This window comes from Rhinopithecus roxellana, chromosome 1 (assembly GCF_007565055.1).
Source record: "Rhinopithecus roxellana isolate Shanxi Qingling chromosome 1, ASM756505v1, whole genome shotgun sequence".
Lineage (NCBI taxonomy): Eukaryota > Metazoa > Chordata > Mammalia > Primates > Cercopithecidae > Rhinopithecus > Rhinopithecus roxellana.
In genome coordinates this window covers 90,089,100-90,161,188 of record NC_044549.1, presented here as the reverse complement: position 1 = coordinate 90,161,188, position 72,089 = coordinate 90,089,100, and the positions used below count along the sequence as shown (strand labels likewise).

Genomic DNA, 72,089 nt, shown 5'->3' with positions numbered 1-72,089 from the left:
ATCTGGCTACAACATGCTCCTACTACAGGCGCTATGTCTGACTGGTTCTCTGAGCTTTTCACATGGATACTTCAAGGTTTTCAGTCTATTTTATAAGGACTTTTGAAATTTGGGCTTGCATTTCTGACAATAGGACTTATAATTTATCTTATGTCTGGTGTGCCATTAAATGTTATGCCAAGATGGTAGACAGGTGCACTAACGTGTACACGCTGCTCCCTTGAAATTCCTGACCTGGAACTTGTGAATACTTAGGGGTTACTGTCAGGCAGTTTCATTCCTCTAATTCTGACTCTTACCCCAGCTACACCTTTTGCCAACAGGAAGAAGCTGGAGTGATCTTTGACTGATATCGCATATTAGCTGTCACCTCAGGATTCAGAGTTGATCAAGCCCGGGGGACTGAAACTGTCCCTATAAGCTTTATAAAATTAATCGGGGAAGAAGAGGGGGGAGGGAAATGAAACTAAACCAGGCTCGCAGCACTCTCAGCATTAATCGTTAGGTCAGCTTGCTCTCTGACCTGCTTCCTCATAGGTGTTTGGTGCCTATTGTCCCAGCATCACATAGACCTTAGATTATGGTTCCCCCTAACTCTTCTATAGATAACAACTTGAACATCATGAAACATTAAGTGTTCCCTTTGAGATATTCCTTCAGGTCCTGCATGCCGATGAAACTACTGACTCAGCTGGTCTGAAGGACCCCACTAATGCCAGCACATCTGAAGGACCCTATGAGGAGCTGACTCACCAAAGAATTCAGTTTCCACATCCTCATGATTTCATCCTCCTTGTTCTGACCAATCAATGATTCCAATTTTCTAGCCCCTCATCCTCCACAATCCCCTTAAAAATTTCAGCCCAGACCACCTTGGGGAAATGGATTTGAGGATTTCTTTCTATCTCCTTGTTCAATGCCTTATGATCATTAAACTCTTTCTCTGCTGCGGACCCTGCTGTCTCTATGTAATTGGTCTGTTACCACGCAGTGGGCTTAAGAACCTGTTGCCTATAATAAGGGTACTCAATGCAAAAGACAGCAGAGCTTTAGACCTGGGAGGAATCTGCCCATGACTCTTGGGGCTCCGTGAGGAAACAGGGCACCCGAAAAGAGGTCAGTGACACCTTGATTGTATTCCTCAAGGGGTCTTAGAGTTGCTAGAAGTCGCCTCTAGATATCTTTCCATGGAATCTAAGGTGGTAAAAAGGAAGGTGGAGTAGAAGTGAATAGGAATGGAAGAATAAGTCTTCAAGGATCCAGTTTGGAGATATGTTTAGTTTTCCAAAAGGCTGATGAAATTTTACAATTTTCTCAGCAAAAATCATGCCAAGAAGAAAGGAAGCAAACAGAGAGACAAAACCCGTAATTAAAAAGAGGTTTCAGTCAACTGGAAAAAAGTCCCACAAACAAGATCCACAGGAGAAAAAGCAGAAAGGTCTTTCCTCACATAAAATTGTAGGCTGAGTATTAGCTTTTTTTTTTTTTTTTTTTTTTTTTTTGAGATGGAATCTTGCTCCGTCACCCAAGCTGGAGTTCAGTGGCACCATGTCGGCTCACTGCAACCTCCGCCTCCCAGGTTCAAGCAATTCTCTGCCTCAGCCTTTCAAGAAACTGGGATTACAGGTGCCTGTCACCATGCCTGGGTAATTTTTTTTGTATTTTTAGTAGAGAAGGGATTTCACCATCTTGGCCAGGCTGGTCTTGAACTCCTGACCTCGTGATCCACCCACCTCAGCCTCCCAAAGTGCTGGGATTACAGGTGTGAGCCACCGCACCCGGCCAAGAATATCAGCTTTTAATTCAGCTGACTTCTGACTGTAGAGCTCTTTAAAAACCCTTTCAAATCTCATATTATTAGATTTCAGCCAGGACAAACAGCCAATATTCCTGGCTTCTGAACTTTTTTCTCAATCCAAAGGTATTTTCCATATGACTCACCAAAACCAATAAACCTTAACCAAGATTATGACTTAATCAAGGACACATAAGGCATCTCCCAAGAGGTGCAAAGCAGTCCTCACAAATTCCAGAATCACCTCAAAAAACAGCTCAAGGAAAAGAAAGTTTCACTACCTGCAAATGGGGTATCACCATATTTTTATTTTTTATTTTTCTTTATTTTTTTTTTTATTTTGAGACAGAGTCTCGCTCTGTCGCCTAGGCTGGAGTGCAGTGCAGTCTTGGCTCACTGCAGGCTCCACCTCCTGGGTTCAGGCCACTCTCCTGCCTCAGACTCCCAAGCAGCTGGGACTACAGGGGCCCGCCACCATGCCAGGCTAATTTTTTGTATTTTTAGTAGAGACGGGGTTTCACTGTGTTAGCCAGGATGGTCACAATCTCCTGACCTCGTGATCCATCTGCCTCAGCCTCCCAAAGTGCTGGTATTACAGGCGTGAGCCACCGGGTATCACCCATATTTTTATCCAGCCATATTTCCGAGGGTCTCAGCTTCTCATCTGACCATCTACACATAAGGACCCAAAAGCCCCATGTGCGGACAGAGAGTAGAAGACGGGAAATCCAAAGCCGTCTATGGAAGGGAAAAGTATCAATAACAAATGAATATCCCCCAAAGTAAAAAGTCACGCACATATCAAGCTAATTTTTTAATAAATGTTGCTGCTCCTGAGTTAAATAACTTACATTTCCAAAGAATTGTTTTCCTAACCAGGAATTGATTACAGATTGCAGTGGTGAAAGCATAGAATCCTAATCACTAGACTACAGGATGAAGCACTAAAAAAAAAAAAAAAAAAAAAAAAAAAAAAAAAAAAAAAAAAAAAAGTCCTGTAGGGGAATCCAAAAGAGGTATTTGAGCATTTAAAAGATTTTAACTTTAATTTTGTCAAGAGAATTTCTAAGGCTAGCTATGATACTATTATGTGTCTTTTTTTTTTTAAATAGACCTTTCCATAAGTAAAAATCGGGCAATTGTTTAGAATGAGAGACCCTAAAATCCTTTTCAAATATAAGAGCCTTTTTAATTTAAATGATGCATCTTTTAGATACTGACAATTAAAACTTCCAATACTACACTTGGTCCAATAGCAGCTTGATCCAATAAGCCTCTTCATGGAAAGCCCAGGAGATAACTTTCCAGGTTTAGAATAAGTTTTTGCCATTTAAGCAAGAGATGTTCCTGGAGAGGGGAGAGAAGAAGCATTCTCCGTGACCCCCAAGAAATGTACTCCCGGGAATAGGCTAAGATACCGGAACACTGTTGTTGCCACTGACAGTTAAGAATGGCATTTGAGGCCAGGAGCAGTGGCCCACGCCTGTAATCCCTTCCCACTTTGGGAGACCGAGGCAGGTGTATCATTTGAGGTCAGGAGTTCAAGACCAACCTGGACAACATGGTGAAACCCCATCTCTACTAAAAATACAAAAATTAGCTGGGCATGGTGGCACATGCCTGGAATCCCAGCTACTTGGGAGGCTGAGGCACGAGAATTGCGTGAACCCAGGAGGCAGAGGCTGCAGGGAGCCGAGATCATGCTGCTGCACTCCAGCCTGGGTAACAGAGCAAGATTCTGTCTCAAAAAAAAAAAAAAAAAAAAAAAAAGAAAGAAAGAAAGAAAAATTTCTTACCCTTCTGTACCCTTCTGCTGGCTTCTTAGGTCCTGGGTTCCCTTGACTATGACTCCCAGAAGAGCAGAGTGGCTTTGGTAACCTGCTCACAGTGCCAAAACTGGGATTCTCCTTAACCCCCTGCATGTTAATGAATGTGTATGTCTTTCCTCCTATTAATCTGTCTTTTGTCAGCTAATTTTCAATGAACCTTCAGAGAATGAAGAGTTTGCCCTTTGCTCCTACGCACATATCTGATAAAGGATGTGTGTCTCTAATATACAAAGAACTCTTAAAACTTCACAATAAGATAACCAAGAAACCAATACGAAATGGGCAAAAAATTTGAACAGACACTTCAGCAACGAAGGAAACAAACACATGAAAAGAGGCTCAGCGTCATTAGTCATCAGGGAAATGCAAATTAAAACCTCAGGGAGAGACCCATTCAAATGATTCCAGTTTATTTTATTTTTTTTTTAAAGACAATACTGAGTCCCAGTGAGGACGTAGAGCAATGGGAACACTTACGCATTGCTGGTGGGAATGCAAAATGGCACAGCCACTCTGGAAAACTATTTGCCAATTTCTCCTGAAGTTAAACATATGCTTACCACATGACTCAGCAATCTCACTCCTAGGTATTTACCCCAGAGAAATGACAACTTACATTTTTACAAAAACCTATAGAGGAAGTTGTACAGTAGCTTTATTTATACTTGTCAAAAGCTGGAAACAACCCAAATACCCCCAAGTTTCCCTCACATGGTGAATGGACAAGAAAACTGTGGTTCATCCATACAATGAATTACTAATCAGCAATTAAAAGAGACCAACTACTGACACCAACAACATGGTGGAATTACAAACGTGTTATGCCAAGTGAAAGAAGCCAGATTCAAGAGGGTACATGTTTTATGATTCTATTTATGTGTCGTTGTTGAAAAGACAAAACCCACGGGGATAGAAAAGAAGCAAATGGTTGCCCAGGCCTTTAGGTAGGCTGAGTAGCCAACATCAAAGGGACGGCAGGAAATTTGGGGGATGATGGATCTCTTCTCTATCTTAATTTTGGTAGTGGTTAATACTGGTGGTAATACTGAGCCATTTGGTGGCGGTTTGGCTTGTCAATACTGAAAAGGGTGAATTTTTCTGTGCATAAATTATACCTCAATAAACCTGATTTTAAAAAGTTACACTTTGGGGGGCTTTAAATAGAAGAAGGAACTAAAAACACATAGGTAACAATAGCAATGAAAATAGAAGAGTACAATTATAAGTTAAAATATTCTAAGATCCATTTCTGTGTAGGAGGCGTATAGAGACCTTAATTTACTTTAAGGGTAAAGTAAATAAGGGTAAGGGTAAAGGCCAGGCACAGTGGCTCACACTGTAATCCCAATGCTTTGGGAGGCTGAGGTGGGAGGATCGCTTGAGAAATTTAAGATTAGCCTGGGCAACAAAGGCAAGACTTGGTCTTTACAAAGAATTTTTTAAAAAGTAAAATAAGTAAAATGTAAGGCTAACTAATAAGGTGTAGAAATAAAATACAGATATCTCTTGCTTAACATCAGTAATCTGTGTTAGAAATCAAAAGTTTTGTGTGAAAACATACAATGGGCAGAAACCTAGTTCCCATTATTTTAAATTAGCTGGGTGTGGTGGCAGCACCTGTGGTCCCAGCTACTTGGGAGGCCAAGGCACGAGAATTGCTTGAACCTGGGAGGCGGAGGTTGCAGTGAGCCGAGATTGCACCACCGCACTCCAGCCTGGGTAACAGAGTGAGATTCCATCCAAAAAAAAAAAAAAGGTAGATTCCAGAAATAAACCCTCACAGATATGGTCAGTTGATTTTCGACAAGAGAACCAAGACCATTCAATAAGGAAAATACAGTCTTTTTATTCATGGTGGTGGGGAACCTGGATATCCATTTGGAAAAGAATGAAGTTGGACACTTACTTTATACTACGTACAAAAATTAACTTATATGGATCACAGATTTAAGTGTAAGAGCTAAACGTATAAAACTCTTACAAGAAAAGATAAGGGGAAAAGCATTATAACAACTGGATTTGGCAATGATTTCTTGGATACAACACCAAAAGCACAGACAACAAAAGAAAAAGCAGATAAATTATACTTCATTGAAAATTAAAAATATTTGTGTATCAAAGGACACTATTGAGAGAGTGAAGGGAAAAGAATGAGAATAGACATTTCTTAGACTTTTTTTTTTTTTTTGAAATGGAGTCTCCCTCTGTCACCCAGGCTGGGTACAACCTCAGCTCACGGCAACCTCTGTCTTCCAGGTTCTCCCGCCTCAGCCTCCCAATTAGCTGGGATTACAGGCGACTGTCACCGTGCCTGGCTAATTTTTGTATTTTTAGTAGAGATAGGGTTTCACCATGTTGGCCATGCTGGCCTCGAACTCCTGACCTCAAGTGATTCACCCACCTTGGCCTCCCAAAATGTTGGGATTACGGGCATGAGCCATCGAGTCTGGCTGACAATAGACATTTCTCCAAAGAAGGCATACAAATGGTCAAAAAACACATGAAAAGATGTACATCTCTAGTCATTAGGAAAATCAAAACCACAATGAAATACCACTTCATACCAAATTGATGCCTATTATAAAAAAAAGTAAAAAACTGAAAAATAACAAGTGTTGACAAAGACACAGAGAAACTTGTACATTGCTGGTAGGAATGTAAAATGCTGCAGCCACTGTGGAAAATAATTTTGCAGTTCCGCAAAAAGTTAAACATAAAATTACCATATAATCCATAATTTAATTTCTAGGTATATACCTAAAATAATTGAAAGCAGGAACTCAAACAAATATTTGTACGCCAGTGTTCATACCAGTGTTATTCACAATAGCTAAAAGGTGTAAACAACACAAATGTCCATCAATGGATGAGGATATGCAAAATGTGGTATATACGTACAATAGAATATCATTCAGCCTTAATAAGAATGAAATTCTAATACTTGCTACAAATGGATGAACCCTGAAGAAATTATGCTAAGTGAATAAACCAGATACAAAAGGACAAATACTCTATGATTCCACTTACATGAGGTGCTTGGAATAGGCAAATTCATAAAGAGAAAGTAGAATAGAGGTTATCTGGGGCTGAGGGAGAGGGAAATAGGAAGTTATTTTTTAATGAGTACACAGTTTCTGCTTAGGGTAAAAACATTTTGGAAATGAAAAGTGGTGATGGTCACGAAACATTGTGAATGTACTTAATGCCAATGAATTGTATATTTAATAATGGTTAAAAGGGTAAATTTTATGTTATATATCTTTTACCATATACACGCAAATCAAAATCAAAAATCATTGTTTCCCAATCCCAAATGAATAATACAGCTGTTCGCGAACAATTGCTTTATATGCAATAACATGATATTGAGGTGACTCTCTTAATATCAACAACGACTGAGGTTCATACCCTCTTTGTTGACTTGGGAGAATGCTTTTTTAAAAAAATTTTTGTGGCGGGGCGTGGTGGCTCAAGCCTGTAATCCCAGCACTTTGGGAGGCCGAGACAGGCGGATCACGAGGTCAAGAGATCGAGACCATCCTGGCTAACACGGTGAAACCCCGTCTCTACTAAAATACAAAAAACTTGCCGGGCACGGTGGCTCAAGCCTGTAATCCCAGCACTTTGGGAGGCCGAGAAGGGCGGATCACGAGGTCAGGAGATCGAGACCATCCTGGCTATCCCGGTGAAACCCCGTCTCTACTAAAAAATACAAAAAAAAAAAATTAGCCGGGCGAGGTGGCGGGCGCCTGTAGTCCCAGCTACTCGGGAGGCTGAGGCAGGAGAATGACGTGAACCCAGGAGGCGGAGCTTGCAGTGAGCTGAGATCCGGCCATTGCACTCCAGCCTGGGTGACAGAGCGAGACTCTGTCTCAAAAGAAAAAAAAAAGATTTTTTTTGTAGAGAGACAGTCTCCCTCTGTCACTCAGGCTGGAGTGCAGTGGCTCAATCATAGCTCATTGCAATCTTGAACTCCTGGACTCAAGTGACTCTCCTGCCTTGGCCTCCCAAAATGCTGGGATTACAGGTATGAGTCACGTTGCCTGGCCAGGGAACCCTTTTCAAAGAATACTTGATTCTGATATTCTACCAATAGTAGTTGGAATGTACCTTAAGATATTTTGGCGTGAGCGGTGGCTCACGCCTGTAATCTCAGCACTTTGGGAGGCCGAGGCGGGCAGATCACGAGGTCAGGAGATCGAGACCATCCTGGGTAACACGGTGAAACCCCATCTCTGCTAAAAACACACACACACAAAATTAGCTAGGCATGGTGGTGGGCACCTGTAGTCCCAGCTACTCAGGAGGCTGAGGCAGGAGAATGGCGTGAACCAGGCAGGTGGAGCTTGCAGTGAGCCACGATCGCGCCACTGCACCCCAGCCCGGGCGACAGAGCAAGACTCCATCTCAAAAAAAAAAAAAAAAAGATATTCCATGCATTGAGTTTTGTTTAAAATATTTTACTGAGTTTTGGGGACAAAATTATAAAATGTTGTCATACAAATATTGGTCAAAAAACGTTAAGTTGAAAGATAGGCAGTTTGTGTAAAGCTCTAGTCTTGAAAACCAGGAGAAAAATGCTAAATGGGGAAAGGTCCCACAAGGTATAAATTACAGATTTCCAAACAAGCAGATGGAAAACCAAGAATAAAGAAAATTTGAACAATGAAATGAAGGCTGAAAAGGTGGGGAAAATGCATAGAAAAAACATAGTAAATGTAAAACACAAAATTAGATAGTAGAAACAAATTTGAATTGATCAATAATCACAATAAATGTAAACAGATTAATTTCACCTATTATAAGACAGAGACTTTTATATTGGATTTCTCTATTTCATTTTTACAAAAGGCATGTCAAAAACATATGACACAAAAAGGTTAAAGGTAAAGGAATATACACCAGAGAAATACTAGCCAAAAGAATCCTATTTTGTAGCTAACAACTTAGTCTAAATATATGTAGCAAAACTTGACAGACTCACTGGAGAAACTGGAAAATCAGCAATCACAATGGGAGATTTCTTTCCCCAACATTTTAAAATGAAAAATTTCAAACATATCAGAAGTTGAAATAATTTTATAGTGTAAAAGAAAAAGTGAAAAAAAGAAAAAGAAAAAATAAGTTAAATAAGAAAGAATCTTACAGTGTACAGCCATATACTCATTGCCTAAATTCTACCAATAACATTTTGCCATGTCTTTATCACATATCTCTTCATCTCTCCATCTTTCTATCTATTTATTAGTTCATTTTATTTTTTATGCATTTCAAAGTAAATTGAAGAATCAGAACTCTTCTCCTTTAGGCTTCACTAACAAAGTTGAATATCTGATTGCAATTTTTTCTTTTGAAATAAATTTTGTAGAAAGTGAAATGCACAAATATTATATACATACTTGCTAAGGTTTGACAAATGTATATACCCACACAGCCTAAATCTTGTTAAGATATAGGACATTACCATAACCCCATAAAATTCCTTCATATCAATTCTCTATTGTCCAGTCAATCATAATGGAAGATCTTAATACATCTTTCTTAGAAATTGATGGATCAAACAGACAAAAAAATTAGTAATGATCTACAAAATGTGAACAACAAATTAACAGGCTTGAGCTAATAGACATATAAAAAACTTTCTTCCATTAACAGAGAATGCACAGTATTTTGTTTTATTTTACTTTTATGTATTTATTTATTTAGATAGGGTCTCACTCTGTCACCTGGGTTAGAGTATAATTGGCTCGATCATAGCTCATTGCAGCCTCGAACTTCTGGGCTCAAGTGATCCTCATGTCTCAGCCTCCCAAGTAGCTGGGACTGCAGGTGGGAGCCACTGTGCCCAAATCATTTTTTTTTCTTTGGTAGAGATGAGGTCTCGCTATGTTGCTCAGGCTGGTCTCAAACTCCTGGCCTCAAGTGATGCTCCAGCCTTGGCCTCCCAAAGTGTTAAGATTATAGATGTGAGCCACTGGGCCTGGCTCACATTATTTTGAAGCACACAAAGAACATTTATGAGGATAGACCATATACTAGGCCTCAAAGGGATACTCACAAATTCCGAAATATTAATATCATGCAGCCCACATTATCTGACCACGATGCTGGCAAAGCCCTATTGCCATGGCTTGGGAAGATGTTGCCTGAGCATGCAGAGCACCATGGACAGGAAAGCAGGATCCATGGGAAGGGAATAATTTCACAACCCTGTCACATGAGCAGCTGGATCCTAGAGGAACCTATTCCTGCTAATGTCAGTTTTCATCAGGTCTGTGTCACCTGCACCCCAAGTCCCAAATGAGGCAGATGCTTACAAGTAAAGACATGGTACAGTTGTGCAGGCATCTCGCTAGTGTATGACTAATTCCTGACATTTTCCTTTTTCTTAAAGTATAAAACACTTAGCTCGGCATGGTGGTGTGCACCTATGGTCCCAGCTACTCAGGAGGCTGATGTGGGAGGATCACTTGAGCAGAGGAGGCAGAGATTGTAGTGAGCCAAGATTGCACCACTGCACTCCAGCCTGGGCAACAGAACGAGACCTTGTCTCAAAACGAAAGAAAGAAAAAAAAAGCATCCTGTCTTTACAAAAAAATTTTTTAATTAAAAAAGGTATAAAGCACATTATTTTATTTAATCATCCATAAAATAGTATTTTTGCAATAGCCTCTTTGCAGATGAAGCAATTGAGATTCAGAAAGTAAGTTTAGGTGATTCATTCAAGATCTCAGCTCCAGTTGGCCCATTCAAATGGTTCTCAAAATCTCGGAGTGATCCTCTGACATTCTAACTATGCTTCATCTGTTTCCTTTTTCTTCTGTTATACAGTGTGCTCCTCAAAGGCATGGACTAGGTCTTATTCATCTTTGTGTCCCCAGTGCCTGGCATAGGGCCTGTTATAGCACTGACATTTGTTGACATAGGCAAAAAATTGTGCCTACCTGTATTAGTTTGCTAGGGCTGCCATAACTACAGACCATGTAGCTTTACACAGCAGAACTAATTTTCTTTTCTTTTTTCTTTTCTTTTTTTTTTTGAGATGGAGTCTGGCTCTGTCACCCAGACTGGAGTGCAGTGGTGAGATCTCGGTTCACTGCAAGCTCTGCCTCCTGGGTTCACGCCATTCTCCTGCCTCAGCCTCCCGAGTAGCTGGGACTACAGGCACCTGCCACCACGCCTGGCTAATTTTTGTATTTTTAGTAGAGGCAGGGTTTCACTGTGTTGGCCAGGCTGGTCTCGAACTCCTGATCTCAAGTGTTTCGCCTGCCTCAGCCTCCCAAAGTGCTGGAATTACAGGCATAAGCCACTGCGCCTGGCCAGAAATTAATTTTCGCACCGTTCCGGAGGCTAGAAGTTTAAGTGTTGGCAAATTGTGTTTCTTCTGAGGCTTCTCTCCTTGGCTTGTGATTGAAGGAATAAATGACTCGCTCCCTAAGTCAAAGAGCAAGAGATAATGTGTGGGATTGAGAGAGGAAAGAGAAGAATACAGCACTAGCTAGGACTGCCAGGAACATGACCCAGAAAACTAATTCAAACCATTATTTGAAATGACGGTTTCAAATTAAAAAGAGAGATCTAAGCAAATCATTGAAAGCCAGGTATAATTTTGGAAAGCCAGATACAGTTTTGACCACAGTATCTCAAACAGCATTAAGAATCTCTCCATCAGCTGGGCACAGTGGCTTGCACCTATAGTTCCAACTGCTCAGGAGGCTGAGGTGGGAGGATTGCTTGAGCCCGGGAGTCCAAGACCAGCTTGGGCAATACAGCAAGACCCCTTCTCAAAAATTAAAAAGAAACCTTCCATCTGTCAACCCACCTTCTGAGAATATGTTGACCTTATTCTCTCAGGCTCTGCCACGGAATTGTGGACATGACCATCTGCAACCTAAAGTCAGCATCTTTACAATTTATGATTCAAGGAATGAAAAACTGAGCCCATCTCTCTGTCTCTGTCTCTGTCTCTGTCTCTCTCTGTCTGTTCTCTCTCTCTGTCTTTCCCCTTCCCCCCAGGGAAGATGCTGATTGATTAGGATGGGCTCAGTTGTCCATCCTGAGGCCAAAGCATTAAAGCCAGGTGGGCAGGGCAGTGTGATTAGCTGAACTGGAACACACATCTTGCTATGACCCCAAGAGGGCAGGAGGGGCTATCAGAAATAAAGGAGAGAGTACTGGGTAGAAGAAATCCAGCCACGCATGGTGACTCATGCCTATAATCCCAACTCTTTGGGAAGCTGAGGCAGGAGGCCTCTTAGCGAGGCCCAGTCACTATTTAAAATAATAATAATAGACAAATCTTACAGGTTTTCCATTTCAGCATATACTGATGGCTTCATACACACGTTTAATTTAAAGACTAATAACCTTAAGCGATGACTATCCTGTTTATCTTCACAAGCACAAATTTATCTATTTTATATATTAATGCTTTGTAGACTTCATAAAGAACCTATAAAGAGCAAATTCTATAGGTAAATATGAATCGTTTAGAATTTTCCATCTCAGGCTGGGCGCGGTGGCTCAAGCCTGTAATCCCAGCACTTTGGGAGGCCGAGACGGGCGGATCACGAGGTCAGGAGATCCAGACCATCCTGGCTAACACGGTGAAACCCCGTCTCTACTAAAAACTACAAAAAACTAGCCAGGCGACGTGGCGGCGCCTGTAGTCCCAGCTACCCGGGAGGCTGAGACAGGAGAATGGCGTGAACCCGGGAGGCGGAGCTTGCAGTGAGCTGAGATCCGGCCACAGCACTCCAGCCTGGGTGACAGAGCGAGACTCCGTCTCAAAAAAAAAAAAAAAAAAAAAAAAAAAAGAATTTTCCATCTCTCCCACATTTTCAGAGGAATAATGATTTTTTAAAGGCAGAATGGTTGAATGTTTTCACATCTGCAAATAGACTTTCTTGTTTCTTTAGTCTCTCTTAGCTTTCTTCAACTTCAGTAACTATGAAGTATGGGATGGGATAATATACATGAAACCTTGGTTATTGTATTTTATGGGCAATTAAGGAATTTTTCAAGGATAATTTATACCGTACACCTCCCCAACTGTATTTGTCTTTAAGACCTAACCTCCCACAGAAGATAAAATCGTCTGTGCTAATGTTAACTAGAGCATCTACTGTGTGGCCAGCTCCTTATGTATTTTACCATATGAGGTTAAGCAGTTGTAGGTTCAATTTTGTAAGTAAGAAAAATGAGGTTCAGATAATTTACATAAACTCATACAAGAGGAATGATAGACAATGAAGAGTCAGAAGGGTGAGGGGTTGGGAGGAGGAGGATGATGAGAAATTACTTAATGGGTACAATGTACATTATTTGGGTGAGGAGTACCCTAAAAATTCTGACTTTACCACAACACAATCTATGCATGAAAGAAAATTGCGTTTGTACTCCATACATTTAATTTTTTTTTTTTTTGAGGCAGAGTCTCGCTGCCTTGCCCAGGCTGGAGTACAGTGGTGTGATCTCAGCTTACCACAACCTCTGCCTCCCAGGTTCAAGCGATTCTTGTGCCTCAGCCTCCCGAGTAGCTAGGACTACAGGTGCACACCACCATGCCTGGGTAATTTTTTTTTTTTTTTGAATTTTTTAGTACAGACGGAATTTCACCATGTCAGTCAGGTTGGTCTTGAACTCGTGACCTCAATTGATCCACCTACCTCGGCAACCCAAAGTTCTGGGATTACAGGTGTGAGCCACCACACCTGGCCTGTACTCCATAAATTTATACTTTTATTTTTTTTTAAAAAGAACAACAACAACAACAAGCCAAACTCACACAAACTCTTAGGTATCAGGGTTAGAATACAAATATCTATTTATCTGACTTTACAACTCTGATTCCTATCCTTGGGGGCTTAGGAACTTTGGAAAGTTTGATGTAAGGGATGCATGCACGAGGTGTAGTTAAAAACACACACACAGGTTTCATTCCTGGAACTCACACTTTCTAGCTGTACAATATTAATGGCAAATAGCTTTTGAATGTTTTCCAAGTGCTCAGCACTTTGTGTGCACAATATCTCATTCAATCTTCTTGAAAACTTTTGGAATAAGACACTACTATTGTTATTCCCACTTTAAAGATGAGGAAACTGACACAGTTGATAAGGTACAGAAATGACGCTTGAACTCAGATGGTCTGATGCCAGTGCATGTGTTTGTAACCAAACGATATGGATATAAAAAGGAAACGAGCAGTTGTAAAGAACTGAAGCATAGGCCGGGCGGGCATGGTGGTTCACGCCTGTAATCCCAACACTTAGGGAGGCTGAGGCGAGTGGATCACTTGAGGCCAGGAATTCCAGACCAGCTTGGCCAACACGGTGAAACCCCCATCTCTACTACAAATATAAAAATTAGTCGTGGTAGCATGCACCTGTAATCCCAGCTACTTGGGAGGCTGAGGCAGGAGAAATACTTGAACCTGGGAGGCAGAGGTTGCAGTGAGCCAAGATCGCGCCATTGCACTCCAGGCTGGGTGACAGAGCAAGACACTGTTTCAAAACAAAAACAAAAACAAAAAGAATTAAATCCACTCTTGAGAAATGGTTTATTTGACATGGCAATTAAGAATGTGGGTTTTGGAGCAGATTGCTTGGCGACAAACCCCAGCTCTTCTACTTGCTAGAGGTGTGACTTCGGGTAAATCAAAGAACCTCACTGTCCTCATCTGTAAAATGGGCATACAGTAGTACCTACCTGCATTAGTTTGCTAGGGCTGCCATAACAAAATATTACAGACTGTGTGGTTTGAACAACATAAATTAATTTTCTTACAGTTTTGGAGGCTAGAAGTCTAAACGTTGGTAAATGTTTCTTCTGAGGCTTCTTTCCTTGGCTTATAAATGGCTGCCTTCTTGCCATGTCCTTGCACAGTTATCCCTTGGTCTCTGTGTTGTCTGTGTCTTAATCTCTTTTTATAAAGATTCCAGGCATTTTGGATTAGGGCCACCAGTATGACCTCTTCTTGTCTTCATTATCTCTTTAAAGGCCCTGTCTCAAAATACAGTCACAATCTAAGATACTGGGCAATTGGACTTTAACATATGAATTTTGTAGGGGATACAATTCAGCCATAACACTACCTCATAGAGTTATTGTGAAGATTAAATGAGATGATACATGTAAGGCAATGAACAGGGAACCTAGAATGCAGTAAGAGCTACCAGCAAGTTGCAAATCATTCCTCAGCAGGATATTGGCTGGAAGTACCCTGGGCTTCTCTTCTCATCCAAATGCAGTCCAGCATCATACTTGCCTAAGATTTACAGTCCCCATTTGAATCACACAAGTCTTCCATTCTGGTCTGGCCCCTCCCTGAGGTCGATAAGAGGTTCTTCTCATAGAGAGCTCTCAGATTTTCTTTCTGTAACTGCTCCAAGTTTAGTCTTTAAAATGAGAACACGTCCTGTCCCAACTCCTTACGGCTCAGCAAGTGCATTTCTAACACTACTGCTATTTCAACTCTTTGGACAAGTCACTTATTATTAAACTTTAATGATAATCACTTACATTTATAGCCTCTTTCAGTTTACAAAGCTCTTTTCCTATCCATTACCTCCTTTAATCCTTACAACATCTGTGGGAAGGAATTACGTTCTTCTCTATTTGACAGATGAAGAAAACAAGGCTCTAAAAAGTAGCATTGTCATCCCAGGTTACACAATTAACATGTGGCAGAGATGGGCTTCAAATTCTGGTCTTTTACTTTCTTTTTGTTTTGTTTTGTTTTGTTTTGTTTTGAGACGGAGTCTCGCTCTGTCGCCCAGGCTGGAGTGCAGTGGCCAGATCTCAGCTCACTGCAAGCTCCGCCTCCCGGGTTTACACCATTCTCCTGCCTCAGCCTCCCGAGTAGCTGGGACTACAGGCGCCCGCCACCTCGCCTGGCTAGTTTTTTGTATTTTTTAGTAGAGACGGGGTTTCACCGTGTTAGCCAGGATGGTCTCGATGTCCTGACCTTGTGATCTGCCCGTCTCGGCCTCCCAAAGTGCTGGGATTACAGGCTTGAGCCACCGCGCCTGGCCCTTTTATTTTCAATCTTTCAGGAGTAGCTCACCCATCCAGGCATTTTTCTTTTTTCTTTTCTTTCCTTCTTTCCTTCTTCTTTCCTTCTTTCTTTCTCTCTCTCTCTTTCTTTCTTTCTTAGAGTTTCGCTGTTTTTGCCCAGGCTGGAGTGCAATGGTGCAATCTCGGCTCACCGAAACCTCCACCCCCAGGTTCAACCAATTCTCCTGCCTCAGCCTCCCGAGTACCTGGGATTACAGGTACATGCCACCACGCCCAGCTGATTTTTGTATTTTTAGTAGAGATGGAGTTATGCCATGTTGGCCAGGCTGGTCTTGAATTCCTGACCTCAGATGATCCACCCGCCTCGGCTTCCCAAAGTGCTAGGATTACAGGTGTGAGCCACCATGCTTGGCCCAGGTACTTTTCTATAAAAGTGGTACACTGGATAAATAATGCCCCTGCTCTCTCTCTTTTGGAGGAATGTAGGTAAGTTGTTGAGGTTAGTTATTTTGGTTGGAAGTGATTAAAAACTAACTCAAACTGGCTTAAGCAAAACTTGTATTGGGTAACCTTAAAAAAACAATTTGGAAGTATATTTTCTGACACAGATGGATCCAGATGCTCAAAGTATGTCACCAGAATGTATCTTTCTTTCTTTCTTTCTTTCTTTCTTTCTTTCTTTCTTTCTTTCTTTCTTTCTTTCTTTCTTTCTTTCTTTCTTTCTTTCTTTCTTTCTTTCTTTCTTTCCTTCCTTCCTTCCTTCCTTCCTTCCTTCCTTCCTTCCTTCCTTCTTTCTTTCTCTCTCTCTCTCTCTCTTTTTTTTTTTTTTTTTTTTTTTTTTTTGAGACGGAGTCTCGCTCTGTCGCCCAGGCTGGAGTGCAGTGGCCGGATCTCAGCTAACTGCAAGCTCCGCCTCCCGGGTTCACGCCATTCTGCCTCAGCCTCCCGAGTAGCTGGGACTACAGGCGCCAGCCACCTCGCCCGGCTAGTTTTTTGTATTTTTTAGTAGAGACGGGGTTTCACCGTGTTAGGCAGGATGGTCTCGAACTCCTGACCTCGTGATCCGCCCATCTCGGCCTCCCAAAGTGCTGGGATTACAGGCTTGAGCCACCGCGCCCGGCTCTTTCTTTCTCTCTCTCTCTGTCTTTCTCTCTCTCTCTTTCCCCCTTTCTCTCTCTCTTTCTTTCTTTATTTCTTTCTTTTTTTGCAAGAAGTCTTCTCACTCTGTTACCCAGGCTGGAGTGCAAAGGTGGGATCTCGGCTCACTGCAACCTCTGCCTCCTGGGTTGAAGTGATTCTCCAGCCTCAGCCTCCTGAGTAGCTGGGATTACAGGTGCCTGCTACCATGCCCGGCTAATTTTTGCATTTTTAGTAGAGATGGGGTTTTGCCATGTTGGCCAGGCTGGTCTCAAACTCCTGACCTCAAGTGATCTGCCTACCTCGGCCTCTTCGAAATGCTGGGATTACAGGTGTGAGCCACTGTGCCTGGTCTCCCTCTCCACTTCATAGCTTCCCTTTGTGTCGATCTTATTCTTAGACAAGCTCTCTGCTGAAGCTCTGTCTCCACTAGCTTCAGCTCACAGTTCCCTCAGCTCAACACACTCAACAGAAAGAGAACACTTCTTTTCTGTAAACTGCAATGCATGAGCTGGATATCATTCTCAACTCTTTGACCTGGGTTATGGGCCCACTTATGAACCAGTCACTGTGTCCAGGACAATGGAGTATTCTCATTGTTCAGGTCTGATCATTTGACCCCTCTGGAGTGGAGTATGGGGTGTGTGTGTGTGTGTGTGTGTGTGTGTGGTGTGTGAGAGAGAGACAGAGAGAGAGAAAAAGAGAGAGAGAGAGACCCACTAAGGGATCAAGTGAGGAGAAAGAAGATTCTTCAAATAAAAAGCACTGTTGTCAGGAGTGAGTGGGTGATAGGCGGATCTCTATAGGGTGTCTTTGCTCTGCAGAGCAACCACAGAGGAACTGGGGGTCCATCTTAGCAAGAATTCTCACTTCTTGTCTTGAGGAAGAGTAATAAGTGGACTTTTATGATTTTTCCCAGGACTGCTTAGCTTGGCTCAGTAGGCTAGACAATAAGGCAATAATTCAAGCAAAGTGAGGAGTAAAGAGTAATGAATAACCTAGTATGTTCAGGACAGGACCCAAACCAGGAGCAGCCCCAGAGGGGACTCTGAGATGCTCTTTGACGGTGGCCACCTCCCTGCTCCCTGCCCCCAGCACCTTCCATCTGCCTGTGAAGCTGTGAGCTCCGGCAGGGACCATGTCTGTTTTACTGACCACCTTCTCCCCAGTGCTTAGCCTGGTAACTGTGCCTGGCACATCACAGGGGCCTCACACATTTATTGGATGATTGAATAAATTAATGAACCAGGTTGATCAGTCTGACTGGCAGGATCTACCTACCTCTCTGGATAAGTCAACCCCCTTCTTTGACCTCTGTTCCCCGTCTGTAAAGTGGGAGAAGATATAGAAAGAAACGCTCTCCACAGACCCTGCAGCTCATGATTCCAGGATCGCAGGGTTCTCAGGAAACAGCCAGGATGCCTCTCAAGAAGCCAAATGGAAGGGGAAATCAAATGTATTGGGCACCTCATGTTCAGGTGCTTAATGAGACTAATTCACATGGTTCCCAGGTCTCCAAATTGTGGGATTTTATGGATCCATAACTTTAATAAAATTTGGGATTGAAATAGGCTATCTATTTTTTATTTTGGCAATAAAGACATTTTAAAAACCTCCCATTAACTATCACCACTATTTCTTAAAAGAAGTGGTGTGCTGTTTTTTGTTTTTGTTTTTGCACTAAGCAAGTAGGAAATACACAATCTCAAAATAAAAGAGCAGTCCCACTTCCCCACTGGAAAAAAAAGACAATTGGCAATCTTACATGCTTTTTTTTTTTGCAGATAAAAATGCATTTCTTTCTTTTATTTTTTTTTTTTTTGAGACGGAGTCTCGCTCTGTCGCGCAGGCTGGAGTGCAGTGGCCGGATCTCAGCTCACTGCAAGCTCCGCCTCCCGAGTCTAGGCCATTCTCCTGCCTCAGTCTCCCAAGTAGCTGGGACTACAGGCGCCCGCCACCTCACTCGGCTAGTTTTTTTGCATTTTTTTAGTAGAGATGGGGTTTCACTGGGTTAGCCAGGATGGTCTCGATCTCCTGACCTCGCGATCTGCCCGTCTCGGCCTCCCAAAGTGCTGGGATTACAGGCTTGAGCCACCGCGCCTGGCCAAAAATGCATTTTTTGTCTCTGTAGCCCAGGCTGGAGTGCAGTGGCACGATCATAGCCCACAGCAGCCTTGAACTCCTGGCCTCAAATGGTCCCCCCACCTTACCCTCCCTGGGATGTAAGGGAGGGTAAGTAGCTGGGATGTAAGTAGCTGGGATGACAGGCACAAGACACTGTGCCCAACTCCAGATATACATTTTGAGATTGACCCGTGTATGGGGTCCAGTATTTGAGACCTACTAGCATGGATTACTTTTTGCCACCCCACCCCACTTACATACCTGTGAAGTGACTTAATCCACCCACTTTACAGATGAGGAAACAGATTTAGGGAGAGTGGTATTGCAAGGTCACAGAGACAGTTTTAGACTCAGTTTGTCTGGGTTCAAACCCACATCATCTTGATAAATCCTAAGCCAAGGCTATTTTACAACAGGGAAAGAAATGACCCACACGGGCTCCCTTGGGGTGCCCCTGGGGTGTTCTGTGACCTAACCCTGTGCCTGGTCTTTGATGCTTTTTCCTTAACACATCTTTATGGTGTGCCTTTGTTCTTTAACACATCTTTATGGTGTGCCTACTTCACACCAGGCGCTGGGCTGGGGGCAGGGGAGAGTGTAGGGAGGAAAACCAAAAATATCCCAGCCCCTTTCTCTCCTGTCCCCTAGTACTCACTCTGGGTCCCGTTCCCCAGGCCTCCCTCCTTGCCCTGGCAGCCAACGAATCCCCATCGCAGGCGTGGGCTGCTACCAGTTTAGGGGCTTCCCTCTCCCAGGGGTGTTGGCAGTTTCCTAGGAGACTCTGGGAACCTTCAACGCCTCCAAGACCCAAAGGACTGAAAGCGTAATGGTGCAACTTCAGGCACTGTGATAGGTTCTAGGGGAGGTAATTGGGAGTAAGAGATCCAGTTCAAATCCTACCAGATAATACCCCCTCCAGCCCCTCCCCCCACTCCCACAGGCTTTGTGGGGCCTCACAGCCCCTCAGCTCAGGCTGGAAGAAGGGAGTCCCCTACATCAGGGGGCCCTACTGTGGAGGGGTGCTTGCTGCCCCGGCTGGGGGACCCCAGGGATCGTGGCCACCCTTCCCCCCAACTGCCAGAACCAGGAGCACCCTTTCCTGGTTCCGCCCCGCCCCGTCCCGCACGCCCGCGCGGGAGCGCGCCTCCGCCGGGCCGCGCCGGTGCACGAGAGCGCGCGCCTCGGCGCGGGAGCGCGCTCCGGGGAGAACCCGAGCAAGATGGAGGCCGCGCAGAGGCCGCCGCCTGGGCCGAGGCAGCCGCTGCTGGGAGCGCCAAGCCGCGGCGCCTAGGCCGTGCCAGTCCCGGATCCGCTGCCCCCGACCGTGCCCAGGTTGGTCTCCCCGCACCCTTTCCCCGCGGCCGCAGCCTCGCGCGCGTCCGGCCTGGGCGCGGGGCAGCCGCCCCCCCAACCCCGGCCCTACTCGGGCCCGGCCGCTCCCCAGCCCCCCGGGGACAGCCCCTGCCCACCGCCTGCTCCTCGCGGGCCCCGCTGCCCACCAGCCCCGGTCTTTCGTTCCTTTGGCCTGGAAACCCCCTCTCCCCAAACCTGGCCCGCCAATCCTAGGCTCCCTCCAGCCTACCTCCAGCCCTGGCTTCTGAGAACAGCCCCCCCGCCTCGCCCAGTGTCCAGCAGTCCCAGCCCCCGACCCCCCTCTAGCTGTATTCTAATTCTGCCACTTTGCCCTCTTAGACCCTCATACCAGCCCCCATTCCCCGTCCCAGCCCCCATATCACCTTCCCAACCACCCAGTCCCAGCCTCTTAAATTCCTTCTTCCCCCATCCTAGAAGCGCCCACCACCGCCTCATAGTCCCTTCCTAGACACCCAATACCAGGCTTCCTTCTACCCCTTAATACCAGTCCCCAAATTCCCTTCCGAGCTCCCTAAATTCAGCCCCTCTGCTAGTCCTCCAATACCAGTCTCCAGTCTCCATTCCACCTCCCCCTGTCCCCTCCTACTCTCCTAATACCAGCTCCCAAACCCCCTCCCAAACTCCCCCATGGCCACTTTCAAGCACCTCCCCCCACCCCTTCCAGGTCTCATATCCCCATCCCAGGGTCTCCCCAACTTTCTCATGGCCCCTTCCTAGGTCCCCCAATAGGAGACCTTTGCCAGTCCCCCTAGACACCGCCTCAACACTCTCATGACCCCTTCCTCTCTCCCCTTATCAGCTCCCAGACGCCCCCAGCTCTGCCCCAGGCCCCGCCCTCGCGGGTTCCTTGACTCAGGGCCGCTTCTCGCGTGCGTCCCCAGCTCCCGCCCGACAGCCCGGCGCTCCGTCCCGGGCCGGCGGCCCCCGCCAGCCGCCGCCGCCGCCGGCCCCGCCTCCGGGCACCATGCTGCCCTCGCAGGAGGCCTCCAAGCTCTACCACGAGCACTACATGCGGAACTCGCGGGCCATCGGCGTGCTGTGGGCCATCTTCACCATCTGCTTCGCCATCATCAACGTGGTGGTCTTCATCCAGCCCTACTGGGTGGGCGACAGCGTGAGCACCCCCAAGCCTGGCTACTTCGGCCTCTTCCACTACTGCGTGGGCAGCGGGCTGGCGGGCCGCGAGCTCACCTGCCGGGGCTCCTTCACCGACTTCAGCACCATCCCGTCCAGCGCCTTCAAGGCGGCCGCCTTCTTCGTGCTGCTCTCCATGGTGCTGATCCTCGGCTGCATCACCTGCTTTGCGCTTTTCTTCTTCTGCAACACAGCTACGGTCTACAAGATCTGCGCCTGGATGCAGCTCTTGGCAGGTAGGGGAGGGGGTGGGCGGAACCCCCAGAACAAGCGCCGGGGACGGGTCTCCTTCCTGCCAGGTCCCCTTCCTGAAGGAGTCAGGTAGATTTTGCTTCTCTGTGTTAAGACACTCACCTCCTTGGCTGACGGACCCTCAGTGGGTACTGGGGAGGGGGTGTGCTGGATAAAGACACCTTAGGGCAGGGGACAGAGCCTTGGGACTAGGCAGGTGGGTCTGTATGCTTGGATATGGGTAGACTGCATTTATTGCTGGGCTAGCATTAAGTTAGTGTCTCCAAGGGTCTCTGTTGGCTGTCTTGGGGAAATATTTATCTGAATGAGGGGTTACTGTAGGTATGATCGATTTCTGTTATGTTGAAAAAAAGCATAAAAGGTGAGTCAAGAGATCTAGCTTGGACTTTTAACTTGCTGACACTATCAACTTGGGTGTTTCACTTTACTTCTCTGAGGCTCGGTTTCCTCATCTGTAAAACAGTGGAGAAGGTGCCAAAAGGACAAATGAAAGAGTGTTTTGTAACCTTTAAAATGCTGTGATAAGGGCGAGAGGCTGTCTATTGTGCTTATCCAATGTTTTGAGATGTGAGTGGTCAAAATCATTGGTGACATGGGTCTCTGGAGGGCAGGTCTCCATCCCCACCTCCCGCCCCTGCACCGTGCAGGAAACTTCTGGTGCCATGCCCAATGGGAGTGAGTCCCCGGGACCCTCCGAAATGTTTGACCAAGACAGTCATCTTACCCTAAGAACCAGAGAAGGGCCTTTTGGGAATGAGAAATGCTGAGACAATTTTCCAGGACCCATTAGAGTCCCCCACTTCCACCCACCTTTCGATCAGAGATAGATTTTGAAGACTCAGCAACTTGGACTTTTGCCTAATTGCTGGCAGGGAAGAGTTGGGCTGAGGAAAGTGGGGCCAGGGGATGGGAGGGGTGGGGGAGGAGAGCTGGTGAAGGGAAAAGTTTGGAGTCTTCCAGGGATGAGAAAGAGAAGGGGGAAATGTGATTGTCATGCTGCAGAGATGGTTTTTTAAAATAAGCACCTCAGGACATTCAACAAGTGACTGCCATTCCAAAAGAGACCCCCTGGAGGAGGCATTATATCACTTTCTGATGATTCCATTGCTCAGAGCATTGCAGGGAATTAACTTTGGAGCATGGGGTGTAATCACTTGAATATCGTCATTGAGGAGAAACCTCTATCTTTTAAATGAGGACTGTAACTTTTGGAAATGGCTGGAAGTCACTCCAGGTCAAGTATAGAGAATACAATGGGTCATCAAATTGATAATTGTCACTTGAAATGACAGCCAAGTGTGAGGACAAAGTCATGAGGCTGGTCTGTTTCCACAAGAGGACTTTTACAAATGCAGGGAGGAATTACTGCCTCATTGGAAGAATTGCCCAAACTCCCAGAAGGACTACTTTGAAGAAGGCAGATGTGGACATCCTAATGGGCTTGTTTCAAATTCATCTCACTCAACTCAATTTAGATGTGGATCTTTGAAGAGGATGAGAAAGGTGAACTATAGGATGTGGGGGATATGGCTCCATACTTCTCTGTGTTACCCATGGAGGTGATATTATGTATTTCCGTTCTATTTCTCCTGCAAAGGCAAGCTGGAACCCTCAATTCATCAACCTTAATTTGGAGTCTGCAGATGAGTTGCTGACCTCTTGGCGTTCAAATTCTCTGTAATCTGTGTGGGTTTAATCTTGGGGATTTGATGAATTGTCCAACAACCCCCATATAATAATAGAATTTCAGGTACCTTAGAGATCAGCTCCTTCAAATCCCACTTTCCCCTCTCCCCGTTTTAGAGAGAGGAAACTGAGTATAGAGACGGGAAGGGCTTACTTGAGGTCACACAGCTGGTAAGGGAGGAAGCTAGTTCTACAGCCAGGGGTTCTTGACTTCTGGCCCAGGGCACTTTTCCTTGCATTACTGCCCCACCCATGTGGGCTGAGGGGGCAGTTGGCAGAGTTGGGCAGTTTATTCCACCTTGTTCAGAGATTTCTGAGTTCTCTGGGTGAGTGACTGATTCACTTTGCTTAATAAAGTGACACCAGGCCAGAGCACTGGACTACAAGTCTTGGGGTGGGGGTTCTTGGCTGACTTGGGTCTGTGACTCACCATGCATTGTTAAGTAAGCCTTTTAGTTTAAATCTCAATTTCCCATTTGTACAATAGGGGACTGGGAGCAGGTAGATAAGGTGATTTAAAGTATCTCTTGGCCAGGCATGGTGGCTCACACCTATAATCCCAGCACTTTGGGAGGTTGATGTGGGAAGATTGCTTGAGGCCAGGAGTTGGAGACTAGCCTGGCCAACATTGCGAGACCCTGTCTCTGCAAAAAATAACATAAAATAAGTAAAAAATAAAGTATCTCTTTCAGCCCTGTGGGGATCCTGGGACAACTCTTTCATCAAGATCATTCCATTCAGAAAGTGATAAATCAGTCATCCTCAGAGGAACTGTGGAGAATCAAAGGGCTCTGTTTGTGTCACATAAGAATTAAAGTGCTTAGCATATGATTTTGTACCTGTTAACTTTTTTTTTTTTTTTTAATTTTGAGACGGAGTTTCACTCTTGTTGCCTAGGCTGGAGTGCAATGGCACCATCCTGGCTCACTGCAACCTCCACCTTCCGGGTTCAAGTGATTCTTCTAACTCAGCCTCCCAAGTAGCTGGGATTACAGGCATCTGCCACAACGCCTAGCTAATTTTTTTGTATTTTTAGTAGAGATGGGGTTTCACCATGTTGGCCAGGCTGGTCTCAAACTCCTGACCTCAGGTGATCCACACGCCTCAGCCTCCCAAAGTGCTGGGATTACAAGTGTGAGCCACCGCGCCTGGCCTGTTCCTGTTAACTTTTATTCAAGTATTTTAGGGTCTTCTGAGTGCAGAGCATGGGGGCATTGGGAAAATACAAAAAGATATGTATTCTTTTATTTGTTCTTCACCTGCTCTGTAACCATCCCTATGCTTAGTCCTGTAATACTGATATGCGTAAGATGTCATCCCTGTCTCCAAGGATCTTAGGTCTATAAAATGCAATTCCTACTCTCAGGGAGCATACTGTCTGGTTAAGTCACTATATTAGTCAGCAGTCGACAGAAACCCAACTCGAGCTGGCTTAAATAAATTAGAAAAAAATAAAGAAGCTAGAGTTTATCAGCTCACTTAATTTGAAAGTCAAGAGTATTTGGCTTTGGGCATGGACAGATCCAGATGCTCACATCATGCCATGAAGACTCTGTCTCTCTCCATTTCTTGGTTCCTCTGTGCTCACTCATTTTAAATCCATTTCTGTCTTCAAGGTGACAAATAAGGCTACTAGTAGATCTAATTTACATTGTTTCAGCTTAGCGGTGCCTGTGGAAAAAGAATAATTCCAGCAAACGTTCCCGGGCTGAGCCGGATTGGCCCCGCTTGGTCAACTGTCCACCTCTTAATTAATCATGGTGACTTTGTCTAAGGCCTGAGCCACATACCTATCCTCGGAACCGCACATGGACTGATAGTGGAGAAAGGTCAATTCCCTCAAAGATAAATCAAGTATGAGCACCGGAAGAGGGGTAGCATGGGCAAGACAAGCGCCAACAGAAGTTTTCCTCTGGGCAGTCTGAGCACTAATATGTGCAGGCTGGAAATGCTGTGGAAACCCAGAGCAGCAGAGGGGGCTGCCAGCTTAGTTGGGAAGTGAGGCTTGAGCTGGGCGGGGTGTTACCAGGTGGGAGGTATGAGCGAGCATCCTGAATGGAGAGGAAGATCGTGGGCAAAGACATAGCAGTGAGAAAGACACATCTGGCTTGAGTGTGGCATCCACATAGGGGAGCAACATGAGGAGAGGTGAGGAAGGAATTATGGGGGCCACAGTATGCTGGGTCGAAGAATTTCGACTTTAATCAGCAGCAGTTGGATGCTACTATGACTTATTATTATTAAAGAAAAATAGCTAACATTTTACATGCATTATATAATTTGATCGTCACAACAATCTTGTGGAGTAGGTACCATTATTCATATTTTATAGGTGAGAAAGCTGAGCCTCAAAGAGGAAAAAGTCATTTGTCCAAGGTCATACAGTTGGTAAGTGGTGGAGCCTGAACTGTAACTTCATATGCCTGACTCTAAAACCTGAGATCAGCTGGGCTCGGTGGCTCACGTCTGTAATCCCAGAACTTTGAGAGGCTGAGGCAGGCAGATCACTTGAGCTCAGGAGTTCAAGACAAGCCTGGGCAACATGGTGAAACCCTGTCTCTACAAAAAATACAAAAATTATCCAGGCATGATGGCATGTGCCTGTAGTCCCAGCTACTCAAGAGGCTGAGGCGGGAGGATTGCTTGAGCCTGGGAGGTGGAGGTTGCAGTGAGCCATGATCATACCACTGCACTCCAACCTGCACGACAGAGTAAGACCCTGTCTCAAAAAAACAAAACAAAATAAAACAAAGAACAAAAATTCCCGGGATCTTGGTTAAAGGAGGATTAATGGTGGGGATAGCGACATGTTTTTGCCAGAAGAGTCAACTGCTAACTAAGTACAGAGGCAGGATATCTCTGCTACGTTTTTTACCTGGTTGTTCCCATTTACTAGGAATATCCAATGTGCCAGCTTCTATGCTAGACATTTTCACATTCATTGTCGTTTAATCCTCATCTGTTAAAATAACTTGCTGCAAGGTCACACATTTAATAAAAGGTGGAGCTAAAACTCAACACAAGTCTAATACAGATCTAGAACCTGTTTGTATCACTGAACTGGAACCTAAGAAGTGAATACACAAATTATAGAGCTCTAAGCTCCATGGACTAAATGTTACCTGTGGGCCCGGTGTAGTTAGCCAGAGAACACTCCCAACTGGGTTAGAGATTCAAGCTGAAGTATGGTTAAGGGTCAGGGTGCCAGGATAAGCTAGTCGCGTAAGAGCACAGGATTATGGCCAGGCACAGTGGCTCTGGCTTATAATCCCAGCATTTTCAAAGGCTGAGGCAGAAGGGTTGCTTGAGGCTAGGAGTTTGAGACCAGCCTGGGCAACATAGTGAGACCCCATCTCTACAAATAATTTAAAAATTAGCCAGATGTGGTGGCACTCGCCTATGGTCCCAGCTACTCAGGAGGCTGAGGTGGGAGGATTGCTTGAGCTCGGGAGGTTAAGGCTGCAGTGAGCCATGATCATGCCACTGCACTCTAGTCTGGGCAACAGAGCCAGACTGTGTCTCAAAAATAAAACAAAACGAACAAAGAATAAAGGACTTATAATCCTTGCTCTGCCACTTTCCAACTGTGGGCCTTGGAAAAATGGGTTTGCCTCTCTGAATCTCAGTTTCTTCATGTGTAAAAACAGAGATTATCATTGTACCTGCTTTGGAAATGAAGGGGGTAAAAATGCTGAGTGTGGTCCTGGTGTATGAGAAGCATTCGATAAATAGTTGCTGTTACTCTTGTGACACAGTCCGAGGGAAGAGCAGTTTATGAGGGATCCTTGATACTTAGAGTTTGGACTTGCCAGGATGACCAAAGGGCTTAAGAAGGCATAAACTATCAGCTGGAAAGAGTCTTATCAACCCATTTCCCCAACTCTTTCATTTTAAAGATGTAAGGACTGGGTCTGAGTCTCAGAGAGAACGGACAAGTTCATGGTGACACAGTGAGACTTGTACCCAGACCTCTCCTCATTCCATGGAAGGGAGGTGATTCTGACCACATTCATTCAAATACTAAGTGCTCTGGTGCCTGGACCACAGCAGAGAATAAAACGTGTAGAATGGAATGGAAGCTGGTGGACCCTGGAGGTGGGAGGTGGCAGGAAGTGGGGTTTGGGGGATCTAGAAGTGAGTACCTTTCAGCCTTCCAGATGTGTGTTCTTTTTTTTCTTTTTCTTTTTCTTTCTTTTTTTTTTGAGACCGAGTCTCCCTCTGTCACCCAGGCTGGAGTGCAGTGGTGCGATCTCAGCTCACTGCAATCTCTGTCTCCCAGGTTCAAGCGATTCTCCTGCCTCAGCCTACTGAGTAGCTGGGATTACAGGCACGTGCCACCACACCTGGCTAATTTTTTGTATTTTCAGTAGAGACATGGTTTCACCATGTTGGCCACAACATGTTAGGTCTCAAACTCCTGACCTCAAGTGATCCACTGGCCTCGGCCTCCCAAAGTGCTGGGATTACAGGCATGAGCCACTACACCTGGCCCAGATGTGTGTTCTTAATTATCAGGGTCTCTGGACTAGTAACCTCAACCAGGAACTCCGATCACTGTGGCATAGAATATTCATCTACATTTCTGTCCGTTTCTTTCTTTCTTTTCTTTTATCTGAAACTGTGTCTGGCTCTGTCACTCAGGCTGGGATGCAGTGGTGCGATCATGGCTCACTATAACCTTGGGCTCCTGGGCTTAACCAATCCTTCCACCTCAGCCCCCTCAGTAGCTAGAACTACAGGCACACACCACCATGCCTTGTTAATTATTTTATTTTATTATTTTTTGAGACAGAGTCTCGCTCTGTTGTCCAGGCTGGAGTGCAGTGGCATGATCTTGGCTCACTGCAACCTCCACCTCCTGGGTTCAAGCAATTTCTAGCTAATTTTTGTATTTTTTAGTAGAGATGGGGTTTCACCATGTTGGCCAGGCTGGTCTTGAACTCCTGTGATCTTGAACTCCAGAACACTCAAGTGATCTGCTCGCCTCAGCCTTTATTCTATTTTTTTTTTTTTTTTTGAGATGGAGTCTCGCTCTGTCACCCAGGCTGGAGTTCAGTGGCCGAATCTTAGCTCACTGCAAGCTCCGCCTCCCGAATTTACTCCATTCTTCTGCCTCAGCCTCCCGAATAGCTGGGACTACAGGCGCCCGCCACCTCGCCCGGCTAGATTTTTGTATTTTTTAGTAGAGACGGGGTTTCACCGTGTTAGCCAGGATGGTCTCGATCTCCTGACCTTGTGATACGCCCGTCTCGGCCTCCCAAAGTGCTGGGATTACAGGCTTGAGCCACTGCGCCCGGCCTATTCTATTTTTTGTAGAGCCAGGGTCTCACTATGTTTCCCAGACTATACAACTCTTGGTCTCAAGTGACCCTCCCACCTCAGCCTCCCAAAGTGCTGGGATTACAGGCCTGAGCCACTGCTCCCAGCACATTGCCCTGGGCCTTGTTTCAGATTTGATTTGGGATTTTATTCTTCCACTGTCTTTGTTGTATGTGCACGATACTGATAAACACATTGAGATAATTTCTTTCCTCTTTCCCTCCTCCTCTCCCTCTTTCCTCTGTTCCTCTCTCATTTCTTTCTTCCTCCCCCAACTCTCCCTTCCTTCCTTCCTCTCTCTTTTTTTTTTTTTGAGAGGGAGTCTCACTCTGTCTCCCAGGCTAGAGTGCAGTGACCCGATCTCGGCTCACTACAACCTCCACCTCCCAGGTTCAAGCGATTCTCCTGCCTCAGCCTCCCGAGTAGCTGGGACTACGGGCATCCGCCACGACTCCCGGCTAATTTTTGTATTTTTAGTAGAGACGGGGTTTCACCATATTGGCCAGGCTGGTCTCGAACTCCTGACCTTGTGATCCGCCCTCCTCGGCCTCCCAAAGTGCTGGGATTACAGGCTTGAGCCACCGTGCCTGACCTCTCTCTCTTTTTTTAGTACTTTTGAGTCGCTGTTTTACCTTCTTTCCTCTCTTCTGTTCTCCTTTCCTTCCCTCCCTTTACTTTTGCCTCACTTCCCTCTCCCCGCCCCTCTTCTTTTAATTCTCACATCAACCTTTACTGACGGCGTTGTGTGTGTGTCAGGCACTGTGCTAGCCTCTAGAAATCCTGAGTAAGAATCCTTGCTCCCAGGGAGCTCATAGTCTGATGGGAGAGGCAGGAACAAAAACAGATCATCACAATATGGTACAATACATGAAACGGGAGATTCATGCACAGGGTATTCTGAGGGCAGGGAGGGGACTTCGAACACAGTTAAAGAGAGCCAGGGAAGTCTTCCCAAAAGGGTAACATTGGAGCTGAGTCTTAAAGGATGAGTAGGAAAGAGGAACAGGATGATCAAAGGCATGGAGGTGGGAATAGCTGCTGTGTCTGGGGACTCTAAGCAACTAGGCCAGGAAAGGTAAGAGTTGAGACTGGGGAAGTGGGCCAGAGCTGAACTGTAGAGACCTTCTAAGTCATGGTAAGGAGTTTAGGCTTTATTTGTTTTTTTTTTTTTTTTTTTTGCTTGTTTTGAGACACAGTCTCACTCTATGGCCTGGTCTGGAGTGCAGTGGTGTGATCTCGTCTCACTGCAACCTCTACCTCCCGGGCTCAACCTCTATCTCCTGCTTCAGCCTCCCAAGTAGCTGGGACTATAGATGCCCACCACCATGCCTAGCTAATTTTTGTATTTTTAGTAGAGACAGGGTTTCACCGTGTTGGCCAGGCTGGTCTTGAACTCCTGACCTCGGGTAATCCACCTACCTCAGTCTCCCAAAGTACTGGGATTACAGGCATGAGCCACCATGCCTGAACCTAGACTTTTATTTGTAGACAGCAGTTCATTGTTGAAGGGTTTTTAAAAAATTTTTATTTTGGCCGGGCGCGGTGGCTCAAGCCTGTAATCCCAGCACTTTGGGAGGCCGAGACGGGCGGATCACGAGGTCAGGAGATCGAGACCATCCTGGCTAACACGGTGAAACCCCGTCTCTACTAAAAAATACAAAGAACTAGCCGGGTGAGGTGGCGGGCACCTGTAGTCCCAGTTACTCCAGAGGCTGAGGCAGGAGAATGGCGTAAACCTGGGAGGCGGAGCTTGCAGTGAGCTGAGATCCGGCCACTGCACTCCAGTCCGGGCGACAGAGTGAGACTCCGCCTCAAAAAAAAAAAATTTTTTTTATTTTAATTATTTCCAGACTTTTGACTTTTTGCAAAAGTAATACAAGTACACAAGACAAAATTTGGAAAGTAAAAAGGGTACACAGGCAGACATAAGTCTCCTTTCCATCCTCACTCCCACTTGTTTCTTCCAGAGACAACCCCCATTACCAGTTTCTTGAGTACCCTTTCCAAGAAATTTCTTAAATATGCAAGCAAATGCAAATAGCGTTTTTACATAATTAGTGTATTATTTATCTATAGCTGTATAACAAATTACCCCAAGCCGGGCGCACTGGCACTCATCTGTAATCCTAGCAGTTTGGGAGGCTAAGGTGGGCTGATCACTTGAGACCAGGAGTTTGAGACCAGCCTGGGCAACATGGTGAAACCCCATTTCTACAAAAACTAGCTAGGCGTGGTGGCACACGCCTGTAATCCCAGCTACTCAAGAGGCTGAGATGGGAGCATCACCTGAGCCCAGAAAGGTCAGAGCTGCATCGAGTCATGATTGTGCCACTGCACTCCAGCCTGGGTGATAGAGTGAGATGTTGCCAAAAAAAAAAAAAAAAAAAAAACCCAAAACATAAACAAACAAATCACCCCAAAATGTAGTCGCCTGAATCAACAAACATTTATGATCTTTGTTTCTATAAAGTCACAGTACTTTGGGAGCAGCTTAGATGGGCAGGTAGCTGTGACTCAGGGTCTCTCATGATGTTGCAACCGAGACCTCAGCTGGGGCTACAGTCATCCTAAGGATAACTGGGCTAGAGGACCCACTTTTAAGTTCATTCATGTGGGTGCTGGCAGGAGACCTGAGAATGAGTGCTCCGAGAGAGAAAAAGGAAGAAGCCACACTGCCCACCCCCTTTTTGTGGTATCAATTGTATTGAGATATAATTCATATGTCATATAATTCACCCATATCAAGTGAACTGTTACATGGTTTTTAGTACATTCACGGAGTTATGCAACCATGACCACAACCAGTTTTAGGATATTTTTCATTACCTCAAGAAGAAACCTTATATACTTTAGCTATCACCCCTTAACCCCTGACCCCCCATCCTCCTCAGCCCTAAGCAAACAGTAATTTACTTTCTGTCTCTATGTATTAGCCTATTCTAGACACTTCATATAAATGGGATCATATAACATGTGACTTTTTTTTTTTTTTTTGAGATAGGGCCTTGCTCTGTTACCCAGGCTAGAGCACAGTGTTGCAATCATAGCTCACTGCAGCCTCAATCTCTTGGGCTCAAGCAATCCTTCCACCTCAGCCTCCCAAGTAGCTGGTACTACTGGCACGTGTCACCATGCCCCGCTAATTTTTTTTAAATTTTGGTAGAAACGAGGTCTCTCTATGTTGCCCAGGCTGGTCTTGAACTCTTGAACTCAAGCAATTCTTCTGCCTCAATCTCCCAAAGTGGTGGGATTACAGGTGTGAGCCACCACACTGGGGTACTATATAGTCTTTTATGACTGACTTTTTTCACTTAGTATAGCACTTTCAAGGTTCATTCATGTTAGAGCACATATCAATATTTCATTTCTTTTTATGGCTGAATAATATCCCCTTGAATGGACATACTATGTTTTGTTTATCCGTTCGTCAGCTGATGGACATTTGGGTTGTTCTACCTTTTGGCTATTATGAAGAATGCTATAAACATTTGTATACAAGTTTCTTTTTTTTTTTTTTTCTTTTTGAGACAGAGTCTCACTGTGTTGCCCAGGCTGAAGTGCAGTGGTGTGATCTCAGCTCACTGCAACCTCCACTACCTGAGTTCAAGTGATTCTTGTGCCTCAGCCTCTCAAGTAGCTGGGATTACAGGCACATGCCACTACACTTGGCTAATTTTTGTAGTTTTAGTAGAGATGGGGTTTCACTATGTTGGCCAGGCTGGTCTCGATCTCTCGACCTCAGGTGATCCTCCCACCTTGGCCTCCCAAAATGCTGGGATTATAGGCATGAGCCACCATGCCCGGCCTTATGTATAAGTTTCTAGGTAGACACATGCCTTCATTTCTCTTGGGTACATACCTAGAAGTAGAATTGCCTGGACAAATGGGAACTCTGTATTTAAAATTTTGAGAAACTGACAGATTTTCCCAAAGTGGCTTGCCAACTCCAAGATCACAAAGATTTACCCCTATGTTTTCTTCTAAAGGTTTTGTAGTTTTGGCTCTTACATTTAGGTCTTTGATCCACCTTTTTTTTTTCCTTTGAGGCGAAGTTTTGCTCTGTCACCCAGGCTGGAGTGCAGTGGTGCGATCTTGACTCACTGCAACCTCTGCCCTCCAGGTTCAAGCGATTCTCTTGCCTCAGCCTCCCTATTAGCTGGGATTACAGGCACATGCCACCACACCTGGCTAATTTCTGCATTATTAGTAGAGACAGGTTTTCACCATGTTGGCCAGGCTGGTCTTAAACTCCTGACCTCAGGTGATCCACCCACCTTGGCCTCCCAAATTGCTGGGATTACAAGCGTGAGCCACACTGCCCGGCCTTTGATCCACTTTGAGTTAATTTTTGTATATGGTGTGAGATACGGGGTCCAACATCATTCTTTTGCATGTGGCTATTCAGTTTCCTAGGACCAAGATTGTTCTTTTTCTGTTGAATGGTTCTGGTATCCTTGTCAAATGTCAGTTGACCGTAGATACATAGATTGCTTTCTAGACTCTCAATTCTATTCAATTGATCTATATATCTATCCTTATGCCAGAACAGACTGTCCTTTAAAAATTTTTATTTTGCCAGGCACGGTGGCTCACACCTGTAATCCCAGCACTTTGGGAGGCCAAGGCAGGTGGATCATGAGGTCAGGAGTTCAAGACCAGCCTGACCAACATGGGGAAACCCTGTCTCTACTAAAAATACAAAAAATAGTAGCTGGGTATGCTGGCACATGCCTGTAATCCCAGCTACTCAGGGAGGCTGAGGCAGGAGAATCACTTGAACCCAGGAGGTGGAGGTTGCAGTGAGCTGAGATCATGCCATTGCATTACAGCCTGGGTGACAGAGTGAGACTCCATCTCAAAAAAAAAAAAAATTATTTTTAAAATTTATTTTCATTTCTTATTTTTTATTTTTATTTTTTGAGACAGGGTCCCACTCTTTCGCCTAGGCTGGAGTGCAGTGGTGTGATCATGGCTCACTGTAGCCTTAACCTCCTGGGCTCAACTGATCCTCCCACCTCAGCTCCCCAGTAGCTGGGACCACAGGCATGCACCACCATGCCTCACTAATTTTTAAAAAAAATTTTTTTTTATTTTTGAAGAGACAGATTCTCGCTATATTGCCCAGGTTGGTCTCAACCTCCTGAGCTCAATCAGTCCTCCCTCTCAGCCTCTCAAAGTGCTGGGATGACAGGCATGAGCCACTATGACCAGCCCAGGCTGTCTTGATTACTGTCACTTTCTAGTCAGTTTGAAATCAGAAAGTGTGAGTCCTCCAACTTTGTTCTTCATTTTCAAGGTTGTTCTGGTTATCACACTGCCTTTTATGTCCTGATAGCAGACATCACACACCATCACTTCTGCCACACTCTATTACAAGAAATAAGTTCCTAAATCCAGCCCACATTCTAGAGGAGGAGAATTAGGATCCTTCTCTTGAAGGGAGGAATGTCAAAGAATTTGTGGACGTATTTTCAAGCCACTGCTAATGGTAATATACTAAACACTTGGTTCTGTGGCTTGCTTTTTTACTCGACAATACATCTTGGAGATAGTTCTATATCAGTGTATAAAGAGCCACCTTTTTCTTAACAACTGCGTAATAAACTTTTCTATAGACGCATCATAATTTAATTAATATTTATTTACAAGATTTTGTTATAATGCTTCAGTGAATAATGTTATATGTAAATAATCTAATACATATGTAAGTTTAAGGATAAAGCCCTAGAAGGGGAATTGCTGGATTAAGTGGTATATGCATTTACAATTTGACAGATCTATCAACAGTGTCCTTCACAGAGGTTGTACAAAGTTACACTCCCATAAGCGATGTATGATCGTACCTGTTTCTCCATGTCCTTGCCAACTGAGTGTGTTATCAAATATTTCATTTTTTCCACCCTGATAGAAAACACTCTCTTATTGTGGTAATTTGCCTTTCTATTATTATGAATGAGATTGAATACCTCTTTTATATATGTAATTGTTATATATATGTATATTTTTTTTAACTGTCATTTCTTAAATTTTGAAAATCAATGTAATGGCATTTTTCCACTTTGATTTGTAAGAGCTCTTTATATACTAAGAAAAGTAGCCTTCTGTGTGTGAGATGAGTTACAAATATTGCTTCTCAGTTTATCTTTTGACTTTGTCTATGGATTTTTCCCCCATGGGGATATTGTTTTCTTTTTACTATAAGCAAATCATCAATTCCCTCTTTTATGGTTGCTGGGTTTAGTGTTATACCTAGAAAGGCTCTGAAGTGTTTCAAGTCTGAGGAGAACATGATTGGATCTGGTTGCTGGTGAAGAGGATGGATTGGAGGTATCAGGAGGACAGGGGTTGAACTAGTCTTTTTTTATTTTTTTCGAGATGAAGTCTCACTCTATTGCCCAGGCTGGAGTGTAGTGGCGCAATCTTGGCTCCCTGCAACCTCCACCTCCCGGGTTCAAACAATTCTGCTTTAGCCTCCCAAGTAGCTGGGACTACAGGTGCCCACCACCACACCCAGCTAATTTTCGTATTTTTTAGTCGAGATGGGGTTTTGCCATGTTGGCCAGGCTGGTCTGGAATTCCTGACCTCAAGTGATCCACCCGCCTCAGCCTCCTAAAGTGCTGGATTACAGGTGTGAGCCACCACGCTCGGCCCCAGAGGAGTTTAATGCATTATGAGTGCCCTGGATCAGGAATCTGTACCTGGCACATAGGTGCTTAATTAATGTCTGTTGAATGAATGAATGAATGATGATATCTGATTTAAGTCTCAGCTCTGCCACCCATTCCTTTGGAGGCAGCACAGTTTAGTGGTCAGAAAACCTGAATTTGGGCTGGGTGTGGTGGCTCACATCTATAATCCCAGCACTTTAAGAGGCCAAGGTGGGCAGACACCTGAGGTCAGGAGTTTGAGACCAGCCTGGCCAACATGGTGAAATCCCATGTCTACTAAAAATACAAAAATTAGTCGGGCATGGTGGCACATGCCTGTAATCCCAGCTACTCAGGAGGCTGAGGCAGGAGAATTGCTTGAACTGGGAAGGAGGAGGTTGCAGTGAGCCGAGATTGTGCCATTGCACTCCAGCCTGGGTGACAGAGCGAGACTCCATTAAAAAAAAAAAAAAAAGAAAGAAAGAAAACCTGAATTTAAATTCTGACTGTGGTGTTACCAACTAAGTGTTCTCAGGAATATTACCTGATTTCTGAGTCTCAGTTTACTTACCTATAAAATGGGGACAATAATAATAACTGCCTCATGGCACTGTTGAAGGATTGATTGTGAATTTGTGTGCACACCATGGCAGAAACAAAACACTTAATAAATGTGCCAGGCACGGTGGCTCAAGCCTGTAATCCCAGCACTTTGGGAGGCCGAGACGGGCGGATCACGAGGTCAGGAGATCGAGACCATCCTGGCTAACATGGTGAAACCCCGTCTCTACTAAAAAATACAAAAAACTAGCCGGGCGAGGTGGCAGGCGCCTGTAGTCCCAGCTACTCGGGAGGCTGAGGCAGGAGAATGGCGGCAACCCGGGAGGCGGAGCTTGCAGTGAGCTGAGATCCGGCCACTACACTCCAGCCTGGGCGACAGAGCAAGACTCCGTCTCAAAAAAAAAACAAAAAACAAAAAACAAAAAAACCAAACCAAAACAAAACAAAAAAACACTTAATAAATGTTAGCAATTATTATTTGTTGTTGTGTGACCAGAATCAAATCACTTTGGCTTCAACTTTCCAATATTCCATGGCCTGTGCTAGAACAAGGGAGAAAGGGTTTAAAAGTGGGAACAGTTGGGAGAGGAGCCTGGAGAAGTAGTTAGAGCTGGCTTATGGAGGGCCTTGACCGTGGCTTTGGAGTTCAGGTCTTATTCCTAGATGATGGACAATCACTTTCAGGCATGGAAATGACCAGGGTCAGTTGTGGGTTTAAAAGGATGACTTGGGAGGCTGCTATGGAGAATGGACCAGTTGGAGGCTTGATGGGAGCCGGGAGCCTGGGAAGAAAGCGGTCCAGGTGAGAGATGCCAAGGATGGTGGAGGGAGAGGAGGAGAAAGATTGGAGACCTATATAGAAGACCAATGGGTGTGTTGGGTTCGAGGACAAGGCAGTTCTTACGATGACTCCAAGTTTCTTACGGATAATTGGGTCTGTGGAGTGACATTCACAAAGGACATAGGATGAAGAACAGACCTGGGGTGGAGGAAGAGAAGGTCTGTTTGGGAAACACTGATTTTGAAGTTCTTATGGGATATGCAAGAGGAAAGGTCCAATGAGTGTTACTGCGGTCTGGGGATGAGGAGAAGGTCTCAGCTGTGGATGGCGATTTGAGGCATCATCGTATGAATCTGAGCATAGATGAAATTGCCCAGGGAGAATGTATGGAGGGAGAAGAGACAGCCTAGGGAACAGCAACCTTAAGGAGCAGTTGGAGGAGGAGTAGTCAGAAAAACCAACTGTGAGGCAGGAGTCAGAGCAGGAGGAGGCAAATTAGCAACTGAGGGCCTGAGGAAGATAGGCTCGAGGAAGGCCACATGTCTGCAGGAGAAGGTGGACTTGGAAGGGATGGGGAGAGCAGCGGGAGGGTTTTCACCAAATCCTAGAGGTGTATGTGGCAGAGCCAGCCTAGGACAATAGGGTTACCCCGAGGAGGGACAGATGCCAAGGTTATTAACAGGCTGTGGACTCCGTGCAGGCTGGGCCTAGGGTGGCAGATGAGAGTAAATGCTGTTACCAAATAATTACCGCACAAAGTGATGGGGGTTCCATCTCTCCACAAGTCATCTGTGATGCCAGATGCCATTATTTGTGTTCCCAACAGTGCCCCCCTCCAAAACTGTGAGCCCCTCAAGGTCTGGAACCATGAGTTGAGACCGAATGACTTAGAGGAAGAGTGTCCCAGGGAGAAGGGGTGAATTTGACACGTTTTCAGGGACAGAAAGGATGGCAGTGCGGCCAGAGTGCAAGCGAGAGGCTGAATGGCACCAGAGGAAATGGAGGGAGGCTGGGGCCTGGAAGCCACTGTCAGCTGTTGTCAGGAATTTACTCTGAATGCCATGGAGAGAGAGTTAAGTAGGGGAGCTAGTTTCTTTCTTCTTTTTGAGACAGGGTCTTGCTCTGTTGCCCAGGCTGCAGTACAGTGGCACAATCATAGCTCACTGTAACCTCAAATTCCTGGGCTCAAGTGATCCTCGCATCTCAGCCTTCTGAGTAGCTGGGATTACAGGCGCACACTACCACACCTGGCTAACTTTTTTTTTTTTTTTGAGGCGGAGTCTGGCTCTGCCGCCCAGGCTGGTTTGCAGGGGCGCGATCTCAGCTCACTGCAAGCTCCGCCTCCCAGGTTCACGCCATTCTCCTGCCTCAGCCTCCTGCTATATTTTATTTTAGAGATGGGGTCTCATTATGTTGCCCAGGCTGATCTCAAACTCCTGGGCTCAAGTGATCCTCGCATCTCAGCCTTCTGAGTAGCTGGGATTACAGGCGCACACTACCACACCTGGCTAACTTTTTTTTTTGAGGCGGAGTCTGGCTCTGCCGCCCAGGCTGGAATGCAGGGGCGCGATCTCAGCTCACTGCAAGCTCCGCCTCCCAGGTTCACGCCATTCTCCTGCCTCAGCCTCCTGCTAAATTTTATTTTACAGATGGGGTCTCATTATGTTGCCCAGGCTGATCTCAAACTCCTGGCCTCAAGCAATCCTCCCATTTCACTCTTCCAAAGTGCTGGGATTACAGGCATGAGCCACTGTGCCTGGCCATGATACCATTTGTTGTTTAATGTTCATTCTGGATGCTGAATGGGGAACAGGTGACGGTGGGGCAAGGGTAGAAGCAGAGAAACTAGTTTGAAGGTGACTGTGGTGATCAGGGAGGAAGGTCATGGGCCTTGGAGCCAGGTGGTAGCTGGCAGTGGAAATGGAGAGAAGGGGTCTGGTGCTGGACGTTTTTTGGAGGTTGAGCCAGTCAGCCTTGCAAATGGATTGGGTGTGGGAGGTGAGGGAAAGGGAGGATCTAGGATACCTCCCAGGCTGGCCTCAGCATCTAGGTTGTTGGATGGGACAGGAGTCACCTCCTAGGAGCTGACAGGGACATTAAGATTGGGCCTGAATCGCTCAGATTTTAAAAGGAGAAGTTCGGTCTCCCTTGTAAGATAAGCCCCTGCCCTGGATGGGCAGGAACAGAGCCGGGTGCTCAGACCTGGTAGGGAGGGCCTGTGGACAGGCATCTCCAACCCACCTCCTGAACTTCCTTCTCCTAGGGGATCTCCCTGTGAGACATTGTTACCACGGCCCCCTTGTGTCCTGGGGAAGCCATTCCCTTTGAAAGCTGTGGCCCCCCTGGCCAGACCTGGTGGCTCACGCCTGTAATCCCAGCACTTTGGATGAGGTGGGCGGATTACCTGAAGTCAGGAGTTCAAGACCAGCCTGGGCAATGTGGTGAAACACCCTCTCTAAAAACATACAAAAATTAGCTGAGTGTGGTGGCATGGGGCTGTAGTCCCAGCTACTCAGGAAGCTGAGGCAGGAGAATCGCTTGAACCTGGTAGGCAGAGGTTGCAGTGAGCCAAGATCACGCCACTGCACTCCAGCCTGGGTGATAAGAGTGAGACTCTATCTCAAAAAAATAATAATAATAAAAATAAAAATAAATGAAAGCAAGCAAGCAAGCAAGTTGTGGCCCCAGTGTGGACAGAAATCATTCACTGGACTCCCTTCAGTCCCAAACCCAGCCAGGTCCTTCTGGAAAACCCATCCTAAATTGAAGGAGAGACTGTCAGAGGACACAAGCAGCTGGCTGTGTATTCTGTGCTACACTGATTCTTTGTATATCTCACCTTTTCTAGGAGTTTTATTGCTTTTAAAAAATTATCATTGTTCTTTGTGGAAAAATTGGAGAATATATTTTGAGCAGAATTACACCCATAGTCTTACTCTCTCAGCAATAGTCATTCTTAACTGCATGGTCTATGCTCATAACAGTATAGAGTGCTGGTTAGAAGCAGGCTGTCTGGGTCCAAATCCTGCAACTTAACAGTTGTGTGACCCTGGATAACTTGGATAACCTCAAACCTCTTGCACCTCAGTGTCCTCATCTGTAAAAAGAAGATAATAACAGTATCTATGCCATAGAGTTGTAGGGATTAAATGAATTAGCATGTGTAAAGTACTTATAGTGCCTGGAGTGGTAAATTCTATATAATTATTTGCTGTCACTGTGTGAACATTTTTCCCAAAAAGAAATTACGTTGTGTGTTATTTTTAAAAATCTTTCGAGACCTAACACATCATGAGTATTTCTTATATATCATTAAACCTTCCTCAATACACTTTTAGTAGCTGAGTAATACTCTGTGATATGAAAGAGCTGTATTCCTGTATCGATATAGTAGGGGTTTTTGTCTTTCCTCCCTTCCTTCATTATTTCTCCTCCCCTTGCTCTTATACCCTTCCTCCTCCTCTTTTTCTTCTTCCCCTCCCTCTTTCTCTTTTATAGACAGCAACGTGATGAACATCCTCACAGTTAAAGCTTAGAGGACATCTGTGAACATTTTCTTATGATAAATTCCTGGAAATTGCCAAGCTCAGTCAAAAGGGGTTTAAAGGTTTCATTTTTCTGTTTTTGAGATTAATCCATGATTTCTATAAGTTACATTTGACCTCTGCATTGCCTTTCTTTGCTGCTTTAATGATTTCATTCCAAGTGAACGAAAATCTCTGGCAATAGTCATTTACTAGCAGTCAACCCCCACCCACTTTATGGTTTCTGTCGGTAATTTATTTACCTGGCTTCAAATTCAAAAGGTGCAACAGGTTATCAGAAAAAAATCTCCTTCAGCTACCCAATGCCCCTCTTTAGAAGGAACCAGGGTTGTCAGTGTCTTATAAATACGTCTGAAAATATTTTATGTACCTGCAAGAAAATATACCCCCACATACATATGATTTCCCGCCTCTACTGCAATGGGAACATTGTGCAGTATTTGTTACTGTGAGCCTTGCCTTTTACTCAGCAGGGTATCCAGACATCATTCCATATCAGCACATAAGGAGCTTCCTCATTCTCTTTAATGACTGATTATATTATTGAATGCTACTGCAAAGGGGCACTATACCTAATCAGTTACCTATCAGTGGGCATTTAAGTTATTTCCAATGTTTATTTCTTACACATCATAGTTTGCAACCCTTTTTTTTTTTTTTTTTTTTTTTTAAGAAAAGGTCGGCTGGGCGCGGTGGCTCAAGCCTGTAATCCCAGCACTTTGGGAGGCCAAGACGGGCGGATCATGAGGTCAGGAGATCAAGACCATCCTGGCTAACATGGTGAAACCCCGGTTCTACTAAAAAATACAAAAAACTAGCCGGGCGAGGTGGCGGCGCCTGTAGTCCCAGCTACTCGGGAGGCTGAGGCAGGAGAATGGTGTAAACCCAGGAGGCGGAGCTTGCAGTGAGCTGGATCCAGCCACTGTACTCCAGCCTGGGCGACAAAGTGAGACTCTGTCTCAAAAAAAAAAAAAAAAAAAAAAAAAAAAGGAAAGGAAAGATCTTGCTCTGTCACCCAGGCTGGAGTGCAATGGAACAATCTCAGCTCACTGCAACCTCTGTATCTCAGGTTCAAACGATTCTCCTGCCTCCCAAGTAGCTGAGACTACTGCATGGTGGCATGCACCGCCATGCCCAGCTAATTTTTTTGGTACTTTTTGTAGAGACAGGGTTTGCCATGTTGCCCAGGTTGGTCTCAAACCCCTGGGCTCAAGCGATCCACCTGCCTCAGCCTCCCAGAGTGCTGGAATTACAGGCGTGAGCCTCTGTGCCCGACCCTATGCAACCTTTTTTTTTTTTTTTTAAAGTCATACATCTACAGCCCAAAGAAAATCACAAAGTGAACATGACTATGAAAAAAGCAGCCAGGTCATAAACCTCATTCCTCCTTCCAGTCACTCCTCCAAAGGTAATCCTGACCCTTTATTTTATTATTTTTTTTTTTTTTTGAGATGGACTCTCGCTCTGTCGCCCAGGCTGGAGTGCAGTGGCACGATCTCAGCTCGCTATAAGCTCCGCCTCCCAGGTTCATGCCATTCTCCTGCCTCAGCCTCCTGAGTAGCTGGGACTACAGGTGCCCGCCACCACATCCAGCTAATTTTTTGTATTTTTAGTAGAGACGGGGTTTCACCATGTTAGCCAGGATGGTCTTGATGACCTGGTGATCTGCCCACCTTGGCCTCCCAAAGTGCTGGGATTACAGGTGTGAGCCACCGCGCCCAGCTTGACTTTTAACCCTATGGACTGGTTTTGCCTGTTTTTGAAATGTATATAAACGGAATCACACTTTTGCTTCACATCATGACTGTAAAATTCATCCAGGTTGTTGCAGGTAGCCACAGTTTGTCCATCTTTACTGCTGTTTACTATTTCATTGGATTAAACTGCACAATTTATTTATCCATTACATTGTTAATAGACATTTGTGTTTTTTCCAATTTGGGACTGTGAGTAAAGCTCCTACGAACCTTCTAGCACATGCGTTTTGGTGAACTCATCTACACAGTTCAGCTGCGGACAGCCTGAAAAGAGGGGTCTGGGTCTAGGGGATGGTTCAGTGGGTTCAGCCCCAGCTGATGCTACGGCAAGCAGCTTTTGGAGACTGTAATACCTGGTGCTGGAATACCTTCCAGTGCCTGCCCCCTTTGAACTTGTAGACTTTTTCCTTCTCTTGCTGAGGAGGGTCCTAGCACACAGGGGACACGTGGCGTGGAGTGGGCGGGTGAAGGTTCCTTTGGTAGCTTCTGCAGCCCCGCACTGTCCTCCGGTGCCCCTCCAGCAGCAGAATCTTCTGCCCCCACTGAGGCCTGTTTCTTCCCTCTTGCTGAATTTCCATCTGCAGGGCCTGGGGGACAGGGACCCAGGTGAAAAAGCTGGAGGTGGCAGATCAGAGAGGCCACATCAGGGGAGAAGGGACTGGGGCCTCCGGAGAGTCTGTTCAAAGACAGAAGACCCTGAGCACACCCAGCCTGATCCCCTGTAACAAGTGGCAGTTGTGTTGAGTCATGCACAGAGGGGCAACTGAACACAAAAAAGGCCTCCCTCTAGGAGTGCCCAGCTCAGCAGGGGCCTCTTGAGGATGGTGTAACAGTGTTTTAATGAAACTCTATTAAAAAGCTAAGCATAGGCCAGGCACGGTGCCTCATGCATGTAACCCCAGCACTTTGGGAGGCCAAGGAGGGAGGCTTGAGGCCAAGAGTTTGAGACAAGCCCAGAAAGAGAGACTGCATTTCTACAAAAAATTTAAAAATTAGCTGGGTGTGGTGGCTTGTGCCTCTAGTCCCAGCTACTGGGGAGGCTGAGGCAGGAGGATCACTTGAGCCCAGTTGTTTGAGGCTGCAGTGAGCTATGATCACACTGCTGTACTCCAGCCTGGGTGAGAGATCAGGACCTTGTCTCTGAAGTATAATAATAATAACAATAACTCAAGGCCGGGCATGACGGCTCATGCCTGTAATCCCAGCACTTCGTAAAGCCGAGGCGGGCAGATCACCTGAGGTCAGGAGTTCGAGACCAGCCTGGCCAACATGGTGAAACCCCGTCTCTACTAAAAATATTTTTTAAATTAGCTGGGCATAGTGGTGCATGCCTTTAATGCCAGCTACTCAGGAGGCTGAGGCACAAGAATTGCTTGAACCTGGGAGGCAGAGGTTGCAGTGAGCCGAGATTGTGCCACTGCACTCTGGCCTGGGTGACAGAGTGAGACTCCATCTCAAAACAACTAAAAAAACAATAGCTCAGCATAAAATGCATTATGAAAAGGCTTTACACAAAGGTACATTGGTAGTACAAGCTTTAATGAAAACAAGCACCTGGGTATAAAGTATACGTTCTCTTATTCTTTACTTCTTCTTAGACTCATCCTAGTTTTATTCCCTAAACTCAAGTAATCTTCTTCCTTTGAACTCTCCTTTAGTTTTTTGTTTTTGTTTTTTTGTCTTTCTTTTCTTCTCTCTTCTTTTCTTTTCTTTTCTTTCTTTTCTTTCTGAGATGGAGTCTCGCTCTGTTACCCAGGCTGGAGTGCAGTGGCCCATCTTGGCTCACTGCAACCTCCCCTTCCCAGGTTCAAACAATTCTCCCGCCTCAGCCTCCCAAGTAGCTGTGATAACAGGTGCGCATCACCATGCCTGCCTAATGTTTGTATTTTTAGTAGAGACGGGGTTTCACCATGTTGGCCAGGCTGGTCTCGAATTGTTATTTCAGATGATCCACCTGCCTCAGTCTCCCAAAATCCTGGGATTACAGGCATGAGCTGCCACGCCCAGCCGAGTTTCTTAGTTCTTAAAAGCTCTCCTTCCCTGCCTCCTTCCCTGTCTCCCCCATGCCACTTCTCAGAGGTAACCGTCATTAAGCTGCTTCTCTATTCTTCCAGAAATGCTTATAGATACGCAAGCTTATATGCAGGCATACCTCGTTTTATTGTGCTTTGCTTTATTGCGCTTTACAGATATTGCATTTTTAATAAATTGAAGGTTTGTGGCAACCCTGAGTCGATCAAGTCTGTTGGTGCCCACTTCGTGGCTCTGTGTCACATTTTTGGAATTTTCACAATATCTCAAACCTTTCTATTATGATTATACCTTTTATGGTGATCTGTGATCAGTGAGCTTTGATGTTACTATTGTAATTGTTTTGGGGCACTATGAACTGCGCCCATATAACACAGCAAACTTCATAAATAAATGTATGTATTTTGATTGCTCCACCTGCTGGCTGTTCCCCTGTCTCTCTCCCTCCTTTGGCTTCCCTATTCCCTGAGACACAGCAGTTTTGAAATTAGGCCAATTAGTAACCCTGCAATGGCCTCTAAGTGTTCAAGTGAAAGGAAGAATCATATCTCTCTCACGTTAAGTCAAAAGATTAAAATGTGGGCTGGGCACGGTGGCTCACGCCTGTTATCCCAGCACTTTGCAGGAGGCTGAGACAGGAGGATTTCTTGAGATCAGAAGTTCAAGACCATCCTGGGCAACATAGTAAGACTGTCTCTAAAAAATAAGTAAATAAATAAATATTAGAAAACAAAAGCTGTTAATGATGAAGTAGTGAGGAAGGCATGTCAAAACTGAGATAAGCCAAAAGTGAGGGCTCTTGTGCCAGTTGGCCAAGTTGTGAATGCAAAGGAAAAGTTCTTGAATGAAATAAAGTGCTACTCCAGTGAACACATGAATGATGAGAAAGAAAACAGTGCTATTTCAGATACAGAGAAAGCCTTAGTAGTCTGGAGAGAAGATCAAACAAGTCATAGCATTCCTTTAAGCCAAAGCCTAAACCAGAGCAAGGCCCTAACTCTGTTCCATTCTGTGAAGATTGAGAGAGGTGAAGAAGCTGCAGAAGAAATGTTGGAAGCTAGCAGAGGTTGGTTCATGTGGTTTAATAAAATGAGCCATTTCCATAGCATAAAAGTGCAAGGTGAAGCAGCAGGTGCTGATGTAGAAGCTACAGCAAGATCACTGATGAAGATGGCTAAACAACAGATTTTCAGTGTAGATGAAACAGTCTTCTGTTGGAAGAAGATGCCATCTAGGTCTTTCATAGCTAGAGAGGAGAAGTCAGTGCCTGGCTTTAAAGCTTCAGAGGACAGGCTGACTCTCATGTTAGGGACCCATGTAGCTGGTGACTTTAAGTTGAAGCCAGTGCTCATTTACCATTTGAAAATTCTAGGGCCCTTAAGAATTATGCTAAATCTATTCTGCCTGTGCTCTATAAATGGAACAACAAAGCCTGAATGACAGCACATGTGTTTACAGCATGGTTTACTAAATATTTTAAGTCTACTGTTGAGACCTATTGCTCCGGATAGAAAAAAACAGATTCCTTTCAAAATATTAGTGCTCATTTACAATGCATCTGGTCACACAAGTGCTCTCAGGAAGATGTACAAGGAGATTAATGCTGTTTTCATGCTTGCTAACACAATATCCATTCTGTAGTCCATGGGTCAAGGAGTAATTTTGACTTTCAAGTCTTATTATTTAAGAAATACATTTTGAAAGGCGATAGCTGCCATAGATAAGTGGTTCCTCTGTTGGATCTGGGCAAAGCAAATTGAAAGCCTTCTGGGAAGAATTTACCACTCTAGATGTACCATTAAGAAAATTGGTGATTCATGGCTGGGCACGGTGGCTCACATCTGTAATCCCAGCACTTTGGGAGGCCAAGGTGGGCGGATCACAAGATCAGGAGTTGAAGACCAGCCTGGCCAACATGGTGAAACCCCGTCTCTACTAAAAATACAAAAATTAACTGGGTGTGGTGGTGCGCGCCTGTAGTCCCAGCTACTCGGGAGACTGAGGCAGAAGAATCGCTTGAACGTGGGAGGTGGAGGTTGCAGTGAGCCAAGATCATGCCACTGCACTCCAGCCTGGGCCACAGAGTGTGACTCCATTTCAAAAAAAAAAAAAAGAAAAAAGGTTGGGGGGCCGGGTGCAGTGGCTCATGCCTGTAATCCCAGCACTTTGGGAGGTCAAGGTGGGCAGATCACCTGAGGTCAGGAGTTCAAGACCAGCCTGGCCAACATGGCGAAACCCCATCTCTACTAAAAATACAAAAATTAGCCAGTGTGGTGGCACACGCCTGTAATCCCAGCTACTTGGGAGGTGGAGGCAGGAGAATTGTTTTAACCCGGGAGACGGAGGTTGCAGTGAGCTGAGATTGTGCCACTGCAGTGCAGCCTGGGCAACAGAGCAAGACTCCGTCTCAAAAAAGATATAATAATAATAATAATAATAAATGGAACATTGGTGCTTTATGAGAGGAGGTAAAAATATCAACATGAGCAGGAGTTTGAAAGAGGTTAATTCCAACCCTCATGGATGACTTTGAGGGGCTTAAGACTTCAGTGGAGGAAGTAACTGAAGATGTGGTGAAAATAGCAAGAGAACCAGCGTTAGAAGTGGAGCCTGCTGATGGGCCTGAATTGCTGCAATCTCATGATCAGACTTGAATGGATGAGGAGTTGCTTCTTATGGATGAGCAGAGAGTGGTTTCTTGAGATGGAATCTACTCCTGGTGAAGATGCTGTGAGCGCTGTTGAAATGCCCACAAAAGATTTAAAATATTACATAAACGTAGTTGATAAAGCAGGAGTAGGGTTTAAGAGGATTGATTCCAATGTTGAAAGAAGTTCTGTAGATAAAATGCTATCAAACAGCATCACATGCTACTGAGTAAAGTTTTGTGACAGAAGAGTCAATCGATGTGGCAAACTTCATTGTTATCTTATTTTCAGAAATTGCTACAGCTACTCAAACCTTCATTACAACTTGCTGAAGGCTGGCTCAGATGATAATTTAGCAATAAAGTATTTTAAAAATAAGGTATATACATTGGGTTTTTTTTTTTAGACATATGCTATTGCACACTATTAGAGTATAGTGTAAACATGACTTTATATGCACTGGGAAACCAGATAATTTGTGTGACTTGCTTTATTGCAATATTTGCTTTATTATGGTGGTCTGGAACCAAACTCGCAATATCCCCAGGGTATGCCCGTGTGTGCGTGTGTCATTTGAAAAATTAATTTTTACAATTATTGGTTTTCTGGGTTTTTAAAAAATTATTCCATCACACTAGTCTACCGTATATGGGTTTTGTTTCTGAGACAGCATCTGGCTCTGTTGCCCAGGCTAGAGTGCAATGGCATGATATTGGCTCACTGCAACTTCTGCCTTCTGACCTCAAGCAATCCTCCCACCTCAGCCTCCCGAGTAGCTGAGACTACAGGCGCTTGGACCATGCCTGACTAATTTTTTGTAGAGATGGGGTTTCACCATGTTGCCCAGGCTGATCTTGACTCCTGGGCTCAAGCAGTCGTCCCCCCTCACCACTCCCAATAACTGAGACTACAGGCATGCACCATGACGCTCACTAACTTTTTGTATTATTTTTTGAGTAGAGACAGAGTTTTGCCGTGTTGCCCAGGCTAGTCTCAAACTCCTGAGCTCAAGTGATCCACCTGCTTTGGTCTCCCAAAGTGTTAGGATTATAGGCATGAGCCACGATGCCTGGTCAAAATTGTGTTTTTAAATTTCACAAGTAGCATATGAATATACACACTCTGTAAAAAGCTGAAATATTACAAAAAGACTAAAGTCCCCACCCGAGCCCCACCCAGAGGCCACCACTCTTATAAACTTCATTTCTGTCTTCCCTGATCTTCTTCTGCACATTTACACACATATCCATAAGGAAACTATATCATGTCATCTTCTGTGTGCTTACTTCTTACATCTACTTACTTCTTTCTCCCTTCCCTTCCCTTTCCTTCTGTCTCCTTCCCTCCCTCCTTCTCTTTCTTCCTTCCTTTCAGTGAAATACATGTACATGAAATTTACCATTTTAACCTTTTTTTTTCTTTTTTTCTTAAAACAACAAAAATTTATTCTTGTTCTGAGGCTAGAAGTCCAATATCAAGGTGTGGACAGGGCCTGACGCCCCCTGCAGACTCTGGGAGGGAAACTTCCCTGATCTTGTCTCCCTTCTGCTGGCTGTCAGCTCTCCTTGGCATTGTTGACTTAAAGCAGCATCGCTTCAATCTCTGATCTTCACGTGTTGTGTGTGTGTGTTTGTGTGTGTGTGGGGGTGTGTGTGTTTCTCTTCTCTTCCTATAAGGACACCAGTGATTGGACTTAGAGCCCACCCTAATGACCTTATTTTGCCTTGCATCTTAATTATATCTACAGGCACCCTGTTTCCAAATGAGATCACATTCACAGGTACCAGGGATTAGGACTTGAACATATCTTTTTGGGGGAATGCAATTAGACTCATTATATTCACCATCATTTTAAGAGATGCTTGAAGGAAGGAGATGATATGAGGGATGTAAGACCACAGCCAACTATAATTGTGAGCACAATAAAGACAGTTATTCAAACTATTGTCAGATTCTTCTGGGGACATTCTTTTTTCCCCCATTTTCTTATTGTGGTAAAGTACACATGACATAACATTGATCATTTTTACTGTCTTTTGGTGCACAATTCTCTAGCATCAAGTACATTCACATTATTGCTCAGTCATTACCACCATCCATCTCCAGAACTCTTTTAATCTTGCAAAACTGAAACTTTGTGCCCATTAAACACTAACTCCACATTCCTCCCTCCCCCAAGCCCTGGCAACCACCATTTCACCTTCTGTCTCTATGAATTTGGTTACTCTAGGTAGCTCATATAAATGGAATCATACAGTATTTGTCCTTTCATGATTGGCTTATTTATATACCTTGTGAAGTGTCTTCAGGATTCCTCCATGTTGTATCATGTGTCAGAATTTCCTTCCTTTTTAAGGTTCAATATATTTCATTGTATGTACATACCATCCCCTACTTTTTTAAAACTAGAGGGATCATGCCTATGTATGGTCTTTCTACCTGCTCAATATGTCAGAGAAGAGAAGTAGTTAACAGCATGGACTCAGGCCCCAGGAAGCCTAGGTCAGACTTATCATTTAACCTTTCTGTGCCTGTTTCATAACATATAAAAATGAGGTAACAATGAATTAATACACATAAAGCAGTTAAAACAGTGTCTGGCACATTTCCCATTTTTTCAAACATGGAAACACATTTGATTTTTTTAAAATTATGATTGCTTTTTTTCAGATGATGTCGTGTCAAAGAAATTTTGCTCTTTCAGTCCTTAAAGTGCTACCCATTCTTTTTCATTGTTGCAATGCATTTCATAGTATGCATATCCAATTTTATAAAAAACATAGATGAGTGGACTTCTGGTTTCTGGTCAGGGATGTAAGAAGCTTGGAAGTTCCTTCTCTATCCTAACAGCAAGTAAAAAGCCAAACAAACTGAAAAATCAACACTCTTGCTAGATCCATGAGAGACGTAAGGTCACAGGGCAAACTGCTGCCCCCAAAATTGGAGAGACAGACAGGTGGGTGCAGAGAATCACAACTTCCAGGAGCAGAAGGAACCCATGAGCAGAAACTTTTATGGGAACCAATGCCCAGGCAAGGGAAAACTGAATTGTAATTGACAAATTGCTGGAGGCTCAGTGTGGACAAGTGTGACATTAAAAACTCCCAGGGGACCCAGTCATTGAGGGGCTCCCACACTTTTGTAAGTTTTACTTCCTGAAGCTCTACCAAGTTGTCACGGTGAATATTGGAGGAAAATCCCCTCATGGTTCTGGCAAGAGGAGGGAAAAGGAAACAATTCTGATGTATGCCAGGCCTGTCCTCAGGAGAAACTAGGTAACCAGAGCCTAACCTGCTAGGATTATCAGAGAGAGGCTAACTGATCTTGGGGGAAGGAAACTCCATCTGCCTGTAGCCATGCTGTCCCCACCAAGGAGGGCAAGAAAAAACAGCACCAACTGAGAAGTTAATTTGTGAAATTAACAGTCCAGGGCAAAGGCTCACTAAAAGATGGAGACCTCTTTGTAGGACTATAGAATGCTTCCCCTCTCCCCACATCTTACCACCACATCACTAAAAGCCTACTTATAGCAGTTTCTTTTACTCAGTACATTATTTCCAGCTATCAAGAAAAAAATTACAAGGGATACTAAAAGGCAAAAACACAGTTTGAAGAGACAGAGCAAATATGTGAACCTGGCTCAATCATGGCAGGCATGTTGGAATTATCAGACCAGGAATTTACACATATAACTATAATTAATATGCAAGGGCTCTAACAAATAAACTAGCATGCAAGAACAGATGGGCAGTGTAAGCAGAGAGATGGGCAGTGTAAGCAGAGAGGACCAAAAATAAATGCTAGAGATCAAAAACACTGTAACAGAAAGGAAGAATGCTTTTGATGGTCTTTTAGTAGAGTGGACATGGCTGAGGAAAGAATCTCTGAATTCAAAGATATGTCAATAGAAACCTCTAAAAACAAAAAGCAAAGAGAAAAAGACTAAAACAAAGTAACAAACAAACTTGAATATCCAAGAACTATATGATGGCTACAAAAGTTGTAACATTTACATATTTAGAACAACAGAAAGAGAAAAAAGAAAGGAACAGAAGAAATATCTGAATAATAACTGAAAATTTCCCCAAATTATTGTTAGACACCAAACCATACATCCAGGAAGCTCAGAGAACACCATGCAGAATATGCCAAAAAAAAAAAAAGAAAAAGAAAACAAACAAAAAACCCTACACCTAGACATATACTCAAACTAGAGAAAATCAAACATAATGAAAAAATTCTGAAACAAGCCAGAAGGAAAACAAGAAACATACCAACTAAAAACAACAAAACACAAACATCTTACCTACAGAAAAGCAAAGGTAAGAATTACATCTGACTCAAAAACTGTGCAAGCAAGAAGAGAGTGGAGTGGAATATTTAAAGTGTTGAGAGGGGGAAAAAAACACTAGCCTAGAATTGTGTACTCTCTGAAATTATCTTTCAAAAGTGAAGGAGAAATAAAGACTTTTTCAGACAAACAAAAGTTGAGGGAATTTGTTACCAGTAGACTTGCTTTGCAAGAAGTGTTCAAAGAAGTTCTTTAGAGAAAAAATGGGAAACAGTATAGGTCAGAAGCTCAGATGTATATAAGTAAGGGAAGAGTATTGAAGAAGGAATAAGTTAAGGTAAAATAAAACCTTTCTCACTTTGGGAGGCTGAGGTGGGCAGATTACCTGAGGTCAGGAGTTCGAGACCAGCCTGGCCAACATGTTGAAAGCCTGTCTACACTAAAAATACAAAAATTAGCTGGGCGTGGTGCCAAACGCCTGTAATCCCAGCTACTAGGGAAGCTGAGGCAGGAGACTAGCTTGAGCCAGGGAGGCAGAGGTTGCAGTGAGCCGACATCACGCCACTGCACTCCAGCCTGGCCCACAGAGTGAGACTCTGTCTCAAAAAAAAAAATAAGTAAATATAAAAACTTTTCATTTTCATTTTCTTTTTTATTTTTTTTCAAGACAGGGTCTTGCTCTGTCTCTCAGGCTAGAGTGCAGTCGCATGATCTTGGCTCACTGCAACCTCCGCCTCCCGGGTTCAAGAGATTCTCCTCCTGCCTCAGCCTCCCGAGTAGCTGGGACTATAGGCACCCGCCACCATGCCAGGCTAATTTTTTGTATGTTTAGTAGAGGCGGGGTTTCACCATGTTAGCCAGGATGGTCTCCATCTCCTGACCTTGTGATCCGCCCGCCTCGGCCTCCCAAAGTGAGCCACTGCGCTCGGCCCTCTTTTTTTTTTTTTTTTTAATTTTTTAATTTTTATTTATTTATTTATTTTATTTTTGAGACGAAGTCTTGCTCTGTCGCCCAAGCTAGAGTCCAGTGGCGCGATCTCCGCTCACTGCAGCCTCCGACTCTCCGGTTCAAGCGATTCTCCTGCCTCAGCCTCCCGAGTAGCTGGGACTACTGCCATGCAGCACCACGCCCGGGTAATTTTTGTATTTTTGGTAGAGACTCCTGACCTCGTGATCCACCTGCCTTGGCCTCCCAAGGTGCTGGGATTACAGGCATGAGCCACCGTGCCTGGCTCTTTTTCTTTTGTCTTTTTTTTTGAGACAGTCTTGCTTTGTCGCCCAGGCTGGAGTGCAGTGGCGGGATCTCGGCTCACTGCAAGCCCCGCCTCCCGAGTTCAGGCCATTCACCTCCCTCAAACTCCCGAGTAGCTGGGACTATAGATGCCCACTACTATGCCCGGCTAATTTTTTGTATTTTTAGTAGAGACGGGATTTCACTGTGTTGGCCAGGATGGTCTCGATTTCCTGACCTCATGATCCACCCGCCTCGGCCTCCCAAAATGCTGGGATTACAGGCCTGAGCTACCATGCCTGGCCTTTTTCTTTTTTTTTTTTTTGAGACAGAGTTCCTCTCCTGTTGCCCAGGTTGGAGTGCAGTGGCACTATCTCAGCTCACTGCAGTCTCCGCCTCCTGGGTTCAAACTATTGTCCTGCCTCAATCTCCCGAGCAGCTGGGATTACAAGCACGTGCCACCATACATGGTTGATTTTTGTGTTTTTTGATAGAAACAAGGTTTCATCATGTTGGCCAGGCTGGTCTTGAACTCCTGGCCTTAGGTGATCTGCCCACCTTGGCCTCCCAAAGTGCTGGGATTACAGGCATGAGCCACCATGCCCAGTCAAAAACTTTTGTTTTTGTTATGCATAATTGATCTAACAGATAACAGTTTGTTTAATTAGAGCAACAATGTTTTCACTTATACACACACACACACATATGCTTATTTATGCTTAAAGTGAATGAATGATAATAGTCATACATAGGATTATTCTGTTATTATAAGGTACTTGTTGGCTGGGTGTGGTGGCTCAAGCCACTGTCTGTAATCCCAGCACTTTGCGGGGCCAAGGCGGGCAGATCACAAGGTCAAGAGATTGAGACCATCCTGGCCAACATGGTGAAACCCTGTCTCTACTAAAATAATAATAATAATAATAAGGTACTTGTACTGCCTGTGAAGTGGTATAGTGTATTTGAAAATTGACTTGCATTAGTTGGAAATATATATTGCAAACTTTAGGACAATTACTTAAAAAAAATTTTAAGTATAACTGATTTTCTAAGAAAAGAGAGAAAAATGGAATCATTTAAAATGTTCAATTAAAACCACAAAAGACAGGAAAATAGTAGAAAATAAAAAAGAGATAGGGCAACAAATAGAAAATAGTAACAAATATGGTAGATGTTAATCCACCTGTATCAATAATCATTTTGAATATAATGGTCTAAATGCACCAATTAAAAGACAGAGATTATCAGGATGGATTTTTTAAAAGACTCAGTTATATGTTGTCTCTTAAGAAACCCGTTTAAATATAAAGATACATATTGATTAAAAGTAAATAAATGGAGAAAGATATACCATATTAATAATACTTAAAAAAAAAAAGTGGAGGCCAGGCACGGTGGCTCACACCTGTAATCCCAGCACTTTGGGAGACCGAGGCGGGTCCTGAGCACACGAGGTCAGGACATCGAGACCATCCTGGCTAACACGGTGAAACCCTGTCTCTACTCAAAAAATAACAAAAAAATTAGCCAGGCGTGGTGGCGGGCGCCTGTGGTCCCAACTACTTGGGAGGCTGAGGCCAGAGAATGGTGTGAACCTGGGAGGCGGAGCTTGCAGTGAGCCGAGATCATGCCACTGCACTTTAGCCTGGTTGACAGAGCGAGACTCCATCTAAAAAAAAAAAAAAAGAAGTGGAAAAAAAATTTGCCAAGTGGGGTGGTGTACACCTGTAGTCCCAGCTACTCAGGAGGCTGAAGTGGGAGGATCACTTGACCCCAGGAAGTCAAAGCTGCAGTGAGCTATGATCGTGCCACTGCACTCCAGCCTGGGCAACAGATCAAAACTGTCAAAAAAGAAGAAGAAGAAGAAGAAGAAGGACAAGGAAGTGTGAATGACTATATTAATTTAAGACAAAGCAAACTTAATGGCAAAGAAAGTTATCAAGGGTAAATAGAGTCACTACCAAATGATAAGACACAATGATCCTTAACATGAATGTGCCTAACAACAGAGCACCAAAATGCGTGAGGCAAACTGATAGAAATGCAAAGAGAAATAGATGCATCTACTCTTATAGTTGGAGACTTCAAGACCTCTCTATCAGAAATGGAAAAATCCAGGCAGAAAAATCAGTAAGGACATAGTTGAACTTAACAACACCATTAATTAAATGCATATAGTGGATATCTGTAAACTACTTCATTTGACAACAGCAGGATACACATTCTTCTCGAGTTCACATGGGACATTCACCAAGACAGATCACATTCTGGACCAAAAAACACACCTTAACAAATGTAAGAACCAGAAATTTTACAATATCTGCTTTCAGAACACATTGGAGTTAAAATATAAATCAATAACAGAAAGATAGCCAGAAAATACCAGAATACTTGGAGATTAAACAACACACTTCTCAATAACACATGGATCAAATAAGAAATCTCAAGATAGAGGCCGGGCATGGTGGCACACCCCTGTAATTTCAGCACTTTGAGAGGCCGAGGCAGGCGGATCAGGAGTTCAAGACAAGTCTGGCTAACATGGTGAAACCCCACCTCTACTAAAAATACAAAAAATAACTGGGCATGGTAGCACATGCCTGTAATCCCAGCTACTCGGGAGGCTGAGACAGGAGAATTGCTTGAACTTGGGAAGCAGAGGTTGTAGCGAGCCGAGACTGCACCACTGCACTCCAGCCTGGGTGACAGAGCAAGACTTCATCTCAAAACAAACAAACCAAAAACAAAACAACGACAACAACAACAACAACTACTCAAGATAAAGTTTAAAATATTTTATTTATTTATTTATTTATTTAAATTAGTGACGGAGTCACACTATGTTGCCCAGGCTTGTGTCAAACTCCTAGGCTCAAGTGATCTTTCTGCCTCAGCCTCTCAAAGTGCAGGGGTTACAAGTGTGAGCCAGCTTATACTTAGGCTGAGGCAGAAGGATTCCTTGAGCTCAGGAATTGAGGCCAACCTGGGCACCATAGGGAGACCTCATCTATAAAGAAAAAAATTAGCCAGGCATGGTGGCCCATGCCTGTGGTCCCAACTGCTCAGAAGGATGAGGTGGAAGGATTGCTTGAGCCCAGGAGTCTGAAGCTGCAATAAGCCATGATTGTGCCACTGCACTACAACCTGCTGATGAAGCAAGATTCTATCTCAAAAAAAGAGAGAAAGAACGAGAGAGAAAGAAGAGAAACAAAAGTTAGAGCATCAGTTGCTCTAACTTTTATTTATTGTTTTATTTATTATTATTTATTGAAAACAAGAAATCAATAAATAAAATCGACAAAACCAAAAGTTACTTTTGTGAAAAGATCAACAAAAGCAATAGTCCTCTACCCAGGTTAAGAGAGAAGTTGAGAGAGAGAGAGAGAAACTCAAATTTGTAATATCAGAAATGAACAAAGAGGCCAGGTGCGGTGGCTCATGCCTGTAATTCCAGTACTTTGGGAGGCTGAGGCGAGTGGATCACCTAAGGTCAGGAGTTGGAGATCAGCCTGGCCAATATGGTGAAACCCCATCTCTACTAAAAATATAAAAATTAGGTTGGGTACAGTGGCTCACGCCTGTAATCCCAGCACTTTGGGAGGCTGAGGTGGGCGGATTGCCTGAGGTCAGGAGTTCAAGACCAGCCTGTGCAACATGGAGAAGCCCCATCTCCACTAAAAATACAAAGATTTAGATGGGCAAGGTGGCATGCACCTGTGATCCCAGCTACTCAGAAGGCTGAGGCACAAGAATTGCTTGAACCCAAGAGGCAGAGGTTGTAGTGAGCTGACATTGTGCCACTGAACTCCAGCTTGGGCAACAGAGAAAGAGACTCTGTCTATAAATAAATAAATAAATAAATAAACAAACAAAAATTAGCCAATGTGGTGATGCATGCCTGTAATCCCAGCTACTTGGGAGGCTGAGGTATGAGAATCACTTGAACCCAAGAGGTGGAGGTTGCAGTGAGCCATTGCACTCCAGCCTAGGTGACAGAGTGAGACTCTGTTTCAAAGAAAAAAAAAGGGGGGGAAATGAACAAATAAACATCACTACAGATCTTGTGGACATAAAAAGGATAATAAAGAAATGTTTTTTTAAACAACTCTATGAACACAAATTTGATAACCTAGATGAAATGAACCAATTCCTAGAAAGACAATCTGCCAAAACTCACACAAGAAGAAATAGGCAATATAAATAAACCTATATCTATTGAAGAAATTGAATTAGTAATCAATAACCTTCCAAAAGAGAAAGCACCAGGCCCTGATGGGTTCACTGGGGAATTCTACCAAACATTAAAGGAAGAAATTACAAGAATTCTCTACATTCTTTCAGAAAATAGGTACAGAGAGAAAACTTCCTAACTCATTTTATGAGGCCAGCATTACACTAATACTATAACCAGAGAAAGATATTACAAGGAAAAAAACCTGTAGACCAATATCTCTCATGAACATAGATACAAAATCATCAACAAAATATTAGCAAGTCAAATCAATAATCTATAAAAAGAATGGTACACCTAGACCAATTGGTATTTATTCCAAGTATGCCAACCTGGTTTAGCATTAAAAAACAATTAATGTAATCCATCACATAAACAGGCTAAGGAAGCAAAATCACATGATTTTATCAGTAGTCACAGAAAAAAAGCATTTGTTGAAATTTAACACCTATTCACAATAAAAACTCTCAATGAACTAGGAATGGGGGAAACTTTCTCCAGTTGACAAAGAAACCTACAACAGACATTATAATTAATGGTAAGAAACTAGATGTTTTCCCACTAAGATCAGCAGGAAGGCAAGGGTATCCCCTCACCACTGCTTTTTGAAATCATGCTGGAAGTCCTTAATGCAATAAGACAAGAAAAGGAAATAAAAGGAATGCAGATTGGGAAGGAAGAAGTAAAACTATCTTTGTTTGTAGATGATATAATCATCTATGTAGAAAATCCCAGAGAATCAACCAAAAGAAAAAGAAAAAAAAAACCCAACCTCTTATAGCAAGATTGCAGAATACAAGGTCAATATAGAAAAATTAATCATTTTCCTATGTACCAGAAACGAACAAGTGGATTTTTTTTTCTTTTTTGAGACAGAGTCTAGCTCTGTCACCCAGTCTGGAGTTCAGTGGCTCAATCATAGCTTACTGCAGCCCGGGCTCAACCAATCTTCCCACCTTAGCCTCCTGAGTAGCTGGGAACATGCCACCACACCCGGCTAAATTGTTTATTTTTTGTACAGTCAGGATCTCTCTCTGTTTCTCAGACTGGACAAAGTGGACAATATCATTCTAATTACCACCCCAAAAATGAAATATTTAGGTACAAATCTAATAAAATATGTACAAGATTTATATGAGAAAAATTACCAAACTCTAATGAAAGAAATAGAAGAAGAGCTAAAATAAAAGGAAATACATACCCATGTTCATGCGTAGGAAGACTCATTATTTTCAAGATACTAGTTCTTTCCAACATGATTTTAGATTCAATGCAATCTCAATCACAATCCTGGCAAGTTATCCTGTCCCTATTAGCAAACTGATTTTAAAGTTTGTATGGAGAGGCAAAAGACCCAGAATAACCATATAATATTCAAGGAGAACAAAATCAGAGGACTGATATTACCCCCACTTCAAGACTTACTATAGGTTCAGGCCGGGCGCGATGGCTCAAGCCTGTAATCCCAACACTTGGGGAGGCTGAGACGGGCGGATCACGAGGTCAGGAGATCGAGACCATCCTGGCTAATATGGTGAAACCCCGTCTCTACTAAAAAATACAAAAAATTAGCCGGGCGTGGTGGCGGGCGCCTGTAGTCCCAGCTACTCGGGAGGCTGAGGCAGGAGAATGGCGTGAACCCGGGAGGCGGAGCTTGCAGTGAGCTGAGATCCGGCCACAGCACTCCAGCCTGGGTGACAGAGCAAGACTCCATCTCAAAAAAAAAAAAAAAAAAAAAAAAAAGACTTACTATAAAGCTACAGTAACTAAGACAGTATGTGGCTGGGTGCAATGGCTCACGCCTATAATCCCAGCACTTTGAGAGGCCGAGGTGGGTGGATCGCCTGAGGTCAAGAGTTCGAGACCAGCCTAGCCAACATGGTAAAACCTCTTCTCTACTAAAATTACAAAAATTAGCCAGGCTTGGTGGTGTGTGCCTGTAGTCTCAACTGCTCAGGAGACTGAAGCAGGAGAATTGCTTGAACCTGGGAGGTAGGGGTTGCAGTGAGTCTAGATTGTGCCACCATACTCTCATCTGGGCACCACTGTACTCTAGCCTGGGCAACAGAGCGAAACTCCACCATCTCAAGGGGGGGGAAAAAAAGACAGTGTGGTACTGGTGAAAGAATGGACAAACTGATTGATAGGACAGAATGGAGAGCCCAGAAACAGACCCACATAAATATAGTCAGTTGATCTTTGACAAAGGTTCAAAGGCAACACAATGGAGAAGAGATAGTCTCTTCAACAAATGATGCTGGAACAACTGAATATCCACATGCAAAATGATAATAATAATAATAATAATAATATGGACATAGACCTTACATTCTTCAAAATGTTTCACAGACATAAATGTGAAATCTATGAAACTCATAGAAAATAATATAGGGGAAAAAAAGCTAGATTACCTTGGGTTTGGCAATGACTTTTTAGATACAACCCTGAAGGCCCAATTCATGAAAGAAAATGTTGGTAAGCTGGACTTCATTTAAGTTAAAAAGTTCTGTTGTCAGAGACACTGTCTAGAGAATGAAAAGACAAGTCACATACTGCGATAAAATCTTTGCAAAAGACATATCGGCCAGGTGCCGTGGCTCACACCTATAGTCCTTGCACTTTGGGAGGCTGAGGTGGGTGGATCACTTGAGGCCAGGAGTTTGAAACTAGCCTGACCAACATGGCAAAACCCCATCTTTACTAAAAATACAAAACTTAGCCAGGTGTGGTGGCATGTGCCTGTAGTCCCAGCTACATGGGAGGCTGAGGCAGAGAACTGCTTGAACCCAGGAGGTGGAGGTTGCAGTGAGCCAAGATCTCCCCACAGCACTCCAGCCTGGGTGACAGAGGGAGACTCCCTCTAAAAAAAAAAAAAAAAAAGACATATCTGTTAAAGGATTGTTATCTAAAATACACAAAGAACTCTTGAGGCTAGGTGCAGTGACTCATGCCTGTAATCCCAGCACTTTGAGAGGCCAAAGTGGTCACATCACCTGTGGTCAAGTTCGAGACCAGCCTGGCCAACATGGTGAAACCCCATCTCTACTAAAAATACAGAAATTAGCCAGGTGTGGTGGAGCATGCCTGTAGTCCCGGTTACTTGGGAGGCTGAGGCAGGAGAATTGCTTGAACCCGGAAGGCAGAGATTGCAGTGAGCCGAGATCACACCCCTGAACTCCAGCCTGGGCAACAGAGCAAGACTCCGTTTCAAAAAAATTTAAAAAGAACTCTTAAAACTCAAAAATGAGAAAAGAAACAACCTGATTAAAAATTGGGCAAAAGACCTTAACAGACACCCCAAGGAAGATATATAGATGGCATGTTAGCATATGAGGAGATGTTCCACACCATATGCATCTGGGAAATACAATTTCAAACAACAATGAGATAGCACTACATACTTATTAGAATGGCCAACATCCAGAACACTGACACCAAATGCTGGTAGGATGTGGAACAACAGAAACTCTCATTCCTTGCTAGTGGGAATGCAAAATGGTAAAGTCATTTGGAAGGCAGGTTGGCAGTTTCTTCTAAAAATAAACTTACTCTTACCATATGACCCAGCAATCATACACCTTGGTATTTACCCAAAGGAGTAAAAAACTCACGTCTACACAAAAACCTCCACATAGATATTTACATTAGCTTTATTCATAATTGCCAAAATTTGGAAGCAACCAAGATATTCTTCAGTAGGTGAATGTATAAATAAACTGTGGTACATCCAGAATATAGAATATTATTGAGCACTAAAAAGAAATGAACTATGAAGCCATGAGGAGATATGGAGGAACCTTAAATGCATATTACTAAGTGAGAGTCCCAGTCTGAAAAGCCTACATACTGTATGATTACAATTACATGACATTCTGGAAAAAGGCAAAAGTATGGAGGTACTGAAACAATCAGTGTGGTTGCCCAGGGTTGGCAGGAGGAAGGGATGAATAGGCAGAGCACAGAGGATTTTTTTAGGGAATGAAAATACCCTGTATGATATACTACAATGGTACGTAAACGTCATTACACGTTTGTCAAAACTCATAGAACGTACAACACCAGGAGCAATCCTTAATGTGAACTATGATCTTTCGGTGATAATGTGTCAACGCTGGCTTATCTATTGTAACAAATATGCCATGCTGGTGGGGGATGTTGATAGTGAGGAAGGCCGTGCATGTGTAGGGTCAGGGACTGGATGGGAAATCTTTGAATATTCTACTCAATTTTGCTGTGAACCTAAAAATACTCTTAAAAAAAGGCTATTTAAAAATTGATGGGATTATACTATATACAGTATTCTGTACCTTGACTGCCTTTATTTTTTAATCTTTTGTGGAGACAAGAGTCTTGCTATGCTGGTCTTGAACTTCTGGGCTCAAGTGCTCCTTCCACCTCAGCCTCCCAAAGTACTGGGATTACAGGCATGAGCCACCACTACTGACCTTCTTTTTATTTACTAATATATCTTAGAAGATTTTCCATGACAACATATACAGTTGTACCCCATTCAATCAAAGGGATTAATACTATGCCATGGCATAGATACCACCATAAGTTATATAGCCAGATGCCTCTTAGTAGACATCTGGCTATATAACTTGGTCCCTTGTTATAGATGGTGGTGCAGTGAACACCTTTGTGTTCATCCTTTGTATACAATCAAGGGTTTAGCCATAGGATAAAGTTAAGTCAAGGGGTAAGTACATTTACAAGAGTGCACGTGTCACCCTCACACCCCAAAACCAGTGGAGATGTCCTCCCATTACAGTCGTTGATGGTGACCACTCAGTCTACCTTGTGGCCTTGAGAAGCAGGTATCACCAAGAGGTGACAGGACTTGCCCAATGACACACAGTTAAATGATTTTTCCCAATAAATGCACATGATACAAAATTCAAAAAGAACACAACATTATGCCAGTTAGGACTAGGTTTGACTGCATGTGAAATGAAAAACCAAAATAATTGCGATTTAATAACCCAAGGCTGGGTGCAGTGATTCACATCTGTAATCCCGGCATTTTGGGAGTCCAAGGTGGAAGGATCATTTGAGGCTGGGAGTTCGAGACCAGCCTGGGCAACATAGCAAGACCCTGTCTCTACCAAAAAAATGTTTAAATAGCTGAGCATGGTGGGAAATGCCTGTGGTCCCAGCTACTTGTGAGGCTGAGGTGGGAGGATCACCTGAGCTCAGGAGTTCAAGGGTGCAGTGAGCCATGATCCCACCATTGCACTCCAGCCTTGGTGACAGAGCAAGACCCTGTCCCTAAAATAAAATAAAATAAAATAAAATAAAAAATACCCAAGGTTATATCTTATATAAAACAAATGCCCTAGAGTGAGGCATTCCAGAGCTGGTATGGTAGCCCCTGAAGTCATTAGCAACTTTCTGCTTTCTGCTCACCACTACTGGGGTATGGCCCCTATCTTTATTGTCAGAATGCCTGCTAGATTCCTGATCATCACATCTGCATTCCAGGCAGCTGAAAGGAGAGATGGATGAAGAAAAATGGGACAAAGCATATCCGGTAGCATCCTTATAAATTTGTTTATATAAAGTTGTTTCCTTAATGCCACAAAACATATCTACGTGTATTTTGCTTAGTTATATGGTCACATCTAGCTGAAAGGGAGGTTGGAAAATGCAGTGTTTATTCTCCACAGTCAAGGTCTTAGCTAAAAATTGAGGGTTCTAAACACTAAGGAAGAAGGGATGAATAGAAATTGTAGCAAGCTGTTTGTTTCTGTCATGGTTAAATTGCAAAAAAAATAAACTTACCTCCTTCCTGAGGCAGCCATTGTTAACATTTTTTGAATATCTAGAAAAAGCCCTTTGTTCAGGACTTTTTTCCCATTCTGCCAAGAGTCACCATGACCTGCTCACACTCCACCCTTACCAAATAGCCGCGCCACTTCTCATCTCTCATTTGATTCTTACACAAGCTCTATGAAATGGGTTGGGCAAATGCCATGATCCTCATTCCATAGGGGAAGAAACTGAGGCCCAGAGGGGGAAACTGACGGCCTAAAATCGCCAAGTAGAGGATGGAGCTGAGCCTCCTGTGGAGGCAGGACAAAGCGGGGTGTGTTTCTCAAACACAGAATACATGCAAGATGCATTGGGCAGTCAGTGGCAAGCACATCGTTCCATTTCCAATTTCTTCCATAACTTTAAGGAGGAAGTTTCAGTTTGGTGCTAATGCGTCTTTAACTCCTCTCACACTTACTAATAGGTCTTTTAAACAAAGAGAAATCGGCCCTCAGGCTTAGAGCACTCAGCAGGCAAAAGTATCTAGCTAGATTCTAAGAACATTGTTTTGATTACATTACACCTATATTTTTCTGTTTATGGCAAATGATCCTGGTTTCCTTTTCTTTGAAAGTAATTTAAATTTACTTTTTAAGTAAATGCATCTAAGTTAAAAAGTGAGTTTATTCAAAGAAAAACATGCAGTGAGGAACTATCTGTGCTTCAATACAGATTCCCCCATTCACCAGCTATGTGACATTTGGTGTCACTTACCACCTATGTGACACTTGGATAAGACACTTGGTGCCTCTGAGCCTCAGTTACCTCATACGTATAGTGAGGGCGGTATTTTTTCCCACCTCAGGGATTTTTTTTTTTTTTTTTTTTTTTTTTTTTTGAGACAGAGTCTTGCTCTGTCGCCCAGGCTGGAGTGCAGTGGTGCGATCTTGGCTCACTGCAAGCTCCACCTCCCGGGTTTACGGCATTCTCCTTCCTCAGCCTCCCGAGTAGCTGGGACTACAGGTGTCCACCACCATGCCTGGCTAATTTTTTTGTATTTTTAGTAGAGACGGGGTTTCACCGTGTTAGCCAGGATGGTCTTGATCTCCTGACCTCGTGATCCGCCCACCTTGGCCTCCCAAAGTGCTGGAATTACAGGCGTGAGCCACCACGCCTGGCCGAATTTTTAAAATTAATTATAGGATTAAATGAGATAATGGATGTCAAGAGCTTAGCACCCCGGCACATAGTTAAGCACTCACCACTTTATTTATTTATTTATTTATTTATTTATTTATTTATTTATTTATTTATTTTTGAGAGGGAGTCTTGCTCTGTCACCCAGGCTGGAGTGCAGTGGCGCAATCTCGGCTCACTGCAACCTCCACCTCCTGGATTCAAGCAATTCTCCTGCCTCAGTCTCCTGAGTAGCTGGGATTACAGGCATGCGCCACCACACCCAGCTAATTTTTGTATTTTTAGTAGAGATGGGTTTCACCATGTTGACCAGGCTGGTCTCGAACTCCTGACCTCAGGTGATCTACCCGCCTTGGCCTCCCAGAGTGCTGGGATTACATGTATGAGCTATCGCGCCCGGTCACTCAACACTATTTTTAACAATATTATCACAATATTTTCATCTTAATTTTGTCATAACACCTCCTGGCTGCTCGGAGCAGAGAAAGTCAGTAGGACTGTGGGGTAGGTAGCTGGATAGAGATACCCCATCCTAGAGCCTCTGCCCTACACCAGTGGTTTTCAGCCAGGGATAATCCCCTACACTGGGGACTTTTTTTTTTAAAAACTGTGTCTCACTCTGTTACCTAGGCTGTAGTGCAGTGGTGCAACCTTGGCTCACTGCAGCCTTGATCTTCCGGCTCCCACCTCAGCCTCCTGAGGATTTGGGACTACAAGTGCATGCCACCATGCCCAGCTAATTTTTGCATTTTTTTGTAGATATAGGTTTTCACCATGTTGCCCCAAAGTGCTGGACTACAGGCATGAGCCACCCATGCCCAACTGACATTTTTTAATCAGCATGACTGGGGTTGGTGGTACCCCTGGCATCTGGTGGGTAGAGGCCAGGGACGAAGCTAGCATCCCACAATGCGTTGGTTGACCCCTACTGTGAAGAATCATCTAGCTTGAATGTCAAAAGTATTGGGGCTGAGAAACCTCGCGCCGTCCTACACCCGTGTATGCGCCTAGCAGCAGCTCGCTCTTCAGCCAGCTCATTATTCCAAAAGAGACTTGAGCTTGGAATCCAAAAGCCTCGGCCTCAGTTTCCTCATCTAGCAAATGGGAATGCTGAACCCTGCCTTATCTGCAGTCATTCTATCTCCTGATGGTTGGCCCTCTTGGGCACTTCCCAGGCCTAGGCTATCTCTACTGGTCCCTTCCTATCTTTCCCCCAGGTGCAAGGAAACCCATCTAATTGGCTTTTCATTTGTTTGACTTCTGATATTCCCATTGCCAGAGTGGCCTCTGGGGCCCCACAGTCACCATCTGAAACCCTGCACTGTGAGTGCCCCAGCCATCTCTGAGTAGCCCTGTTATTGTGGGTGGCAGCTGCTAGTCTTTTTCCTTTGAAGCACACCTTGACATGCGTAACTTTTCTATTTGTGTGTTGACTTGTTGGCTGTATTCCTCCCCACACGCCTCCGCCCTGAAGACAGACACCAAGCCTGCTGTCCCCGGCACACTGCACAGTGCCTGGCACATAGTGGGCATGCAGGAATGTGTTTGTGGGATCTATGAGGCGAGAGGCAAAAAGAGCGGATAAGATGAGGGGATCGATATAGAGAATGCAGAAAAGGGAGAAAAGAAATAGAGAGGAGGAGGAAGTTCAATGAATGTTAAATGCTGAGAGATCTAAATAAAGGGGAAAGCGGGCGGGGCGGGGGTCCAGACTGAGACTTGAGCTCAAGGTAGACAAGCCAGAGAGAGAGAGAGAAAGGGATGGGAAGAAAGATGAAAAGGGCGGGGAAGAGAAAGGAATGGAGACACAGAACGAAAGAGAGAGACAGAGGCAGAAAGAAGGTGCAGGCGGAAAGCAAAAGGAAGAAAACCTCCCCGAGGCCTCAGTGCTCAGGTTGCGGAGGGGAGGAAGACCACCCGCAGGAGCCTGCAAGGCGCGGCTGGGAGCGCCAGGATGCAGACGCGGTTTCCATGGAGACGAGAATGCTCCCGGCGGGAGCCACCGACTGCTGCGGGACTCGCGCCTCTGGCACCTTGGGAGTGGACAGTCAGAGAGGAGGCGAAGGGACGGTGTGGGTTTGCCATCTCTTCTGGCTCTTTCCCACTCCTGCCTCTTGCTGGAGATTTAGAGCCTGGAAATAGGGAGGCAGGAGCGCACCAGCCTGGAAAAGGGCCCTGGTGACTCCGAGGGCGGGGGAAGGACTGGGGCTGAGACCACTCCCCGCCCTGCCCCATTCCCTTCCTTGGTGTTTGACCCTCCTTTCCTTTCAGATAGGGTCCTGGAGGGTCTGGCAAAGTGCAGCGCTATGTGGAGAGATGATGACCAGGCCTTCTCCACAGGCCCCTCTTCCTCCTCCTGCCCTGTTAATGCTGGAGCACCAGGGCTCAGTCCTAAGCCTTCTGTTCGGTTTCCACCATGTCCAGTCCTCGGGATTTAAGTACCTACAAGTGCCCATAGTTCCCAAATTTGCATGTCCAGTTCTGGCTTTCTCCTGAACTCTGGCCTGTTCAAAGTTGCTAGTTGGTTAACTCATCCAGCTTGTTCCCAACACAGGGCTTTGCTTTTGCCATTCCCCTTGGCTGGAACTCTTTTCCCAGCCCTTAGGTGGTGAGTTCCACTGGACTGGATAATTGGTTTGGAGGAGGAGCATTGGTGGGGGGAGGAGCCCTGCTGCAGTGCCTGTTGGACCACAGTATTGTGGGGGGAGCCTGCATCTGGAAGAGGAGCACGTGTTGGGAGAGGGGGAGGATTGGCTGGAATCTGGCAGGGCCACGATGGGGAGGAGGGCCCACTCCGTTGGAAGCCAGAAGAGGCTGGAGCCTGGGAGCATTCCCTCCACAGTAGATGTGGGAGGGAGCTGGCACAGCCAAGGGCCCCTTCCCACCCTGGGGACTATATGGGCCAGGTGGACAGTGGGCAGAGCTGACCATTACCCCCACTTTGCATCGCTGTCATCTAAAACCCAGGCTAAGCATTCCGTGGGCCTGGTGCAGGCTCAAGGTCCCCACGGTTCCAAACAGAGCTCTATGGAACCTTTGGGTCTCAGACACAGTAACCCAAATGCTGGCAGGACTGGCAGTACGAGGGCCCCATCAAGCCGGTGACACAAAGCTGGTGGAGGGGAAGACCCCATCTCCACAGTGGCCTGCTGAATCCAGGGGTTCTGACTGCCCTGTGACGCAGTAGGTGCCACTCTCCAAGCCAGTCAGTGTTACCAGAGGAACGCAATGTGCTCATTAGCTCAGGCGTGGGTCTCATCCACTAGGCTAAGTGCTGGCCAAGGGCCCACCCGGGCTGGGACTGGGACAGGTGGGTTGCTAAATCCAAAGCAGGTGGATGCTAGCTAGGGAACCATTGCCAAGGCCCTTCTGAGCCTGCCCCTTCTCTTCCTCTTTGCCTTTGTCCCCTTCACCTGAAACCAACTCTCCACATTACTTTCTTATTTGTGTAATTATTACTTTGGGCATCATGTTTTGATAACAGCCAAGATTTAACCAGAACTTACTGTGCCAGGTACTTTACATTTTGCTGCCTTTCATAATCTTTACAACCATTTGAGGATGCCATTATTATTCCCATTGTACATATGAGGAAACTGAGGCTTAAAGGTGAAGGAACTTGCTCAGTGTGGCACTTCTAGAAAATAGCTGAGCCAGGATTTGAGACCCAGCCTTTTTAATCACTTTGCTATTACGTACCTCTCCCCACACTACGTTGCAAGCTCCATGAAGCTAAAATCCAAGTCTCCCTACCCCCTAGGCCTGGTCTAGTGCCTGGCATATGGCAGGCCCTGGATAAATGCTACCTGAGTGTCTGGCACTGTGCTAAGTGTCTTACACGCATTACTTCATTTAATCCTCCTAATCACCCTGTGAGGTAAGTACAAGGATATTGACTGAAACAGGCCTATTCAGGTTCAGCGGCATCCCCCAAGGTCATACAGCCAAATTAGGGGAAGAACTAGGCTAAGTCCTATCATTGGCACTTCATAGTCTGTGCTCTTACCAAAGTGCTCAACTGCGTGAATGAACGTGTATTCCAGCATCGTGAATAAAAGGAAAATGGTGCCCAATAAACATTTGATGAGTGAAGGACAAGAATTTTAAAAATAGCAATGAGGGCGGGCATGGTGGCTCACTCCTATAATCCCAACATGTTGGGAGGCTGAGGTGGCAGATCACTTGAGGTCAGGAGTTCGAGACCAGACTGGCCAACGTGGTGAAACCTCATCTCTACTAAAAATATAAAAATGAGCCAGGCATGGTGGGAGGCACCTGTAGTCTCAGTTACTCAGGAGGCTGAGGCAGAACTGCTTGAGCTGGGAGGTGGAGGTTACAGTAAGCAGAGATCACGCCATTGCACTCCAGCCTGGGCGACAGAGCGAGACTCTGCCTCAATAAATAAGTAAATAAATAAATAAATAAAAAAGAGGATGGGAGAGATGGGAGAGGGAGTTGGTCCCGATGCTAGAGGAAGTTGAAGGAGGTAGCTGTGGGTGGCTATGTTCTCATATTCCCAGAAGGCTACCTGGAAGAGTTGATCTGATGGGGAAGGGAGAGGGTGTTGCAGGTTCCAGAAAGTTTCTGCTACCCGTCCTAGACCTCTTTCTCCCTCTCTTTTCCCTGCCCCTGCCCTCTCTCCCTCTCTGGAAGTGGGTAACAAGCACGTGGTTGGATTGACTTGCCCGCAATAGGGTGGGGCCCAGACTGCGGACACTAGGGAGTAATGATCTTTTCTCTTCCTTCCTGACCGTGGTGGTGGGCCCGGTGCTCTGCCCCTCAGCTCTGTGCCTCGTCCTGGGCTGCATGATCTTTCCTGACGGCTGGGACGCTGAGACCATCCGGGACATGTGCGGGGCCAAGACAGGGAAGTACTCCCTGGGGGACTGTTCAGTGCGCTGGGCATACATCCTGGCCATCATCGGCATCCTCAACGCCCTCATCCTCTCCTTCCTCGCCTTTGTGCTGGGCAACCGGCAAACAGACCTGCTGCAAGAGGAGCTCAAGCCAGAGAACAAAGGCGAGTGTGCTGTGGGCTGGGGGGCAGTGGCGGGAGCCAGTCCTGCTCCTGGGAGGCAGGATAATTTCAAATAAAAGGAGTAAAAGGGTTGGTTGCATGAATTGGAAACCCCGGCTGGGCGTGGTGGCTCACGCCTGTAATCCCAGCACTTCGGGAAGCCAAGGCAGGTAGATCGCTTGAGCCCAGGAGTTCAAGAGCAGCCTGGCCAACATGGTGAAATCCCGTCCCTAAAAAAATACAAAAACTAGCTGGGTGTGGTGGCGAGCACCTGTGGTCCCGGCTACTCAGGAGGCTGAGGTGGGAGGATGACCTGAGCCTGGGAAGGTTGAGGCTGCAGTGAGCTGTGATTGTGCCACTGCACTCCAGCCTAGATGACAGAGAGAGAGGCTATCTCGGAAAAAAAAAAAAAAGAAAAGAAAGAAAGAAAGGAAAAAAGAAACCCGACGGACAGTACAACCACCTTTAAAATGATTCGATGTTCTCCCTCAGATCTGATCATTTGCCTATGACCCAGCAGACCCACCTCGGGTACAAACCCATGAGAAGCATGCAAGGGCGCTGGTGGCTGCAGCTTCACTGTGGCAAACAACTATAAACAGTCGAATGGCCATGGACAGGGCTGGATAAATACATGTGGCATGTTCACATCACAGAGCAGCTCACAGCTGTGAAAATGTCACACTTCAGTTATATGTACCATCATGGACGTATCTCAGCAATATAATATTGAGAGAGGGGAAATAAAAACAAGTTTCAGAAGATGACAGAGTGATATATTTATTGAGCTCGAAACTAAGCAAAACTAAGCAATGTATTGTTTAAACACACATGTATTTGTGGCAGTATTTTTTTTTTTTTTTTTGAGACGAAGTCTCACTCTGTCACCCAGGCTGGAGTGTAGTGGCACGATCTCAGCTCCCTGCAAGCTCTGCCTCCCAGGTTCACGCCAGTCTCCTGCCTCAGCCTCCCAAGTAGCTGGGACTACAGGCGCCCGCCACCATGCCCGGCTAATTTTTTGTATTTTTAGTAGAGATGGGGTTTCATCGTGTTAGCCAGGATGGTCTCCATCTTCTGACCTCACGATCTGCCCGCCTCAGCCTCGGAAAGTGTTGGGATTACAGGAGTGAGCCACCGCGCCCGGCTGTGGCAGTATTTTTCTTAAAAAAGCAAAGAAATAATAAATATGAAAGGTAGGATGACGGTCATCTGTGGTTATGATGGAAGGGGAGGAAGTCAAGTATATGAGATGGAGCATGGAGGTATATGCAAATTACGGGTAGAGTTAGAATCCTTTTTTCTTTTTTTTTGTCTTGAGACAGAGTCTTGGGCTCGCTACAACCTCCAGCTCCCGGGTTCAAGTGATCCTCGTGCCTCAGCCTCTTGCTCTTGAGTACCTGGGATTACAGGCATGTGCCACCATACCTGGCTAACTGTTGTATTTTTAGTAGAGGCGGGGTTTCACCATGATGGCCAGGCTGGTCTTGAACTCCTGGCCTCAAGTGATCTGCCTGCCTCAGCCTCCCAAACTGTTGAGATTATAGGCATGAGCCACCACACCCGGCTGAGTTATAGTTATTGAATGGTGAGCTCATAAGTGCTTACTATTGTATTTTTTTTAAGAGATTGGGGGGGTCTTACTCTGTTGCTGACTGGAGTGCAGTGGTGCAATCATAGTTCACTGTAGCCTCAAACTCCTGGGCTTAAGCGATTCTCCTGCCTCAGCCTCCTAAGTGGCTGGGACTACAGGCATGCGCCATCACACCTGACTAATTTTTGTATTTTTTGTAGAGACGAGGTTTCCCCATGTTGCCCAGGCTGGTCTTGAACTCCTGGCTTCAAGCAATCCTTCCGCCTTGGCCTCCCAAAGTGCTGAGATTACAGGTGTGAGCCACCTTACCTGGCACGTTGTATGCTTTATAATTAGTGTATTGCATATAAACTTTCATATACATCAAATGGCATTAAAATACAATAAAGAAAAAAGGCCACATTCAGAGAACTCCAGAGCTCCAGTAACTTGCCCAAAGTCACTTAAGTGGTGAAGGCAGAATCTGAAACCAAGTCCAAGTCCAAAGCCCAAGCTCTTCCCCCCGTCATGCTGCCTGTCTCAACCTGGTGAGGCCAGAGATTTCCTGCATGGCTTTGGGAGCTCTCCTGGGAAGCTGATCTGCTAACCTGTACTCAGAGGCAGGTTCTAAATAACTGATGCAATCCCTCAGACCCCGGGATTTCTGTGGTCTTGGTGTGAAGTCAAGGCCTGCCCTCTGGCGGCAGCTTCTAGAAGTGCAAGACTAAGACAGATCTGGCCTTTCTCAAGAAGGAGTGTGAGGATGTGACTGATGTGAAGTGGGCCCCCTCAGTATTCCTCTCCTCCCTTCCCAAAGCCCCTTAACAACTCAGTGTTAAAAATCGATGTAAAGGAGCCCCAGTTTTCCTCCCTTCAGTGTCCAGGGAACCTCCATCCCTCACTGGGAGTTCAAGATGAGAGAGCCTCCTACTTCAGTTTTAACCCAAAGACCTCCGAGCCAAGAGCCATGGCGCGCACCTGTGGTCCCAGCTACAGGCTGAGGCAGGAGGATCGCTTGAGCCCACAAGTTCAAGCCCAGCCTGGGCGATGTAACAAAACCCAGTTTCTATTAAAAGGAAATATATACTTATTTATTTATTTATTTATTTATTTATTTATTTATTTATTTATTTTTAAAGAAGACCCCTGGAACCAAAGAAAAAAATAAATAAATAAATTGCTTCAATTTCCAGCATATTCTATGACCAAACACTGCCAAGTCCTTGGCTGTCATTATTTGTCTCTTTTTGACCCTTCGGAGTTACCCTGTGAGGTAGGCTATGATCCTTATTTTGCAGATGAGAAAACTGGGGCTCAGAGAGATTAAATGGCTTGCTCAAGGCCATCCTGCTGTGAGGCTGGGATTTCAGCCCTTGTGCAGTTGGCCCCTCTGACCTTTTTAAGTTAGTTTGTTTGTTTTAAGATGGAGTTTCACACTTTTTGCCCAAGCTGGAGTGCAGTGGTGCAATTTTGGCTCACTGTAATCTCTGCCTCCTGGGTTCAAGCAATTCTCCTGCCTCAGCCTCCTTAGTAGCTGGAATTACAGGCATGCACCACCATGCCAGGCTAATTTTTTAATTTTTGGTAGAGACAGGGTTTTGCCATGTTGATCAGGCTGGTCTTGAACTCCTGACCTCAAGTGATCCATCCGCCTCAGCCTCCCAAAGTGCTGGGATTACAAGGCGTGAACCACTGCGCCCGGCCCCTCTGCTCACTTTTGCCCTGGGGAATGTGTAAGGAAAGCCCAAATGCCCAGGCAGCCTCTGATTTCTCTAATTCTCTCTCTCTCTCTCTTAGATTTTGTGGGCTCTACAGTAAGCTCCGTGTTGCGGCCCGGGGGTGATGTCTCCGGATGGGGAGTCCTTCCCTGCCCCGTGGCTCACTCACAGGGACCCTGAAAGGCCAGGATCACAGCCCAGGAATTGGCCTGACCTCAGCTTGTCCTGCCTCCTGCCCTCTCGTCACTCCATTCAAGCTCTGAGGGAAGACCCTGATCTCAGACTCACTTCTCACCAACTACCCTGCGAGCTCCAGGCTTTGAGGAGAGGACAGCCTGGATGTGGCCTGGGGGAGAGGAGAGGCCCTCCAGACCTTGGGAGGGTCTAATTCTTGCTCCTCCCTAAATTTGACCTAAGGGAGCCTGCATCTACCCAGGCCCTTGG

General features: G+C 44.9%; 1 protein-coding gene across 1 annotated transcript; it reads left to right on the top strand.

The window, feature by feature from the left end:
• Positions 1 to 21,241: 21,241 nt before the first annotated feature.
• Positions 21,242 to 71,825, top strand: LHFPL4 (LHFPL tetraspan subfamily member 4). Its single transcript, XM_010369880.2, has 3 exons — positions 21,242 to 21,647; positions 68,124 to 68,360; positions 71,725 to 71,825. Exons 1-3 carry the CDS (start codon positions 21,242 to 21,244, stop codon positions 71,823 to 71,825), a joined length of 744 nt encoding a protein of 247 aa, XP_010368182.1.
• Positions 71,826 to 72,089: the final 264 nt, after the last annotated feature.

Bases quoted from the DNA above. Each gene is read 5' to 3' on its own strand.
- LHFPL4 (XM_010369880.2), top strand. From the start codon at position 21,242: ATGCTGCCCTCGCAGGAGGCCTCCAAGCTCTACCACGAGCACTACATG. The intron at 21,648-68,123 runs GTAGGGGAGGGG...TCTGCCCCTCAG, and splicing joins CTGGATGCAGCTCTTGGCAG to CTCTGTGCCTCGTCCTGGGC. The intron at 68,361-71,724 runs GCGAGTGTGCTG...TCTCTCTCTTAG, and splicing joins GCTCAAGCCAGAGAACAAAG to ATTTTGTGGGCTCTACAGTA.